Here is a 54,376-nt window from a genome sequence, read left to right as displayed (position 1 = left end):
GGGCCAAGGGGAGCGCGGCGCGGGGCGCGGCGGGCTGAGCCCCCCGGGATGTGCCCGCTGCGTGCCCACCCTCTGCCGGCACCAGCCCCGCACTAGGGCCCCCCCCGCCTCACCGATCAAACCTGGAGCACCTGGAGTTAATTGGCAGGCTGGGGCAATTAACACCGGGGCCGAGCCATGGGCGGGACGATGCCCAAGGCTTGTGCTGGGGCAGGCGCCGTCGCTTTGCAAAACTTTTTAACGCTCGGCCAGTATCCAGAGCTAAAAAAACCACACCAGCCCTTGCTCCAGGCAGCTGCTGGGAGCAGCTCTGGAGGCCCCTTGTCTTCTTCCCCGGTGGCGTGTGCTGATAGGTTTCCCCGTTCCTATCTCTGTCCTTGCCTCTGCTCCCCGGTGCATCCTCCTCCCAGCCCGGCCCCACGCTCACTGGGTGCAGAGCAGCACGATAGCAAGAGCTGGGGGGTTTCCTTCCAGGAAAACCCAAAAGCGGCCTTGTAGGGTAGAAAAGCTGTGTTTGTGTAACTCAATACAGGGACTGAGGAGGTGATGCTGTGGCCACCGCCCTGCTCGCTGTCTCTGGAATGTGCCTCAGCCCATCACGCAGGCACCAGCAGGGCACTTTTCCCAAAGCTCAGCCCAAAGCCAGGCCACAGCAGCCCTCAGCATGGGCTGTTTCTGTTTGTTAGCTCTAGACGTGAGAAGATGGAGGGAGGACACGGTAACAAGGAAAGAAAGAGGCAATTTTCCTTGCTGGCTGGAAGCAGAGCCCCAGAGGGACAGGGCACACACAGCACTGAAACAGAGTGCCACCAGGAGAGGGGCTGCTTCTTGGCACACCAAGCAGGCATGTGCTGTGCTCACCATTTTCCTGGGAAAGGGCTTTTAAAGAAGACCCACGTGTCAAGTGCTCCTCATGCGGGTTTCCCCGCCCTGCACGTGGGTCAGCAGCAGTTTGGGCACCCGCAGACCTCGAGATGCACATGGGAGGGAGATGCATTTCCCAAGCAAGCCGGGGTTGGGTGGTCATCCTGGGCGACTCCTAAGTGTTGTGTGCTTTGAGATTTGGGAGCCTGAGGAAAGCAGCAGCCTGGTGGGCCACTCCAATTGCCTTAGCAAAACATCCAGCGGAGCTGCAGAGCCAGCAGCAACCCGAGTGCTGGAGCCGATGCTCAGCCAGACCCTCGGCTTCCCCGGCCTCAGGGCTCTGCTGCTCTCAGCACCCTCTGAGCAGCCTCCATCCTGCTGCCCCTCCTACTCTCTGCAATCCAGACCTGGCCTCTGCCCGCTCAGCTCAAAATCATTGCCCAAAATTATTCCCTTCTGAACTCAGCCTGTGGGCAGTTACTGTTTGCCCTCCAAGGAAACCATCCCCAGACAGCTGTTGAGCACACGGTGAGGGTACCACACCTATTTCTGGGTGTTTATGAGCTGTTTTACTTCTCATTCTTCCTTATTCTCCACCCAGCTGCTGAAACACACAGCACTTCAATAAAGCTATTTCTGTTCCCTGCTCTTTGTCTCCTCTTGCTTGAGCTCCAAGGCTCAGATCCTGACGTACAAATACGTGGATAATGTGGTCTTTATTTTAACTGAAGGAGACCTGGAAAAATACAATACAAAGAGGGGTCAATTTGTTTTCCCACTGTAGAAGGAAATGTTTGTCTTGTTCTACTCTTTTTCTGAGAAACCTGGATGGATGACAGAGAAGCCTGTCAGATTGAGGCAGAGGAGGAAAAAAGCAGGTGAAAATTGATTTGCAAGGAAGTCACTTTATCATATTTTTGTACTTTTGGTTGTGCCTGGAGCTTCTGTTTATATCTGCGTATCTCATATATTTACAAGATGCTTGAGGGACACAACAACCCTGTTGATGAATCAATTAAGGACCACACTGACAAATGCCAGGATCTCCAAGGTGCCCAACAAGCTCTCAAAGACCAGAATCAATGTTCCTGGAAAATAAACCTCAAAGGGAAAACTAATGTCATTACTAGGATATCTTTTTTTTGCATTAAAAATGCCTTGTCCTAGCATCTGTATATCATGAGCAATGAAGCAAGGGTGTATTTTATTTTTTCCACAGAAAGCCACTTCCAAAACAAGTGAAGAAGAGCTGAAAGACCTATGTATAGAGGAAGAGAGGCAAAGTTGTCTGTGACAATGTTTGTTGCACCCCAATCAGTCGCCTCACAGTTACACAGAAAGGTACAGATATGCACACAGGGCCACCTCTGAGCCAAGCTGTACAGCCCAAGTAGTGCAGAGCCCTTATGTCCTCCCTGCTGTGGCAGCCGTGTTGGACCCACAGTTCTCATGGCCTGAAAAACATAAACACAAGGCAGCATGACACCTTCTGGAGCTGAAAGCTTCTGGAGGCTCTTTGGGGCTGGGGACACGCTGATGGTCCTGGGACAATGTCCACTAGCTCCTGCGACAGGATCCTGCAGGCTGGCAGGGGGCAAGCAGGAGATGGTGTGCAGGCACAGGTTTGTGGCACAGCCTGTAGACTGTGCCCAAATCAACAGTGCCAAAAACTGGGAGGCCTCATCAGCTGCATTGTGGAGGGGGCACAAGCAAGAAGGCAGAAGCGTGGGAGGGACACAGAGACCGGGAGAGGAGAAGAGAGCTGAGAGTATTGCAAGAGGATGCAAGCAAGACAAGATCTCCACACCAATGCCATGACCCAAACATTTTGTGTGGGAGACTAGATGAGTTGGGAGAAGAAAGAAGGTTGCTGAAGGGCTGATCCATGTGGTTACCACCTCTGGCTCTATCCCTGAGCTGCTGGGGAGTGTGCTATGGGGACACACTGCAAAGTAGATGCTTGTCTCCCAGCATCAGAGGGCCAGGCTGGAGAGCTGAGTGGACCACTCTGCTCCAGCACAGCCTTCTTCTCTCTGGGTATCACACCGCCTTACAAACCCCATGTCTGTGATCAGGAGGAGCAGGGAAACACTGTCACTTGAGACAAACAGAGCCAGACTGCAGGGGAGATGACAGCGGGTGAGGCTCAGTCGGCATCGTGAGGGTTTGCTGGGCTCCTTGTTAGCTCCACGTTTTCCTTTCCTCTCCCTGCTGGGGTGAGAAAACGCACACTGCATTTGTTCTGCTGCCAGGAGTATGGCAGCTCAAGCACCATCTTGTTAGCTTTGCTGTGTGTCTTTTCCCACAGCATTGCTTTAAATAATGAAGGGAGTCATGATCCACCAGCTGGATTAGACGTTATGAACTTATCTGGCTCAAATCCAATGGTGATATATTTGGTCTCATTATTTTATGCACAAATGCCACAAAACAGCACAGGATTTTAAATATTTTTTTTTTCCTAAATACTCTTTTTCTTTTAGCACTGACATTTCTCTTATTTGCATTAAGATTTGCACTGAACAGTCTGTGCCAGACCAAATTTGTCAGATACTTCTGCTTTTATGGCTGGCTTGTTTCAGGAAATCAGGGTTGGAAACTGTATCCCCTGACCTCAGGGATGGGTCAGCAGGCACTCCCAGGATGGGGAACATCTCCTGAGGGACTTGCTATGTGAAGAAATGGGGAACTGCTGAATGCTGCCTGGTGCCATGGCCAGGACATCACAGAATCACAGAATGTTAGGGGTTGGAAGGAACCTGGAAGGATCATCTAGTCCAACTGGCCTGCCAGAGCAGGAAAACCTAGAGAAAGTCACACAGGAACTCATCCAGGAGGGTTCTGATTGTCTCAAGAGAAAGAGACTCCACAACCTCTCTGGGCAGCCTGTTCCAGTGTTTTGTCAGTGAAAAAGTTTTTCGTTATGTTTACGTGGAACTTCCAATGCATTGGTTCAGGAAAATGGAAACTGAGGTCCCCATATGATACCAGCTTTAGCAAGCATCTGAGCTGTATGTTCCCCAGCTCTATGGGGGAGATAATAATATTCAACCTGCTTTGTAAAGTATGTGGAGGCTTACAAGACTTTTAATAAATGGAGATCTAGATGGAAGTGGTGGGAAATGCTGTTAGGTGAACTGGTCCCAAGCTCTTGCCGTTTCCAGCAGAAGTACCCAGCGAGGTGCACGCAGGGTAATGGATGCAATGGGGCAGGGAAGCAGCTGAGCTTGCTGTGGTGTGCAAGACTTTCCACTCCCAGCGGCGAAATCAGCCTCCCTGTCACCTGGGAGACAGAGAAAGGAAAGGTTTTGCAAGGGAGGGCAGATCCCTGCCCTTAAAAGCCAGAGGTACCAAGGGGAATCAGAGGTCAGGGATGGTTAAGAAATGCTTTGAGCACAGAAAGATTAGAGAGCAGAAGCCTTCACTGTGGTTATTTGGAGCTTGCAGCACTACGGATCCAACAGAGTTTGGCCCTACCTAAGAAGCATGAAATTGCCTCAGACCAGGCTCTTGTGTCCTGCTATTGCAGTAAAGTAAGATTAAAAATTCACAAAGAGAAGTGAGCCACTTGGAATGGTAATGCCCATCAACTTCAAAACTATTATTTCTTTGTGATAAGAGTGCAAGAAACAAGGTTGTCATATGGGATGCTTTACCCAGCCATCCTGGTGGGATCAGGCCATGTTACAATTCAGTTCAGCAATGCACTTTGGCTCTGCTTCCAGAACCAGTCCATGTCTGCTCTGGGCATTTCATCTAGCAACCCAGAGAGAAAGGAAGATTGGAGAAGCAGAAATCTACAACATTTGGGGGAAAAAAAAGATCTGCTTTTTTCTTTTTCCCCCCTTTTGTTTTGTGTTTCATAAAGTCTTAGGCCAGTATGTGTCATTGTGCTGAATCTGCTATTTGAAGTGGTTGATGAAAAAAATCAGGTTTTGGAGCATCTGGAAAAAACATGAACACAATGAAAAGCAAAATCAGGCGCTTCCCTTTTTGTTTTTCATTAAGCAGAGAATTCTCCATGTATTCAGTTATTCAAGTGTGATGTACTTGGATACCGTCTGGGTGAGCCCAAGCATCACTCTGCAAATATTGACAGTCTCTTCATTTAAGCAAGAGCTCTCATAGTCTAATTTTAAGTACTCATTTTATGCATACCTCAATAAAGTCATTCAATTAGGGGAAAGAACAAGCCTGTGTGTGTTTGGTGTCTCTCCCAAGCATTTCAGCCCAACACCACGAAGCACCTACTCATGACGTCTGTGCCGTTGCTGTTGTCAGAGCTAAGCCTCCTCCACAACAGTTCTCATCTTTCATACAAATCCAATTATTTAATCTTACAAGTACTTTCTTTTTTTTTTTTTTTTACACCACGAAGCACCTACTCATGACGTCTGTGCCGTTGCTGTTGTCAGAGCTAAGCCTCCTCCACAACAGTTCTCATCTTTCATACAAATCCAATTATTTAATCTTACAAGTACTTTCTTTTTTTTTTTTTTTTTTTTTTTTTTTTTATTTTTGCTAACATTTCAGTCTTTCACAGGCTTAAGGACATTTTACAGCCTCGTAAAAATGCCTGCAGAACCAAAGAGCTCTTCTCAAGGCAGTAAGCATGGTTCCCAGACACTTCACAAACTGAAATGACACGTTTGGATCTCCTGAATTCACAGTGGAAATGCCCTTAGCTCTGGGGCAACATGCAGTAACTGTTTGATTGCCTACAGTTTAATTACATTACAGGAAAACTCAGAGCAGGAAAGAGATAATACCTCTTTCTTGTAATTGAATCAGGAAGTAGGATTTAGGAAGCTGGAGTGTATTTCTACACACACAGTTCCCCTCAAATGTGCTTAGGACATGGGTGTTAGCCCTGCAAAAAAGCACCACTGGATCTTTGATAGCCACAGGTCACCATGATTTTGACTACACATCATTCCCAGACAGTTCAATAAAAGAAAGGCTAGCAAGCTTTCTCTGCTGGGATGGTCCCTAAACCCCACAGCTCCTGATGTAAATCACAAGCCATCTGTGCGTTAGGATGGCCCCCTCTCTTTTCCTGGGCTACAGAAATGAGAAACAATAATTGGATCCTCCAAGCTGAAAGGACATGAGGCCAGTGCTTACTCCTTAATGCAATTATGGGAGGTGACAGGCAAAGGTTTCGGGAGCATTTTAAACCATCAGATAATCAATACAGAGGCCAAATAGCAACGGAAGTGTTGGGGGTCACAGCTAAACAGATAAGGTGTCACATCACGTTTGACCTATTTCACAGAATAAGCATCACTTCTGCCCCAGTTGTCTTTTGAAAAATATCACTGGATATTGCTGCCACTGGAGAGCAAGAGGTAAGCATCACAGTCTTCCACCAAGGTGTTAAATGGGCGCTATTGGAGGTTAAATTAGCAAGCCTCAGTATAATTCTTTTGTAATATTTCTTTAACATTGAAAACAAAATGAATGGTCCAACAATTGCATGGGGTAGACTGTCAGCTGGATGCTGGCTTCCCCATATCCATGGGTACACCCAGCCAGCAGCAAGCACATCTGTGTTCCTCTTAGGCAGCCACACCTCTACAGGAGAGTGGGACAGTGTCTCTCCTTCCTGCCCTCCCACAGCTTCTACAGGCCACCTATTGCCAAATTTGTGACCCCAGCAGCCTTCCAGGCCTGAGCAGGCAGGCAAAGCAGAAAGGCTGAACACCATAGCAGTGCAGTCAGCCTAGTCACTTGTCAAATGAGCCCATGCTACTGGGAACTCAAAGCCATACTGATCAGCAGGTACTTTCGTGTTAGGGGTCCTGCCCCAAAGAGATGCATTGGCTCACAAGCCTCCCATCCCACCACCTCCAGGAGGTCAACCCTGAATGCTGTGACATAGCACAGGCAAGAAGACTAGGAGACTCCCAGTGGAGCACCGACATTTTGGCTATACACTGTTTTAGCTCTACGTGAGGTTCATAGCCAAAGGGGCTGGAAGTGCCTCGAGAGGTCTTCTAGTCTGTTCCACCCCCTCACAAGTGAAGAGTGGCAAAGATGGCTGGAGGGAGCTCCTCCTGGTTTCCGGTTTGTACTCCTCTCCATCCCATTGTCCCGTGCTGACCGGGCACAGCAGCACAGTGCACCTCAGCACAGGACATCTCAGTGCAGCTCAGTACATCTCCCATGTCCCCTAAGCTCCTGAAGCACAAAACATGCACTGAGTCCTTTGCTCAGGACACACATCCTTGTGTGGATCTAGAAGTATACAAATGTGTTTCAGTCCTTGGATGGAGAAACGCATAGAAATTTCAGATTCTATTTGAAATTAATTACAAATAGGTACTGTTGGACAGATGAATGTATAAAGTGAGGATCCCTACAACTATGTGTCCTACCCCTGGATTACCCCTTGTCTAATGTTGTCCCTTTAGCAATTTTTCATTTTGCATCTGCAGTGCTCCTTTTGCATCTGTGGTGCTCCTAATTCCCTTCTCCTTCGTGGCACCTGCCTAACACTGAAGCTGAGCTCTTGAGGCTCTGGGCTTGTCTTTCTTCTAAGATGTTTGTTTGCACAAAGGAACTGAGCTGCAGAGGCTGAACATCATCTTCATCCAGCTGGTCAGAAAGTTTGGAAGGAGTCAGCAGAGTGATTGTCTAGGCATTTTTACTACTTGAAACACGGCTAAGGAAAACCTCCCAGATTAAAATTTGTGGAAGCTTCTGTCAGCCTCTGCCAGTCATCCCTGGTACAGCCAGGTGCTGCTCTTGCCCTTCCCCTCTCTTCCTTGCAGAGGTATGCGAGACACCAAGACTCTAAGCACTGTCTCTCAGCATTAAAATAGTATTTAGACTTCCTCCCCAGCCATCATGCCTTCCCAAGGGGAACCCTCATCTTATTTTACAGTTGCAGACCAGTTGAGTCTGGTTTTCAAGTTTCTTCCAGTTTCCAGTTCTTCTCCCCTTGCTGCCACAACCAGAAAGCCAGATATGTTTCTCTTTGGATGGCAGCCCCTCCTTGACTCCTGCCTCTGCCCCGCTGATCCCCCTCCAGCATGACACTACTATCCCAGCATCTTTCTTTGCTGTGATAAGGGCAGCATATGTCTGGATCTGCGATTACAAGCTGTATCTTTGTGAATCGCCAAGAAATGAATACTCTTGATCCAGCCCATGTGTTGCTTCTCCCCCCAGTGCCAGAGTGATGATTTAGACAAGACACCCAGCTCACCACTGCAGAGGAGAGCTCTGCTCAGAGCTACACTCGTGTGAGAGCTTAGAGTCGTGCAGTGCTGCTGCCCTTGCTCTTTTCAAGTTTTACATAGATCTGGGCTGTTAATCCTCCTCCACATTTTCCCTATTGCAGGATAGCCTATCTTGCAGCAGCGGGGGCTTGTCCCTGGCGTCAGGACAGGGTGTGGGTAGCAACACCTCCAGGTGCAACTTGGTGGCTGCTGGTGCCAGCTGATGCAGAGCCACGGGACCGTTCTGCCTGGGTGAGCCTGCAAGAGCAGTTTTCCCAGAGCCGCTGTTTACGTTAAACCACTTACTCTGTTGTCTTGCAGGGGGAAATTATTTTCTTTTTTCCCCAGCTGAAGAACGTTAATGCCATTAAAATAATAAGAGATTTAGAGCATCCCTTTGTTTATACAGTGACATGCCACAATGGCGGGCACAATATAAATAGCTAAACACTGAGATAACCGCACACTTAGGCCGATGAAAAACTCCCAGCATTTTTCCCATTCCACATTCTTTAGAGTAATCTGATTTGACCTCCGGCACAATGCATACTTTAATGATGCCTGAATAATGGCTAGGCAAAGAATTAACTCCCACTGTGGGTTAACATACTCACTTTCACCCAGAAGACCTAGGCTCACATCCCAAATAAATCAAATGGATTTGATGATCTCATTTCAGTTCCTCAGGTCCTTTGTTCACACTCAGCGATTTTATAGAGCCCGTGGCCCCCACCTGCCTCCCACAGAGAAGGGGGCCAGTGTTTGGGTAACAGAGATGGTGTGGGTCAGAGGGGGGATGCAGCAGCAAAAACCAGCAAGTCCCTCTAATCCATCGGGTATGAAGGGTTTTTACAGACTGACAGCATTGCCACTCCACCTCCTAGGTGTTGGACATTTGCTGCTGTCAAACACCTAGACGTTAAAAAAAACCCATTTTTAACTGTGTAACAGATGCTGGAATATAAAATGTCTAAGTGTGATAAAACATGGATTTGTCCTTCCAGGTTTATGAGTGGGAGAGCAAACATAACTCACTTAGCCTGTGGCAGGCTCCAGGGAGGTCTTCAGCAGGTGACTGTGCTGACAGCATCTCATGCATCCCATGAAGACAGTGGTGTCAGTGGGGCAGGACGAAAAACTGCAGCTATCAAATGCGGAACTTGGAGAAAAAACATTCTTCTAGCGTCTCATATTTTCTGTATTTATTTTGTGCTTGTTGCTAAGGTCACTTGGGTGGCACTGGGAAACTTTGAGAGATGTTTCCAAATCCTGTTACCAAAAGCTAGACACTTGGCACCCATACAGGAGCCCACAAATGACAGTGGTGAAAGTGCTCGGCGACTGCGGAAATCGTATCACTCGTGCCTAGACACTCCGCTTTGGTTAAACAAATTGAAGGGCTGATTTGTTTTCTTCGATTTTTGTATTTAATTTCTCCTGCTAAGACCATACGCAGAGCACCGCCAATAACACCCCAGACAAGTGCTGTGGAAACAACTGAGTCAGAATATTCTGTTATTTTTACCTGTCAAAATGTGGCAGCAAAACACGAAGGTCAATTAATCGAAGCGCATGTATCTGTGCCAGTATAACAAAAACCCACCATGCAGGTAGGCACCACTTCATCCCAGAGAAGACAGAAAGAGAAATGTACTTCTAAAATTTTCCATGAAGCCTCATTCAGCACATAAATCTACAATAACTAAGTGCATTTTGAAAGTTAAGGTGGACAATTTTTAACAAGTTTTAACTGTGTTTTTCTTTTCATCTAAGTGCCACTGCCTGCAATCCCAAGGCCTGCAGTGTGATGTGAAGCTAGCTTGGGACAGCTGAGTAGTGCTTGTTGATGAATTTCTGGTCACACCAGTGTCTGTAGGAGCTCATCTCATCATTTAAGTAGTGGTGGGATATCATCCCATCTTTTAAAATTCTTGCTATGCATATTAATGAGCCAATCTTTTTTTGATGCTACATGGTACTAACTACTCAGAAAATAGTTTCAGTTTGGAAATGGGAGGAGCAATGCTGGTACCGAGCGGGATATCCTTCCTGCGGTGGCTTGATGAGAGTTTTGTTTCAATGTATGAAACATACAAGACAAATCAATGCAGCTGAATTATGGAGCTTAAACGATGTCTACTAACTTCACCAGACACAGTTCTAAGCTTTTGCAGCATCTATCCTGTTTATTAGCAATGGCAGGGGCAGGGGTAGGACTTACAGCTCCTTCCAAGCTGCAGCTCAGCACCCAGCACCTTTTGGGCTTAGCTCAGGATTTGCAAGCTGCACCTGAGGCACAGGTGCTGCCTGCCCAGATCAGGTGAATTCTCTGAGGCAGCTGCGGGTGGGTAAGCTGAGGCACAGAGGGATAAGATGCCTAGTCAGCATGATCTCCAGGAGTCACTGTCAGGGGGCAGAACTGGAAGGTCTCAGTGGGCCAAGCCAGGGAAGGCTGCAGTTTTCAAGCACTTTGAAAACATGCAGCCCTGCAGCAGTTGGAGGGGGTCAGGCTGCTCCCCAGCAGTGCAGCCAGGGAGGGGACAGGAAGGGAACAGCCTGGCTGAGCAGGCTCTACCTTCCTCCCTGTGCCCGTTCTGATCCTGCCAGACAAGAGGGATGGAGCCATGAAAACATAACAGTGAGAGACCAAGCAAAATTAATCTTGCCCAGTACGTATCGGCACACACGAGGGGGGACTGACATTCCTGCAGAGGCCGGCAGTCAGGAGTAAGCTCTTTATAAACGTGCCCGTGTCATCAGGTCTTGGTGGCACCGGGGCGCGTTCAGCCCTGCATCTCGGCAGGCCAAGGTGGAGCAAACTGCTTGAACACTCGTGAGTGGTACATTCGTAACGGGGTTTTCACAAGCTCTCTGCCTCCCTGAGGGTTACCCAGAGGCCATCCCAGCCAGCAGGCTGCAGCGGGGGGTCCCGAGCCCTCTCCCCTTGCCTCCAGAGCCAGGCACGGCACCCCCGGCACTCACACCCACCGCGCTCTTGGTGCTTGCGCTGTTTACACACACGAATTTACAGCATCTCCCCCAGTTTCTCAGCAAATTGCTGCATTTAGATGAAGTGGCAGCTGCTGTAATTAAGACACAGTTAATTACATATCCCCTTAATTGCGATGATAGGATTTTGTCAGTTGGGTAAATAAGAATTGTTAGGTTCCTTCCGGCAAGCGTGGCCGCTGCGCGGCTCCAGCGCTGCTCCCTTTGTCTGCTGGCAAACCGGGAGCTGCCCGGCTCTGGACCGGGCCGGCGGATCTCCGCTGGGAAAGGTGCTTGCTGGCAGCTTCCTGGCACACCCAGCTCTCCGTTTGCCTCTGTCCAAGAGGCCTTTGCAGAGGGCAGCAGCATCTTCAAGGGAAACGCCTAACGTGAGCTTCCAAGCAAGCTGCGGTGTTGGGAAACTTCTGGGGGGTAGGCTGACAAGAGGCAAATCTTCCCAGTCCTTTTCTTTATTTCAAAAAATACTTAGAAAAATGAGTTGGTTTGCTTATAATAAGGAGTGAAATCTCCCCCTCATCACCCACTACCAGGAACAGACCACAGCTGTGAGCAGGACCAGTGTCACAGCCCAGGGGATTTACAATCCAGCTGTCCTAAAACATTACTATAGAAATAACTTTGCAGGGTTTTTTATTTGCTGTATCTAATTGTCTCCCTTACTGGCTGTGTTGAATAGGTAAACTGTTCTTTCTCTTCTAAACTGCCAACCCAGCAAAGCCCTGGGCCAGCTTGGGCACGTGCCCCCTGCCACTGCCACTGCCTGCCTCTCACTGCTGGGCAGGCTGCTCTTCTCAGGACAAGTCTCCACCTGTGCCAAGATTACTGTGTTGACACAGATTTGTATGAAGGGAGAAAACAAGAAGACAGAGGTTGCAAAACACCAGGACTGAATCTGACCTGAAGCTGATCTGAAGCTGAACTGGGTTCCCACAGGGATGGAAAGAGCCTGGAGCCAGCAGGGTGATCACCATGAAGAAAACCCACCTTTCCATCCTGCTGTGGAAGCAGATTGATACCGAAGAAAGCGAGAGAGAACATGTATGAGACATGCATGTCCCTTTTGGAATTGCTTTTCAATGAATCAGTACACAGAGCTATCATCCATATTAATGAATTGCTGTTGACTGAACAAGTATGTTCAAAGTGTTCTCACACAAAAAAAAAGTGGCACCCAAAATCATCTGATTAAAGCAGATTACATAAACTCACCTTAGACTTAATCATTAGCCATGATTAAGTTACAATTAGCTACAAATTAATTAAAACATTATTTACATTTGCTTCCCAATTATTTATCCAACAGACAAATTTAACCTTTCTCCTCATGGGAAGCAGGAAACATCACCTCCCAGCTTTGGCAAGGCCCTGATGCTGGCTCAGTGTGAAGTTACATGATGTGGTTGAGTGTCATCCCCTCCCTGGTGGCACCTCTGCTCCCAGGCCTCCTTGTCAGACCAAATCAACTTGCTGAACCCAGAGCCACCTCTGTGCTTATTTTTCAAAGGTTCATTTTCTGCCTATTTATCGAGGTGAACTGGTTTGACACAAGGCTTGGCAACCAGGTGAAGATCAGGATATTTTCTTCACAGCATTAGCAAGATGCTGGTATCAGCTCAAATGGTGACATGTTCAGCCTTGCAGGATGTTTTCATAAGCAAAAGAAGGAATGTGGTGTAGTCAAAACTCCTTTGTGGTAGGTGCAGAATTGGTCAGGGGGAAAAACAACACACCCTGGAAAGTGGTTCACCATCAAAACAGCAAAATGTATTCAGTAGATGGGTCCTGCTTCCATATAACTCAATTTTTTCATTGGTGAAGTCAGTGATGGGACAAAGAGTGTACTTAATAAATGTGCAGGTGATGGCAGAGCTAAGAGGAACTAAAAGTAGATTAGAAAAGAGGTTAAGAGTTCAAAATTATTTTAACAAATTGGAGAAATGGTCTGAGAAGAACAGACTGCAATGCAGTAGGGCTGTGGCCAAGGTTCTATGCAGAAGCAAAAAACCCATCGATAGAGCAAATGCAAAATGGACCAAAATATGAATCAGCAAACCTATGCAATTGGAAATACCATGCTAGAATCCATAATTGGATTTCCTGCTGCAAGATACATGATGTCATCCATCCTTTCCACTCAGCACTGTAAATATCAGTGAACAAACTGTCACCATTTTCAGGTCCCAGCTCCCCAGAGAAAAAAAAAACCAAACAGATAGCCTTGGAGATCTCTAAGAATGATCTCTAAGCAGAGCTTCAGCGAATTGATCAGCCTGGGAAAACAAAATGACTGGGATGTAGCAAATTCCCAAAACAGTCCTGCCTGTCCGTAGCAAACTGACCAGCTAACAGCAAGATTAAATGGCAGCAGGAGAGATCTGAGTGGATGGTGGGAGAAACTTCCTATGGGTAAAACACCACAGCAGATCATCAGGGAGGCTGTGAAGACTCAGGGTAGGTGGTTAGACAAGTGTCTATCTGGTCAGCGAAGGCAGAGACCATTGGTCTCCCATCCCAAGCCCCACTGACTTGAGGCCCCTCATGGTCCTTCCCTGGTCTAGGGGTCTGTGTCTCAGAAGCCAACAAAGCTGTTCCTTCTTCCCTGCCTCACCTCAGCTTTCCTGAAGTCTCCCTGTTTCAGTGCCAACATGTAGGTCAGCTCACATGACAGAAGGGTGCATCAAAAAAATCCAGACTCAAATTACACCTACGTTTCTAATTCTAGAAAGGTTAAAGGAAGCTTTACCTTCTGTAAACAGTAAGATGTACTGAGATGTACATGTCCAATAAAACATCAGATAAAGGTTTACCTTTAAAGATCCAGTCCTACACTCCCTTCTGTGCCAGATCTTTCCTGCTTTCTCACTCTTCGACTTTCTCCTTTAAACTTCACCTCTGTCAGGAGATGCTCCTGCACTCAGATCTAGGAGTAACTTGAGGACTGTGCAACCTGAGGACTAGCAGATGTTACAGTCTTATTTAGCAAAGTGCAGCAGCACTCAGGATGGTGGCTCAGGTTTGCAGGGGTACATGTTCCAAGTGATTTGCTGATAGACTAGCTTTTCCCCTCCCATCTAGTTCTTAGTCTCCTTAGATCTTCAGCAGACACCACTCCATTTTATTGTGTATATAGTCAATTGCAGCACTGTTTGCATTGGCTCAAACAGCACTCAAAAGTGCCCTGACAAGGCTGACAGGGGTGAGACTGCTCCCCTTGCAGTGCCAGCAAAGAAAGGAAGAACCATCATCAAGACAGGCTTAGTGAGGTGGAGGGACTTGTTTGCACCAGCTTAGTGAGGGAAAGGGAGCTCAGGCAGACAGCCCCCGCAACTATGCCTGCGAGCTTTGCCTATCCTGATCTTAATTTCTTGATTTATCTAAAACTGTAACCCCACTGCACAAACCAGGAAAGCTTGCAGTTCCAGTCTTCACCTAGTTTTTAAGCAGAAATACCACTTACTTAAATACCACTTAGGTTTATGGTATGGATTACAGCTGGTCCTGCAATTTTAATTGTATGGCTGTAGCATTTGGATGTATTGCTTTTCCTTGTGTCACAGAGCCCCTGCAGGCTCCTACATGAACCATTTAACCTCCATCTTAGGCTCTCTCCTTCCTCCTAGGCTTTACATGCCTTGTCTGTTAAGACCAAACCACTTCAGTTCATCCCATGTTGCTTTTTAATGCATCAGGTCTCAAAAGCTTCTGAGACTTATAAGTCTTATGTTCAAAGTTACAAGAGAAAGCTGTAACCTAGGCATTTGAACAGCAAACTTAAAAAAAAATATTCCTGGACGTATCCAGGATGGAAGATAAATTCTGAAATGAGGGCCTCTGAAGTGTACACCAGGAGACAGGTAAGCATAAAGCTTGTAAATTCTGCAGTAGGACACAGTCACTACTGGCATTACCTCAGGTAGCTGGGTTGGCAACCTCATACATGATTCCTGCTGGAGAAAGGAAGATGCAACGTTCCCCGTTTTCCAAAGATGAAGGAAAAGGAACACTTCCCTCTAAAGCCATGCTAAGGATAAAACTGAAGAAGAATCACCCCCATGGAGGAGTCGGGGAGAGGAATCTCTGTTGGTGCTGCTGACTATGATGAGGACAACAGTTGTGCAGAACTGGCTGACAGGGATATGGAAATGTTGGTAAATATAACAGTGATTCTCAACAGCTCATATTGTGTGTGAGTGTTGGAGTTGTCACTTTTGTATGTTGTATAGCTACATTTTCCAAGATTGACTGAAATTATCTAAAGCATGAAAATACATTCTTTTGTAGACTGAATTGGATAAGGGTTTTTACATCATGCTCTACAACAAAGTGGAAGAGGCAATGGTCTTAGTTTTAGGAAAAAATCACAAACTCTGGATGTATTCAAGGAGTTTCCAAGACAGCTGTGTCATGATACTATTCAAAACAATCGTCTGAGTGAGATCTCTGGTGAGAACCAATTTTAGCATTAAACTCATGAAGCTGCAATATTAATTCACATTCCAATGAAGCAGTTGCTGTGGAGTGGCCAAAACATAATTCACCAACTCTGATGGGCAACAAAACGCAGAAAGCATCCACTTCGTTTTCCAAATACTGGTGAGTCAGTGTTTTATATACAGCAGCCAAATTTCATTCCTCAGAAGGTAAAGTAAGTTATTACTTAATTGTGACAAACAAGCAGACCAGACTCACTGATACAATGAATCAGTCTGCAAAGAAGCTCTAATTTGAGTCACAGAACAGCACATTGTTGTCCTCAACTAGGAAATAGTGTTTAAACAACTGGTTCCTGCATTTGTTTCTGCTGTAAGACCTGCCACAAATATTGTGCAACTCATTCAAGAAACTCCCACAGCTCTGCAAAATGTAATGTTTTGTAGAACCTTTACTATTACCTGCATACACTGGCTCTTTTCTTCCTAGGGGGTTCCTAAACATTATGCTATTCCAGAGGATTTTGCTACCAAAAATGGAGATTAACACATTCAAACCACATAAGCAAGTTTTAAGTCCATCAGCAGCTCCTTAACAAAGACACCCCCAACATGTTACATCACTATTTGTAGTAATTTGGCATGTTGTTCTCTGCAAAGAAACTAAGGGATTTTATAGATCCTGCCAGCTTTACAAGAAAGCTGCTCAAGATTCCTCACACTTCAGAAGGGTACTTTTTCTTTTTGCACAGAAGTTTGCTCAGGTTTTATTTCTTAAAGAAAATAAAAGGTGCATTCATCTGTACAAACTCCTTTTTTTTTTCCCAAAAGATGCAAGATTTTGTCATGTTACCAGTGTAATTCCCATATTTGCTAGTAAGGTCAGGCAGGGACAACATTATTTTTTCTTTTTCATAACTGCCATGTAAGAAAATTGCTTTTCTACACCATGGGTGGGATCCCAGCTGTCTAGTCTCCTTCTTAAATCTTCACTATCTTTTCTTGCTTGTTCCGTTTCAGTTTGTCCTGGAAAGGATGTATGTGGTTTCTATCCTGAGCAACGAGGATGGGGTCCACAAGGCACAGGCATCCAGAGAATCTCTGGTGTAAGCTCGTGCATCAAAGTAAACGCGTAAGAACCGTGGGATAAGCCTTTCCCTTTTATGCCTATTGCAGGCAATGTTGCAACAACTGCTCAAGACTTCTTATGACTTTGGCCTAAAAGAGGAAAAAAAGTATCCAGGCAGAGTAAACCAAACCTACATCCAAAAGTTTTTTGCCCTACCAGGAGTGCTACATGACCTGACTGTATTATGGATGTGAGAATCTAGAATGGAAATTGTAAAAAATGCAGGGGTTTTTTTCCCCTCTATGAAAATGTGTTGTATTGCACATCAACTTCAAAATATGTTTAATATCAAATTATCTTTAAATTAAAATGCTGTAGGCTATTTCTGTTGGGAAGTCAAGGCTTTGAAAATTCTAATAACATGAAACCAATGCAGGTAGTTGCTTGACTGCAAGAGGCACAACCCTTATCATGCTAATGACAAGTCAGATGGCGCCAATCAAACAATCCTGAATTATTAAGGTCTTACTGTACATTCCCAGGCTGTTAATATCTGTTAAGATTACGGCTGCATTATACTGAGTGCTCATTTCAGCAGGGGATTAGAAAGTACATTTATAAGGCTGGCTACCCTTTGGGTGGATTGTGGTATTTACATACCATTTGTCAGCATGAGATTACAGAATGATTTATGCTTTTTTGCCTAGACCTTTCAATAACTGCAGCCACTCCAGTAAACTACAAAGCCAAAACTCCTTTCCAACCTGACTTTGACAATTCAGCTTTCAGAAACTATGTGCATTTTCAAAAAAGGATGAAAAATACTACCAGTCACTGGTACAATTAGGCTTCACAAAAAACACCATTTGACTTGTCACATCTCAATCCGAGTGATCCATGCTGGCCTTCCTAGCAAGAGTGGAATGGAAGAGGGAGGTTTGCTTTGTGTAAACTAACTCATCTTAAACTGCATCAAGAAAAGCGTAACAGTCATTTCACTGTTTCAAAAAAAGAAACAAAAACTGCCACTTACTCCCCCAAAGCCATACCTTCTCTCCATTACCAACACCCAGGTATCCCAATTCCTTCTGCAGTATGCAGAATGCAATCAACAAACCAGAAAGCAGAACTATTTGTACTTGTGTAGGTTGTTACCTAAAGATAGTTGCTGACACATTATAGACATGGTAGTGAAAAGCAGTAAAGAGCACCTAGATATATGAAGAAATTTGATTCCTCACCAAAAAAAATAACAGTGTAAAAAACACATTGCTTGGTAACACTTGATTTAATAGCTCTAAAGTGGCAGTGAAGAACATAAGGATTTAATTCAACATTACCTGTTTAGAGCTGTATGGAAGGCATTTGAATGAGTACTACATAGTATTTTAAACATGACATCAAATTGTAACACCCAGACCAACAATAAACAGTGCAAAATTGTAAGTATCTGCAAGCAATGTCATCATCTGTGTGTATGTCTTTATGTGCATCAGTTTGCCTTCACTGGGTAAAGCTGTCATGCACCAAAAGAAGTGTGCTTGATTACTATAGCATAAGGTTCATTAAGTTTCACTGTTTCAGAGACTAGGAACAGTATGGGCAGGAGAAAACTCACCAGACTGAGTTATCCCTTAATTCCCAGCAACTTTGCCTTTTACTTTTTATAAACCAGCCAAACCTTTGATTATGTTTCATTAAGGGAGTTGGCTGTGACAGCAAAAGGAAACTATGATCTTCTATTATAAAGTAGATTTCTAGGATGATATGAAAGCAGCTGTCATGTATTAAATCAACACTATCCTGTCTGCCACTTTATCTGAAGGTTTTGTCCATTAGCTACATGCCAAGACCCAATTACAAATGGAATACAAATGGAAAGGCTGAGCAACAGAAGTATCCCTCACTTCCCCTCCTATTAGTTAGTAGAGGAGATACGCTAAACTGTAGGGACATGAGGGCTATTAAATGCTGCACTACAGCACGAGCCCAAGAGAATGTACCTCATAAATATTTAAGTGGCAGCAAGAATGGCATGAGATCAAAATACCTTGTCTGCCATCAGGTCTAACAGGTATCCATGCCTCCTGAAAACATCCCCTTAGTGGGAGAGGGCACTTGGAGGAGAATCAATTTCAGTTATGATACTTCAATACCATCCTATCCCCTTCCATGGTAGCAATAGGAGATACTTCAGAGAGGAAGGGAGTAGACAGGAACTACATGCTTGTCATTGAAGTACAAAGATTTTTTCCTTTTTTACAGCTTCTGTAGGTAAACACAGCACGGTTTCAAAAGCAGAGCATACAGTGCTTGAATCTATCTCTGTAACTTAGCATTTGTTTCCACAACACTCAGGCTGGTGATGACACAATAGCGCATTTCCCCGTATGTACAAATGAAACAAGAGGTAGAAAAACTAGCATTGGGAAGTGAGAGAATTGGAGAGGATATAACCACTCTATAAACCAGCCTTTGACACCAGGGAAGTGTTTGTGCACCAGTCCATTAATTCATTCCAGGAAAGCTTAGGTGAAACTGGCACTCAAGGACAACATAGTAAGGTTTGCAGACAAGTTTAACCACCTAAAATAAAAGAGAAAAATTCTTTGTTTCAGGTCACAAGAGTAAGTATACACCAACAGATCCTGGACCACCTATTATCTGGACATGTACCTTCCAGGCCTGTACCTGAATGGAAGAATAAAAGAACAATCTCAGCTGAACTTAAAGAAAGCAAAGGAACATAAATCACTCTTGCATCCAAGACAATTCTGTTTTGTTTCTTTAACTGCAAAAATACTTTGTATCATTTTAGGCTATAGCTATATTGCTTAGAAATCCTGCTGCATGTGGGAATACAAATTCCTCAACTAAAAAACAAGGCTAGTTTGTCCTGTAGAGTTACAACAGTCAAGGAACTGTAACAGGCCTTGAACTTGAAGGTCTCTCCTTTGCAGAAGTGAAAGACAACTACACAGTGAGCCCTTATTTATTCACTCACTGCAGAAGGAAAGCACGCCCTCATTTATTTACTTACTCCTTCAACCAGTTAGGCCCCCAGTCTTTGGCTGGGAGTTTCACTGACAGCACTGTAGATGCCTCCTACAGCTACAGGAAGACAAGAATACTTAGTAATTATCACCTGTGGTTCACATTGAAAGATCCATTCCCTCCATGACCTAGAAAATAGTAATACTGGTTTCTCCATGTAAATGAACATTAGTGTTTGTTTCACACAGTTATATCCCTTCATCAGGGAACTAGAGAGAGATTTGTAATTCAAGATGTCCCTTAGCTGAGGAAGGATGGTATGGTTCTCTCCTGGACTGCAAGGATGACAGCAAAACTAGATCCTCGTAACCTCCAGTGGGAAAAAAAACAAACAACAAATAAAAATAAAAGTTATTTGGTTTTTAAGGCTGATGAAAATAAACTTTATGTGTAATGCCGATACAAAGGTCTTCCCACATATTTGTCAATTTTCCAGCGTTCTGTGGTACCCTCCTCTTCCCACATATTACACAACTAAAACACACACCCTGATAACTGCTCCATCATATGCAAACAATTCAATAGAAAATGCTCCTTAACTACCAGTATTTATCCTTCAACCCTCCTGTTCCTCCCCCTTATGGTAAGTAATTTTTTGTCAATTGAAAACATAAACATTGTGCTAAACACTTTAAGAGCAGCATCAATCCAACAAATCTGTTCCATTTAAGGCAACACCTGGTTACCCAAGACATAATCTGGAAGGCCTCATATCTTTAATTTAGCATGAAAAAATTCTTATGTTCACCCACATACCCAAAATCTAATAAACTAAATCTAAAACTACTGTCCCACCTTGACAGAAACTTGTTTTTAGGAAACAAGGTAAGTTTTATTTGAAGTTAAAAGGATGCACATGAATACCATAGTAAAGAGTGTAAAAACAAAGTCATTCTCAAAAAATCTGGAAAGGGAATATGTAATTATTGGGTTGTTGCCAAAAAAAAAAATCAGATTCTTTGGAATATATAATAACAGATAAATTAAAATAATTCTAGAACATTTCCCAACACTAATAAGCCACGATATGTCAGATATCATGAGGTGAATACTTGTTATTTTCCTTACATCTGAAGCAAATACAGTGAATACTTTAAATGCTACTTCTAAAGCATCTTCAATTTATAATTACTAAAGTGTCTCTGCTTTGCCAGTTCTCCAGAGAAAGGTCTTCTATTTGCTATATAGAAAGGAATTTAAAAGGGCATCAAAATGTTAGACTTCTCACCAGATATAAATATAACCTCATTTAATTAGGGAAACATTTTGAGATATGTGCCTTGGAAGTAGAGAAGTGCAGGGTTTTTTAAATACCAGGAAAAAAACAAGTAACATTGTAAAACATTTAACTCAAAATCAGAGCAGTTCTTTAATAATCGCAAATGAACTTTTTACAATATCAATTTCCTAACTTTCTGGGCACACCTCCTGGTAAACACTTGAGTGTCCTCTGTGAGTTACAAAGAGTAAGTTTCCTGTTACACAGCTAAAAAAACCTGGACATTCTTAACAACTTGGCATCACGTCATTTTTTAAAAAACAGATCACACAATAATTTAGACAGCATTTATAGCATTATAAAATCAGAATTCCCCTCTTTAATCACTCACAAGAGCAGCTATTAAGAAAACAACAGCTTTAGGAATACAAATAATGAGGATGTAAAACTATCTGTGCAAAACTGCATTACTTTTACTGTCTAAAATTTCAGGGAAGTAACACCGCCAAAAGCAGAGAGAGGATAACAAAGACAAATAGACATGAAAGTAATGCTACCTTAGATTTCAAACAGGAATTACATTATGAAGTAAATATTAAGTAAAGAAAAAAAATAAATTTGATGGCACCTCGAACAACAATGACAAATGTCCTGGAAATTGCAGTTGAACAAGAACTGATGCAGGCTCATGTTAATGTCTCTTTCAGGAGTAGCGATTGATTTAGGGGTATCAACTCTAGCATTTCTTTCCATGCAAAAATCTATCTTTCCAACATCTTTGCTTTGCGGGCTACTAATGCATTTAAGAATGAGCAGTCTTTTGAGGAGTGTGCTTTCTTCCATGCATCTGAAATCTTTAAAACAGCTGGATCATTGATTCCCTGGATTTCCCTACTCCAATCCATTTCACTGCAGGAGAGAAAAGCAAACTTTTATTATAAGTAATATGAAGCAAGATCAGATTGTATCTTAAGATACAAATTTATCTTCTTAAGTGCTTAAGATCTTAACTACCATAGTCTGAAGAAAATACAGCATATACTACTAGCATGTTAAGAAATTATAACTATGTTTAATATTCTCAAAGTAAGAATGCCTTTATAACTTAGAAAGCAGGAGCGGTTTCAAAGCTGCCGTAATAAATAAATAAATCAGTTTCCCGGATGATAGGAAAAAAGATACACAGGAGCTGTCAGTAAAGATTTGCATCATCTCCTAATTCCCATGGATGGAACCACAGGATCATCTTTATTAGGGACCAGGGACCATAAGATAAATTTGTTAAGCTTACTACCTCTTACTGTCAAATATATTTAATCACATTAATATACCAGTAGTCTCATTGACTTTATAATGGCAGCAGAATTAAAGCCCTATTATAACCAATCTGAAAAATATTTAAGCAAGTTATAAAAATCTCAGTTGAACAAGAACTACAGTACAAGCCAAAGAAAGAAGGCATAGTGTAACTTTTGAGAATTTTCAATTCAATAGCTAAATAGATGGCTAAGAAACAGTGAAACAATAACTACAAGCATCGCCAGGTACATCAGAATAAACACAGCTACAAACTCGTTTCCAGTATTTTGAATGCTCCTTAAGGCAAAGCACAAGATAAGTATAATGGAGTAGGAAAAATTCAAAACAATAAAATCTGTTTTACTTACCAGGAACACCCAACTCCATTTCTATAAAGCGAACATAATTTTGTGCATTTACAGGCAGCTCATCAAACGTCCTTGCATTTGAGATGTCTGTATCCCATCCTGGGAGTGTCTCATACTGAACCTCTACTTTATTTAAGACTTCGTGGTTGGCTGAGAAAAAAACAGAAACAAAAATATTATGTCTACAAGATGATAAATCCTCTACCACTAAATACATACAAAGCTTTTTCTTATTTTCTTATACAAAGAAGTTTACTCATAAGATAACACCCACACTGAAGGTACTTAAATGTCTTGTTTTGTTAATATAAGCAGAGAAATAAAAACAAACTATTAGGACTTAGACTTTTGGAATTCCAGTACTCAATCACATGCATGTATTTTGCTTAAACCACACCCTTTTCAGTTCAGAAAACAACTTTTCAGGAAAAACAACTCCCCAAAATGTTGACTTTTTTTTTTTTCTCTGAACAAACATCGAGATCCAATTCCCCCTTTATGATGTTGGTCATACAAAAGCAAAATTAGGCACCAGCTTGTAAGTATCAGGCAGTTATACTTCAAAATGGCACAGGAGTGTACTCTTTAAACATAATTGTAAGATGTAGTTTATACATAACAGACTTCTGATGCCCACAGACCCTTTGCCCCAAAACTCCGCAACAAATTCGTCAACCAGTGTGGAGTCCCACATGATGTATAACCAGAAACTGTTCCAATTACTTCTCAGAATAGAAAGCCATTAGTATATTGTATTTTGTCGTTCATTTAGTAACTTGCTACAATGTTGCCCATTACCTCTGAATCCTGTGATGATTTCAAGTGCTGGGAAATGTTAAACAATTGAATCATTCCAGTAATTATCTGAACATCAGTCTTGGAATGAGACTGGGCAGTGTAACAGAAGTCTTAAGACTGAAAATGGGAAATACAAAAACCACAGCTAATCCCCAGTGTGCATGTAGCCAACAAACTCAGGCTCAGCATGTTGAATAATTTGTCCTGGTGCAGGTAAGAGTTCAGTAATAGCAATGTTATAAAGGCAGCCTTTATGAACAAGGCATTTTGAGTAAGGGTGAAAGAGAATTACGCTCTACTGACTTCAAAGCCTACAGCAGTGCAGAAATGCACTATTTTTTGACTCAGTTTTTCACAGGTTAAGGCAAAGGATCCTCATCAAGACTTGTAGTCAGGCTAGCCCTGACAACAGACAGGCACAACAGTCACATGGGTCAGATGAAACATTTATCTAGTACAGTGTTCTAGCTTGGTAATCTACAGTAGATGCTCAGTGAAAAAGCACCAGAAAAAAACAAAAGCAACCACGTACTCTATCTTCTCCAAAATAATCTCCCAGTTTCCTAAGAATCTCCATTTTCAAAGTCTCCTGAGCTAGAGATTGCGTCTGTCTGTGCTGAGATCAACCGATTCCCAAGTTGGACAGGAGACATTAGCACAAGTAGACCATGGTTCTCACACTCTTTTTGAACTGACAGGATGAGAGCTACCAGAGTGTTTTCTTTCTTTCATAAACTCCTATCACTGAACAGAAATGGAGATGCTGACCAGCTCCATGGCAAGAGACTACAGCCTCAAGGATTCCAACTGAAGTCGGTGGTAGATTTACAAGACATTTTCAGTTCTTTCTTAACAGGAGGTTATAAAATGCCCACAGAAATCAAAGCTAAAAAAATTGAGTGAAACTCATGATTCTCTGATCCAGCTGGAAAAAGGAACAATATATGAAATATGGCATGTTTTTCCTGAGATGGTGGGCAGTGTGTGTGCTTCTAATTTAGAGACAGTCATTTCACAAGAAGGGTAAATCACTAACATCTCCAAGAGAGTGGGATGGTAGGGAGTGGAGGAAGAAATACCCTGCCAGCAAGAGATTCCCAGGCTAGATTGCTTCTAAATTAAATTTAAAATGTCAAAGTGGCAAGATAAAAGAAAAAATATACAAGTGCACATCATGCGGAGATGCAGACATCAGAAATAATCTAATGGTCTGAAAAACACCAAGTGGGAAGAAAGTTACCTTTTGGTTTTTTTATGCCAGGAGCAGTGGTAATAAGTAACCTGCAGCATATGTGCTGAAAGTGCTGCCAAATGTTAAGAAGCATAGAAAAAGAGAGGTGTGGAACACAGAGGCACTGTGAGAGACAGCATCTTCCAGCTTACCAGAAGTTCAGCTCAAACTCCTTCCTGACACTTAACAAAGCACAACAGCAGAGACAACAGCTTCTACTAAGTTTCTACCAAAATTCTTAACTGTTCATACAGTAAAGTACAGTTAGGCAGGTAAGCCATGTTATGCTTCCACAACCAAAGGTCAGCTATCTACTACCTGGGCATATATACAGGGAGCAAAGTCTGCCCTCAGGAGCTGTAATAAGATTCTGGTCCCATCTGAGAGAGACAATCAATCCATGTGGGGAAAAAGCAGTGTTTGTACTGGAAAACATGGCCACCTGCTTATATGATCTTTAATGATGGATTGCCAGACTGACATGAACTCCAGGCTTGAGCACAAGACACTTCAAATAGCTCCCAGGCTAGATGACAGGCCTACAGGTGAAGCATTTACTGAGTAGTTCAGTTCAAAAGTGCAATCTCCATTATGCTCAAAGGCCATCTAAAGTACACACAAAGTTTCTTAATATTTTGACAGAGGTATCAATCAGGAAATATCTGAGTCTTAAAAAAGAAAAATCACTCCTTGGTTTAGGTCAAGATGAGAACTAAATTTCCTGAATAAAAGTTAATGACATGTCATTAGGACGTATTCTGATTCTAACTGGCACTTTCCTTTGAAGATGCTGCAAGGCAAATCAACAAGAGAACTCCCCCAAATGGATGGAGAAACAGGAGATTTTTTTTTAATTTCAGCATGAATTTCCCCAACAGATCTGTGCTATTTTCAAGGACAACTGGCAGATTATCACTTATTCCTCTATACATAATTACATCTTTATAAAACATAAATCCTGCTGTGAGTTGTATCTGATTACTACAGTTGATCTCCTCACCCACATAATATGAAAAATTGTAACCTGTATCCAGCCTCAAACCCTTAGGGAGCATTAGAATAGCAACAAGCACCTATGTGCACATTAGAAAATCAGAAAGCTCAATCTCTAGTAGCAGTCAACATTCTTCCTTTTTCTGGAGTATCTCTACCACAGCAAACTGAAAAAAAAAATTATCCATGAAAACAATGTTTTGTAATATTTGAGTATTTAACACACAGACTCATGATCACCAAAATGACCACTGTCTTCCTCAGGAGCTACAGCTTCTATCAATGCTAAGCTGATGTATGTTGGTCCTGCATGAGAAAATAGTCTTACTTTCACCTAATTGCTCATTTCCTCCCCCACCCTTTCCCCCTCTTTTCCACTGCATAGGTGTGACAGATTTTTGGCTGCTCTGTGAACCACTAAAGGGAACTGAACTGTTAAGAAAGTAACAGAGGGAAAGAAAACTCAGCATTTTCCACACCTCAGTTCTCTCATGTGGTTTACCGCACACCTAAATGAAGACTTGTCCCTCAAGAAGAGGGAATGAAAGGAGTGCGAAATAAATGAGCTTCCAATTTAGCTTGAAGGTAATGCAGTCTGTATCAAATGAAAGGGATGAAGTTGTAATAAAATTTAGATTTAAGTAGCTTTATATAGTATCTTTCTAGTAGGCAAGTGACAGTATTTGGTACAGATGTCTTTAGGGTGTGGTACAGGTGCAGTGCAGTGTGTCTCTGGTGCATCTGGGAAGACGGGGACAGCTTGATGCTGAAGTAACACATTCCTATCATAAATGTTACAAGTAAAAAGTAAAATGTATTTAAATATCGGATTTTCACCAAAATCTAAAATTGTTCAATAGTCTTACCAGGAAAATGAGGTATGACTTCACCATCTAGTTTGTATGCAACACCAACTTTGATTTCTGGAAATACATCCAAGATATCCAATTTGGTAAGTGCCAATCTATAAAGGAACATTATTCTGGTTAAACAAGTTCAACAGTTCTCTCATGATACTGTAACAATACCAGAAGCGATTTCTGCACATTACAATTAATTGCCTTTTATCAGAAAAATAGCTTGTATAGCACTCATTCCTTTAACTGACGTGACTTGAAAAATATATAGAAAAATTAAAACTCAAGACAGCCTTTTTGTTGTATCCTTAGATCTAGTACTATAAGAAAATGGCAAAATGCAAAGAAGAAGGTTGATCTCCAATGAATGTGACTGGTCTATAGCTTTAACTGTTAGAATTTTAAGTGGTCAGGGTGCTACCAAGATATTTTATGACTATTCAAGATGGTTTCATAGCATGATGCCTGTTGCTATTTCTGTTCTCTGCCAAATCTTCCTGTCCTACAGTGAAGGCAGCAAGATAATCAAACACTATTTTAAATAACAAACACAAGAACAAGCAAAACCAGGAAAATTTAAGTAAAGCAGGTATTTACTCAGTTTCATCTGCTAGAAATTTTATTCCAGCTTGGTTTCAGACACATGATTTTCATTTTAATTGAAAGTCATATCCAAATTTTCTACATTTACATATACTGCTGAACATACTGATGGTTTCCCATCTGTCTTATTTTGAATACAAACTTATGAATCAAAACTCCAAACTACATCAGGTTTCAAGGCCCCTGCAATGCACTTAATTTGGCTTGGTGGGATGGCAGGGGTTGGGGTAGCTTGAAGCATTAAGTACCATGATACTAAGTGCTTCTTGGATCATTTTAAATGAGAAGTAACAATGTGCTACAAGTAAAGGAAAGAAAACATAAATGACCAAAAAAAAACACCTAATGATAGGAAAAAAAACCATGAGGGACAGTTAATTTATCAAAATATTGAAACATTAAACAAATCTATACTAACAGTCTGAATCTTACTAACTAGCATATGCACAACTACCAGTAATCTGTAGCATTTCATGATTTTATGTCAAGGTGCAAGCAAAGATTCAAAGTAACTCACGCAGTAAATCCATTAATCATATAGGCATATCGGAGTGACACAAGGTCCAGCCAGCCACATCTTCTCTTTCTACCAGTGGTAACACCAAACTCTTTGCCTCTCATTTGCAGCAATTCTCCAATTTCCTAGCGAAGAGTAACACATTATATGATCCTTTTTTTATTTACAATACATGATGCAGGTGTGTACATGTAAGACATTTGATAATATTGCAAATTACCTTAAAAATTCTTTCCCCAATTTTTCACAAAGTTTCCATTGGGAATGAAAATACATATACAAAATGCTATTTCTAATTAAAGAGAAGGGTATTTGAGCAAATGTCTCAAAATTCGTTTCTGCTCTACTCTTCTATTCCTTAAGAAGGTCTGAGAAACTGACAATCTCATTTAGCAGTCCTGTCAGCTCAGCCTAGAATCAGAAGAATGAGACACTCAAACCCACTGTAATCTACTTGCATTTCACCCATAACACTGATTCAACATAAAACAGACACACCATTTCACCCAGTTACAGGTCACATCTGGGGCTGATAATACTCACATTATTCTGTTCTGTAGGAAAGGCACCAATTCCAACTCTTGTTGTGTAAGCTTTCACAACTCCGTACACTTCCCCAACGTTCTGCGGTGGCATTCCCAGACCTGTACAAACACCTCCAACTGTGCAGTTTGATGAAGTCACAAAAGGGTATGTGCCTATTAAAATAATTGTTTTTAAAACTTATTAAACAATTTTTCAAAACAAATCAATCTAACCTGGTGAAGAATAGTACTTGCATTGCACTCACCTAGGTTCCACAACACTAAAAAACAAAACAAAACACAACAAACCTATTTTATGGTCAAGAACTTATGACTTCTTAGTTTTGTATGTACATTGTCTGATACTTCTTAATTGAAGAAATGTACAAGTCTGGAAATAATAATCTTGCTTTCATAGTCAAATAAGAAAATATTTGCACAAAAGAAAGAGGAAAAAGGAAAAGGACTCCTGGAATACAGTCTTGTTCATTAGCAGTGACAGTTTGTCTCTAGTTAAACAGTCAGCCCTCATTTAAAAAGCAACTTGGACAGCAAAGATGAGACTTAAACATCTCAAAATTCTTAGGTTTATATATATATTTTTTTTAAGTAATGAAAGATGAAACAGAGCATGTTAGTCCTTAGGTGATCTGAATTGTGAACAAATGCTTCAGTCACACATTAACTACATTTAAGAGAGAGACATTTACCTTGTGCTTCAAATTTTTTTTTCTTTTCGTGTAAGAGTCAGAGATAGGTAAGAGAGGCACAGCCAAGACAAAAGGAACTGAAAGCCATGCAGCCAACTTTAAAAAGCTGAAGACTGTTCAGTGAGGTTTTGCAGATTGGCTTCAGGTATCTCTTGATTCTTTGACATAACTCATGTCTCTCAAGAGACAGATAGAGGCTTACAAATGAACATGTGATAGCATTTTATAAGCACTAACTAGTCTTTCTTTTTCTTAGGAAGCAGCAGTTGAGCTTTTCTTTACCAACAGAGAAATTGTAGCCAGTGGATGCCACAAACAGAGTCAATGAGAAAATTTTTACTCATTTCCAGCTCCCAGCCTGGTATATTGACATGGGTTTATCCTTACCTAGTGTTTAAAAACACAGAAGACTGCACCCGCCCCCCCCAGACACATACACATGAGCTTCAGTACACATTCCAGAGATGCAGGATGGACTGCAGGGCTGGGGATTTACCACCTTCACTGCCAACAGACACACACTCATAAAACTAACTTCAGTATTAAGACTAATGTGCACAAAGGCACATAAAACAGCCTCATTCAGAATGCTAAGTAGCCAAATTTGGCATTGTCAAATCTTTTGACTAGGGCTTGTCTATTGTCAGTCCATTTGTCCAATCCACTGACAGTATCTACCTAAGGACAGCAGGTATTATCTGTGTGTATGGGTCTCTCAGCAGAGGCAGGAGACAAATCCAAGTAACCCAATATCTATTACAGATACCCAGTAAGTTTCACACTACTTGCATTTCCTGTATTTAGATGAAATCTAAAATCCTCACTACTTACAAAAAACAACCCCCCCCAGTTTTCTAGAAATATTTCAGTTTTACCTCAAACAATTCCCTGTGACAAGCATATTTGAAGACTTTTTGTTTGTGGTTTTTTTTTACTGGTTAAAAAAGGAAGTTTCTTCCAATATTCACACTATCATGTGAAAACTTGGTGCTTACAATGACTAGCCTTAGACATATCTTCCTTTTAAAAGCAGAGGCTTTCAAACTCACTGTGCTGGAAAATGTCCAGTATCCTAACCCCTACTAGTTGAAAACAGGGAGTGTACTAACTTTGTATTTGATAGTAGTTCTTACAGGCTTCAATTTCAGACCTAAGCAATAAAAATGATTGAGTTACAAGGCTAGTGAGACTGAGAAAAATGTGACAAAATGCAGGAGCCAATCATACACACTGCTTATGCTTATACAGAAGTATAATAGTTTACCTGTCCTTACAATATAATGATAACACACATAATAAATTCAATAAAAAACCCCCAAAACCTACTTCTATCAGGAAGTTAATTTTATAGCAAAATGACAGTGTTTTAAGAAAATCTGCACCATTAATAATTTCAAATGTATTGGGATATTTCCACTCTTGCCTCATTAGCAATCCAGACTCCCAATATCTTTCCTTACATTTTGAAACAGTAGAAAACTGTTACATAGAGGGTTAAAAAAACTGCAAGTTGATTCTTCGAAGGTCAACAAGTATTTTGCATATATACCTTGCTGATCAAAGCTCTCAATTATTCTTCTGAAGTGTTTTCCACAGATGTATACGACGAGTTATTTCATATGAAATTTATAGACACTGAAGTAACAGCTACACACTACTTTTAAGAACTTAACGAAAAACATTCCTCTCCTCCTCTAATGATTTGCCAGTCATAGAGAGCACTGTTCTTCCAGAATACAAAGCACTTCTGTCATAAGAACAGCTAAGTACAGAAGTGTGCCTCTTGCGCAATTTGAGTATATAGCAATGTGTCTCAAAAGAGGTTATACCTACCAAAATCTATGTCCAGCAGTGCTGCATTTGCACCTTCTACTAAGATCTTCTTTGGTGGTCCATGTAAAGCCTCAGATATGAAATAAACACCATCCTTTACCATTGGTTTTATTTTTTCCATGTAGCCCTGCATAAAACAAAAGACTCTTATATAACTACATTATGATAAAGCCAACCAGAGTCCAAGTGCTATTGTTCCCTCTTGATAATGCTCTTATTCCTTTTGAAAAGGAGAAGCAAACAAAGAAATGCTAAATATGCTATAATACATGAACAAGGGAAGGAGGAACATTAGACACACATGGTCTTCCTAAGAGGAAAGAAAAAAAAAAAAAAAAGGAAGAAAAAAGGGGAAAAAAAATTAAAACTTTAGAAGTGGTTTAGAACTATTCGAGTACAATAAGAATACTTTACTGTGTTTAGTATTTCTTTTCCAAGTGTTCAAAATTTCTCCCCCAAAACCAGCATGTGGGGAGTTTAATTTTGGCCATCTAAAGCCAACAAATGCATGCACTGGTAAAGCAGCATTCATTTGTGATACACAGACAGGTATGTTTGTAAGTAAAAGCAAAAAGTCATTTATTGCAACTCCGGGTCAAGTGCCTGAATGCCACTGATTAGCTGGATGTGAGAAGCCAGTAATGTTCAGATGAACACTTGCTACATAGCCTTCTTACCCATGAGAGCATATGGAAGATCTCATTTTAATGACTCACTTGACACGGAATGTAACACTTTGTATTTCAAAATTTAATCAAGTGCATTACCATAAAACAACCATTCAGTGCACATTATTTTCCTCAAGCTACAAACACGTATTATGTTACAAAAAAAAAAAAAAAAGGAAGAAAAAAGGGGAAAAAAATTTAAAACTTTAGAAGTGGTTTAGAACTATTCGAGTACAATAAGAATACTTTACTGTGTTTAGTATTTCTTTTCCAAGTGTTCAAAATTTCTCCCCCAAAACCAGCATGTGGGGAGTTTAATTTTGGCCATCTAAAGCCAACAAATGCATGCACTGGTAAAGCACTGGTAAAGCACCCTAACAATAAGTTTCAGATGTGTACTAATCAAACTATATAACATTATAAGCCACTCAACTTTAACTGACTTTTAGATCTCCATATTGATAAAAACACTACAACTCAACATATGTTAACAGATATTGTTCGAAGCAAGGTAAGTGGAAGTGCTAAGAGCTCCCATATATTCCATTCTAGAGCTAGTAAACTGAGTGGTAACTAAAGGTACAAGGATGACAACTTCTTTGGCTTGATTTTCTGAAAGAATTAAACATGTAACTGTGCACACCCTTCCTTGTTCCACACGTACCTCGATAGTTTTAAACAATCAAATTTGGTTGAAGAGCTCTAAGGGATAAAAAAAACTCATACACTGAAGTTTCTATAAAATATATGAACAAAAAGGCTGGGAAAAACACCTGACAATTTTTTAAAATAAGAAATTGGGTGCACCACAAAAAATCACACTATTAGACATAAGAGAATTAATACTAGTGATAAATCTCACAACTGTCCCAACTGCAGGGAAAACATCAAATCAGAATTCATACTTTTCATAATAAAGACTAGTTTGCTGGTACTCAGGCTTCATTAAGTCTCTTGTTACCAACATGTTTCCATGTTGCTAGGCAGGTTGGGTTTTTTTCCTTAAGGCTTATTATTTAGAGTAATAATTTACTTTAGGTTTTATAATTTCCTTAGTTTTCAGACACAGGAATTAATATTCTGCTTCACAATGAAACGTGCCTTCCCCAACTACAAACTTGGTGTTTTTTCCTCCTTGTCTCAGCAAGTGGAAGTACAAAATAATTCTCCCTATACAAGCATTTTTCTTAGAAGTTTACAATATTTCTCTTGAAACCAAGTTTTGAAGCGGTGCATAATGTGGGGACAAAAGCGCCTTGAAGGACAGATGCTGGCAGACTCCTTAAAATTGATACATACTAATGTCCTATGATGTATTTTAACTCCTCACACAAGCACACGTGTCAGTCACCAGGAGATGCACGAAACAGTAACCGCACACAGCGCTTATATCATTTAACAGGCAGAAGGAGACTTACCTTGAGCTTTTCCAGTTCCCCTTCAATATCTATCTTTAAGGTAGGATATATCGCTCTGTATTGATTGGCTAACAATTTGAACCTGGAAGGCAAAAATGCTACACTAAGGTTTTTGCTTGTTTTCTTCCTAACACCTCCACCAACCTTAGGTTTTACTGCAGTTATTTGGTGATTAAACAATTTTAAACAATAAAATATTTTAATAATTCTTAATAGAAAATGTGTTAAAGTTATAAACTGAACACTATGCTTACAACTGTGTGTCAAAATACAGAAATTACCTCTCAGAAAATTCATCAAAATCGGAAACAAGATCACACATTCTGAGTCCACTTCGAGCTGCTTTTGAAGAATATACTGGACCAATTCCTTTTTTGGTAGTTCCCAAACTTTCAAAAGATAGTAACAGGAGTTATTATTGAAAGAAAATGAAGGTGTTTTTTCTTTAAAGCTAATACATCCTTAGCATAAAATGAAATGTTGTTAACTGAGCATTTAAAAACCTTGTTTTAAGCATTTAAAACATGAGATACCTTTAGTATGTAACTTTGTTTCAGAATATTACTGTGTAGACATACTGTCTACATATTTCTGGTTTTATTTTGTTTCATCAAGACATGCCAACTCATAAAAGAGTTAAGCTGTCAGAAAACTGTATTTATAGAAGTTAAAACAACTCTATAAGCATAATATACTATATTAGATTACCTTTTCTATAACCTTTCTGCAAGGAAAGCTACATGAGCCTGACTGTTTTTGAGCTACATTTGAACAGATAATAGCATTCAGTTAAAATAAGAAATAAACGCACTACTTGTAATTATCAACTTTGAAGCATGAAGACACAATTTTAATACCTAATATGATATGCAGTCAAATCTATAATTAGACATTCTACCAAGCTATTTCAATTCCCCACCCACAACAAACAGAAGACAAGTCTTTTGATAATCAGTTTCTGATAGCCTGTTCTTAGCCAGCCTGTACTAGCACTTCACCACTACAGTCAATTACATAGCCTGAAAAATTAGGAGAAAATAGCAAGCTTAGTACTTTCAATCCATCAGTAGTTTTAACAAGCTCAAAAACTGTATGACTGTTGCAGAATTTCATGAACCTCAGAGAAAAAAGAAATATAGCACTTAAAAAAGTAACTTAAAAGTTTTTTAGCTTTGAATGTAATTTCTGTCCTGGGTTTCTCTGAAACAATTAGTTGGAGAAAAGTGGTTATTTCTTCACTGGGCTGGCTCTCTCTTAAAATCTTTTATCTCTATCCCCAAAAACTAGCAAGCTACTTGTAAATCACAAGTTAGAAACATATCAGGTAGTTTCTAAAAGCTTCAAAAGTTTCAGAAATTCAGAAGCAACATGTAGTAGGCAATGTGCAGTTCCAACAATGAATCATCATGAGATACCAAATTAGTCACACCAGACCTTTCAGTTATTTGGATATGACAAGGGGGTTCTTCAATCTTAAAAAAGATTTTTACAGAAACAAATACTTCCAGTAAACTATTAAAACATTAGGAAGAAGGTAACCTTTTTATAAAACAAATTAGAAACCAGGAACATTTTCATAAAGGAAAATATCAAGCTACAACCTTTTAAAAATAATCTTTTGCCAGCCACTGAAGGACCAAAGTATAAGAAATTATCCCTGCATATTCCACACTGAAGAGTTAGAAGGATAATTAATACTTTTTTAAACTTGATGCAAATAGTAACAGAAATCCAGTGTATTAGATCATGCTTTTGTACTAGGTCATCCTGTGTTTGACAAAACTACCTACTTCTTTCCCGCTTGTTCTTGCCTCTGTTGTTCTTGGATGCCATCAGCAGCTTGGTGGAAATCAAATACTAAGAAGATAAAAAAAACTTAAGTAGAAAATTTGTGTGAAACAAATTACCATATCAGTAACAATTTATCCAAACCAACTCTAGACCTGTTTATAAATGTGGAAAACAAAAATATATACACTGAAGAGGAGAGGTAAATAAAATGACAAAAGTTTCTTGTCTCCTCTTTTACAAGCTACATTTTTTCCCAGGGAAGAGTTGAGGTTTTCCAGAGAATTTTGTTAAGTGTTTGTTTTGTAGAATACCTACATACCATGTATACACATCCCACAGAATAACTAAGCCATTTAAACTTTGTAATAGCCCAAAAGAATGTACGGACAACAAAGAAATCACACAGCTGAAAAAAAAACAAACCTGGAAAACAGGTTATAGTAAAAAACCATCATACTGCTGAAATTTAAGGTGGGAACTTCAAGTAAACAGTCTCGTTCATTCATTTTAGATAACTTTCATTGAAATACATTTGGAAATACAACAGCTCCCACCTATGTCTGGAACATAAACATAAGTCATCTTCACAAGCCCTGATTATTGTTTTTAAAGCATTACGTGTCATTAATGACAAAGATCATGCAAAGTATTCCTTGCACCAACTGACTACCATAAAGGCATAAGAAAAAAGAACAAGCTGACAAGACTCGTGTCCAATACAAACAATGGTGCAACAGTTTGCAGGTTAACAGAAGCCAGCTTATTTTTCTTAAGTACTATCTCCCAAAAGTTCAACAACTAATCTACACATTCACAGGAAAGACTGATCACTTGCAAGAAAAACACTCGTTAAAGTACTCTAGCTTCTCCAAAACAAGAGTGGTTTTCCTTGTTTGCCATACCAATTTATTTGTGTTTATTTCCACACATTCTCATAATTTTAAGGACTAGATTATCCTCAGCAGCTTGATCCTATTTTTGGTTGCTCTTTTGTTACAGGCTAATCATTCACAGCTTGCCAATACCCATTTTAGAGAAAGCCTGTTTTATCTTGGCAAGAGATTTCCAGACTGCCATTAAAGCATTCTAAACAGAAGCATTCTGAAAGTTCATTTATTTTCAGAGGTTGAACGATTATGAGGGACAGTTATTACTGGTCCTTTTTACTCAGGACATGTTTAGCTATGGAAAGTTCACAGTATTGCCACAGCAATGCAATAACCACAGAACAGTTTTTCTAATAATCTAGTAATTTCCAAGTAATTCACCAACAGTGATTCTACTTTCAGAAAGTATTTTAGTATCTTAGAAACAGTTACTCAACTATTTCAAACTCTGTACCTACTCCAAAGTAAGAACATATTTTTTCTGTATATAACATGTTTACTCACTAAGCTATTCCAAATTTGTTTAAAAAAAAACACCCCAAAACTACAAGACAAAACCAACATCTTTTTCCAGTGTTACAAGCTATTATCTGATAAAGACCTGAAAAGTTTGCATCTTCAAAAGATGATTACCAGAGCAGCAAATAAGCTCATTTCCTAATACATGCAGTTATGTTATTATCATGTTAAAATACCTAAAGATCTAATTTAAAGATTAATTTATATAATAAAGATGTCCTAGCAGCAATACAGGAAGATCCTCTGAAAGCTCTGTGTTGGTGGCTGCGACTCTTAAATATTATATCTCATCAGGCAGAGCTGAAACATAGACTTGACTGATAAGCAACAGTCGAGGAAGGCAGTCATTTCCTCACCCCTACAAAGTCCTTCCTATAACGTCTCCTTTCTAAAGTAAGTGGCAATTTACTTGGTAGGGAGCCTGTGAGTTTGGAAGTCACTCCTAGTCACATGGTTTCCCAGCAGAAAAGTTCCTATAAGCAAGACTGCTTCCCCATCAAAGGGGGAAATGTATCCTTAGTCAATTAACTTCTGAACTGCTTCTTGACAGCTTTGCACCTTTAATCTTTGGCTTGGAAAGTGAACATGCTTTCCTGACTAGGTTATGCTTATGGAATAGGATTAAAGAATCACTAGAATGTAAATCTGGGAGGGTCCTGAGTGGTGAACATTTTTTTCTAGGATCTTCAATAAACCAAAGCAGCATACAGAGAAAAAAGTTCTAAAGAAAAGTTCACAGCTATAAAAAGAGATGGCTAAAAGTTGTCACAGTTTTACTGCCATGGGGAGTTCAGAGAAAGAAAGTTTAAAAAAAAAAAATAATTAAACAAAAAACCAAACCAAAACCAGGAACTTACCAATATGAGCTCTGTCAGAGATTATTAGTCTTTTTTCCCAGCCTTCTAGCACTTAAAAGACAAAATGAAATAGTTCAGATTATGTTTTGTATAGCATTTCTGTCTTCTGATGTATAAAGGAAATCACTTTTCATGTTTATTCTTCAATCACTCTATTTACATATTGAGCAAAATCAGCTTTTAGATTTAAAAAAAAGTGTTTCAGTAATTAAAACCTCATATCAGCCTATAAAGCTGAGAAAGTCAGGCTTGTTCTGAGGAAGAACTCTAGCTATTCTACTAGTTGCCCAATTTGAGCAATCAATTAGTAGCTTTTTGGCTTTGAATAATCGAGACCATTGATTTACCTCACTGCCAAGTGTGGTTATAGACATAACAGAAAATTTTTTAAAAGTATTGAGTTCTGAATCAAGAAGTGATTACTAAAGCATTTGTTTACATTAATAAGTATAATCAAACTGACACTAATATTGTAAAACTACTACAAACAGGTAACACACTTTAACAAGCTGGTTCAATTCTTAACTGCTTTAAGCAAAGAAAAATGCCTGCAAGTAATTCATATTTGGACATGTTCTCTTCTGAAACTGTACAGACTACTTTAGTCTGTCTTCCCACGAGGGCCCTAGGACTTCGAGCGAGATTCCTTTCAGAAACTATCAACTAAATGGAATTCTGGAAAAACACATTACACGTCACCTCTACAAAGGCATACTCCAGCTGATCCTTTTAAGGAAGAGCCTCACACACTATTTTAAGAGTAGCACCTTAAAATTTTCTCACCTTTTCCTTTCTTTAAGTTTTTTTCAGCTTCTTCAAAGAGTCCTGGCAAATGAATTACAACACCATTTCCTGAAGAAAACCATTACACAAAATTTAATGAATTATACTGACCACAGAAAAAAATATTCCAAGCAATTCAAAGACACTTAATATTTTGTATGCAGAGTATTTTATGTAAACTTTTAAACTTTCCAGACACTGCGATTTTTATTCTTAGGAAATCATCTGTAAAAGACTACGTGCATTGTATCCTTTTAATAAACTCAACAAACTTTCAATTTAGATCCAGACAATCAGTAACAGCATCATGGGACAGTTAGAATGCAACTTCCTTTTCCTCATACCTAAAATTAACTTCCCTCTTTGTACTTCACTTTAATAACCCTATTGTTTTTTTTAAAGCTTAGCACATTTCTATCACCATTATAAACACTAGTATCCACTCAGGCACTCTTTTACTGTAAATAGATACAGAATATTCAGTATATAGAGTTGGGCTTCTTAACAGACTAGCAAAAACAGCAGATGAAAAAGCTCTAACAAAGCAAGCTTGCTTTCCTACAGCTGTCACCTTACTAAGACAGACTACTAACTCAACTAACCAGCATCACTGAGTGCACAGGGAGCATTTCCATATAGCAAAACAGAACCATCTTAAGATCAAACCAAACTCAGTAGATCCAAAGCTATCAGTATGATAACATTTAGCTAAAGAAGGGACCTGCCACTTGAAACCATTTGCGTATCACCTTCTTTCACACAGATACTTTGTATTTTGATGTTTAGAGTTTAGATTTCTTCACTATAACCTTCACAGTACCATCCTAATTAATAGTAATAATCTATTATAATGCTCCAATTCTTTTGCCCTTTTTTTTTAACCCACAAGACCTTTCAGTGGAATGCTAAGGCAGACAGTGTTATTTTTCTTGCCAAAAGAGATTTTATACACAAGGCAGACCTGTAAGAAGCTATGAAAAACAAACTTCAGAACAGATAAGACTAAGAAATAGTAGATACAGACAAGAGGACTCATAAAAAGTTCTCTCCTGCCTACTGTATTTTTAAAGGATGGGGTTCTTCCTACTCAACCCTGAGTCCACTGAACAAAACATGACAAATGGACATCTTTTTTTATTGTTTTCAAGCAATAACCTTTTAAAGAAACATGATATGGTAACACAAAAGAGAATAAAAGTAGTATTGTCTGCCCCAGCTCTCAAAACTAGAAGCAGCTATCCCAACCTCCCCTTCATCAGAAGGAATCTATTTCCAGGCCCAGTGGCTCAATTTCTGTAGAAATACTAGGTAAGGCAAGTTGATCCATAATTATCCCACTATCAAGTCACAATATAATAGCTGAAGAGGCAATTAACCACCAATTCCCATTAAATAGAGAGTTAATGGTGACTGCTAGTATACAGTCACTATAAGCTGGACCCAAGAACTCAGCAAGTACTGTTTATGAATCAAGTAACTAGCAACAGAGGCTCTTTAGTTGCTATCCTGTTTAGTAAACTGTCAGTGACCACTTATTCTTAGTGTGTTTACCAAGATGAGAGGAAAGAAGGCTACAAGCTCAAAGCAGTAAGTTATGCAGGAGGAAGTGAAAGGAAGAGCATGGCAATAGTCCCAGTTTGCAGATGTACACTCTAAGGACAAGAGTTCTGGGTATCAAAATAGCAGGATGCAATTGTTGATAGGTCATAGCCCTTAGTGCCCCAGAGACTTACCTGGCTTGTGAAACAGCACACAAGCACATGTGTAGTTGTAACACTGTGCAGACATGTTTTATATTTACCTTCAGTTTTAGAGGCAGCATTATTAAGTTGTTCGTAAAAGCAATTCAAAGGAATAAAAACAACACATAACATTAAAAACAGGATTACAAGAGAGGGAGGGGAAACATTAAAGCCCCTTTTCAGGAAGCAATCACATCACAGATCCTGATGTCACACTGTACTGCCACTGCCCTAAACCTTCTAATGTACTCTCCTAAGAGGACTTCTTGGCAAGAACTATATAGTGCATAAGTCTTCCAGAGTCAGCATTCATTTCATAATCCAATGGAGCAGGGAGGAAAGATCTGTTTCAAAAGGTATTGGTAGCTACTTAGCACAGCTGAAGTAGAGAGGAAGAATTCTGAGAATAAAAGAAGTAATAGGTTGAGAAAATAAGGGGGAATGGAAGATTGAAGATATGCCTCATAGGTAGATGTTTGCTTTGATAGGACAGATAAGAATCAAGATGAACTATTCAAGACAGTAAAAAAACCTCTCCATAATCCAAACTTCACAATTGAGTTAAAACAGTATTAAGAAGATAGCAGAGCAATTGAAGCCTATGAGAATTTGAGGAAGAAAAATCCTGATCCTGTATGTCCTCAGATATATTTTGTTATTTTAACATGTCAGATGTCTGTAATACAGTATTGTTTATTTTTCAGAGATGTCCCACTTACCAATGAATGCAGTGACTTTTGGATTGATGATCCCACTTGGCAGAAGATGAAAGTCATACTCCACAGAATCCACAACAACTGTATGCCCTGCATTATTGCCTCCCTGGGGACAGGGGGAAACGGGCAGGGGAAGAAAAATAAAACACAACTGTGGGTTAGTAGTTTTTTTATATTAAAGACAAATGAACACATAACATAGAGATGGAATAAACTGGATCCAGCTCCAATTCTGCATCTTTCTGTTACCGACAAAAGATCTTTCAGAGATCACATTTTCCCAGGAAATCAGGCAAACTTGTTTTGTCAAAACTCAACAATTTCAACATCAGTATTATCTGTCATATAGACTTTGGACAGTATTTTGGTTCATCAAAGGTACAAAAGCTTGGAATAAGATTGAAATATTTCTAAAAATTACTGGACAGAAGTAAATATTCTAGAACATGTAAACATATCTAAAAGCCATAATCAGTTTTACTAGATTCCTGTTACAACTATAGAGAGTAAGCATTACAATAGAACTGCAACCTTAGCGAAGAAAAAAAAAAACACTACCACCGGTTAAACTGAGTATATAAAACCATACAGTAATTGGGAATGGTAAGTCTAGTTGTTTGGCAAGTTGCAGGCTTTTTCTTCTGAATTTTAGGTTCAGACTTTTGAGTATTCCTAATAGTAACCAGAAAAGTTACCTTGCTCATTCTATAGCTCCTCAGTGGTAAGAGAGGTCTGTTAATAGTACAAGCCACTATATCCAAGATGTGCTGATAGGGAGTGAATCTAGAGGCAACTAAGATGATTGTGATTTCATAAGTTACTGGAAACCATTTACTTCAAACTAACACTTAAGATTTTTTCATCACCACAAAAAGTATTAAAAGATTTGTTAAACTGTGAAATACGTCTAAAATACAAAAAGAAGTCTGTGACCAAGTCTTAGAGAGGGCCAAGACAGGCTTATGAAACTAAAAAGATTACAAAATAGTTACCAAATATCCCCAGTTCCTGTTTGTTGTACTTTTGAAAATAAGCTTACACTCTCTTGTGACTGAGTATTTTGTGCAAGGTTGCAAACAAAATGGTTCTGTTCATTGTAACTACAGGAACATCCTTTACAGGCACCTTGCACAAACTACAAACAAACTACTTCACAGAAGAAAAGCCTTAAAAGGAAAGACTTTTTATCTAAGCCTTCTTTCAACACAAGACAAACTGAAGTATGGTATGATATGAAAAGAAGAAAAAAATAAACTGTATGAAATATTAATCAATGGCATTATAAAATCTGAAGTATTTCAGAAAAATGTATTGCAGAAGGTATTTCCTAAGCAATGGACTCCACAGCTACTCACTACTTCTACAACATTTACAAAGCATGAATGCAATATATAAAGTCATGTACCTGATATTACAAATAAAGAATATTCTTAGATAACAAATGTTTGGGCCATTCTTTTAATTTCAGCATTATTTTTGAGGACATAGAATCATTCCACCTCCCTTGAAAACAGAGGGAAGACTTATAAACATTCACCTAACATAGGAAGTGTTTGAGCTTAAACTTTTAAGTGATTTAGTAGAGTTTTCCATGTAGTAAACAGTACCTTGAAGAAGTTATAAAGATGGTTTTAGCTGCAAGTTATCTAACTTAATCAGAGAATGCCAAGTTTTCAATTCACAATATACAAATTGTATGGAATGTATAAATAAAACAAGCCTTTCAAGTTTATTCTTTTAAGAAAATAATAAATGTTTGGGAATAAGAATCCTCCTCCCATCCTTTCTACTCAGCAGTACCTGTTGACAAAGATTATTTAGCCATCTACTAACACTACAGTTTTATCCTTGATTTAAAAGGATGTTAATAGCTACATTAGCAGCTAGATCATTTGCAACTATTACTGAAATGCAATTCTGATAGTCCTGAACTACTGCAAGTTACTCTAAAACTGGGTAAGTTTAAGTCTAAGAACTATGAAAACATGCAAGCTTTTTTACTAAGAAAAGACATTGGTTTTCTACTCAGTGTTCAAGAACCTAATCAAAACCTTTGTTGAGGAAGAAAGTAGTTTTCTTCTTCCTCATCTGATTCCTTTTTATTAGATACTCTGGTATTATCAGTGTAGAGAAATCTAAGATGAGCACTGAAGCACTTTAAGCGAAAATTCAATAAATAGGTTTAAGTACAACACTGAAGAAGTACTGAGGTAGCAGTAATTTACAAATGGGAAGACGAGTCCAGATTTTCACACTGCAGCATATATAATCTGGACTAACACATAAGCAACACTAATACTAGTGAATCACTATTCATTTAAAATCCCTTCTAGCTGGATAATTTAACATCACGTTTTACTTCTCAATTTCTTTTAAAAAAAAGTTTTCTAGCATCATGAAAGTCAAAGAAAAATTTGCCACTGTAGAGATTAGGTCATAATTAACAATAAATTCTTAGTCTCTTCAAGTTTGCCAAGCTACTGGTGCCATTCAGACAGGGTAACTTAAAGTTCAGCATCCCATCTGCCTGAGTAAAGTGTACAGCACACAGGCTCAATCTCTGTTAATCATAAGAAACACAGCTACTAGTTTTTGCTGGTGTCCCTTTCACTACTGAGCAATGTCAATGTGTGCTGGTCTATGCTCATTGAAAAATACCCTATGGCTGACAGAAAAAACCTGGCATTTTACCTTTTAAACATTGAACTACATGCACAGCAAACTTCTGCTTCATCTAGAAGCAAGCTAGTTTCATATATCTCTGCATGCTTACTGTGGAGCAGTTATACTTTAAGGGATCTTAATAGAGACTACAATATAAAACTTGACTTTATGTGTGATGAATTGCCATCTGAACACACTCGTAGACCACACTAATACCTCAAAGTTTCTAAATGGTTGTTTTCATATTAGATTTAAACTGGAATCTCAGAATCTATTTGTTTATAATATTATGATGCCTGTGACATGAAAAGAATAAATCCCAACAGTGCTATTGATAGCAGCTATCTGGTAGAACATTCAGTCAGCCACCTACCTGCTTTGCATGTCATTCTGTCAACATGTGTCATTTTGAAAAATATTTTCAATTTCAAACCCTATTTTAGGAGAGCATTAAACCAGCAGCATTTCATTAATTTGTTTTTCAAAATTCTGCAGTAGTCTTACAGGTAGGCTCTACCCTAACTGCAGAAGTGCAAGTGAGTAGTTGCACAGTGAGGAACTAATGTGCTAAAAGGATGGTCGGCACTGTACACTTACAGTGAACTAGGAGTAAAGTGTACACATGTTGTGTGCTCAGATGTTGCACAACACAGGTTTGGTAAACAATTCTAATTACAGAAACCTGAACTCAGAGTTCTATGATGGGGTGAAGGGGTGGGTTGTTGTTAGGCTATGGAGTGCGGGGTGGGCTGTTTTTTTTTTCTTTTCCAGAAATTGATGATAACGGCAACATCTTCATAATGCAGGTAGCTCCTGTCTCTGGGCATAATTCAAGGTATAAACTGATAAAGTCACTCCTGGCTTCAGCGCTTTCCATCTGGATTTCTCACACCTCCTCCCTCATCACACTAAGCCAAATTGGACCAGTTAGGTCATTCAAGTTAACACTCCTTTGATTCATATGTTTAATCATTATTAATGGAGAGTTAACTGTGGAATTTATTCTCACAATTAGATAAAGAAAGTTCATATAGAAATGATCTCCAATACATTGTATAAAGCTTTTGTCAGGGGAAAATTAAGATATACAAGTAATTTCTTGAGGCTGATGACACTCCCTAGTTAACTAAATATAATAATCACTCTACCATATTTCATTAACCTTCTATGTACCCAAAATACAGTTCTCTCCCAGTCACATGAAATCTGAAACACCTACCTTGGGTCAAGATGGACCAAGAGGCCAAGTGCATGGCAAAGCCAAGAGATGCTCTTGCTCAGTCTGGAATACACTAAGTGCATGTAGCGGTAGCTCCTTTTTCCTTTCTCCTTGCACAACGGCAAGATTTCCTTCAGCTGAGCCAGGTAGTCTACCACAGCCAACATAACTCCCTTATCAGAGCAATGCAACTCTGGATTCAACTACAAATACATGGATTGTACAAAAAGACTGAGGAGAGGAGAAAAAGATTACTTCTTACACAGGAGAGATACAAGAAGGCACTAGTGGCACTCTGAAAAAATAACTTCCCTGGATACTTTCTTCCCATTCTACAGAATGGTAGCAGAGGAAGCTCCTCTGGAAGTCAGAATGCAGGCTCTGGAGAAGGTCAGCCAGCCAAGGCAGAGCTGTCTTTGCCAGAATAAGAGGAATAATACAGTACAGATTTTAAAATAATAAAGAATTAAGAAGAAATGTAACCAATAAGATGAAAGAGCATGACAGACAGTAATGTCTAACAGATTCAAGACTTTACTTGCAGGGTACTGCAATGCTATATTTTACTCCAAAAAGGAAAGATTCTTTTAACAATTTTTAGGTAAGTTAAACTTGCAGAAGACCAAAGAAACTAGTTCAGGATAGGCAGTACAGGTGGGAGCAGAAGAGAGCTTTCAAGGCCCAAGTACCTGCTAAACACAAACCCACTGAAGTTCTCCATAAGGTTTTGTGCTCTCTCCCTCTGCTTCCTTGGTTGCCATGCTCTGGTACAGCTGTTTTACGAGTTGTCCAACCCAATCCTTCTAACCTATTATAAGAAGGAGAAAAACCCCCCAAACAAGCCAACCACTCACAAAAAAGCCCCCATTTGTTTAAGTGCTTCCTAAAAACTTTTTTCTGTGAAAAGGATGCAAAGTCAGGCAACAAGCACAACAGAAATACAGGTGTTTATTGCCATAAAGGCTGCATCACCTAGCATTCACATACTGTGAAGTGGAAATATATTGTCAGAAATTATTAGAAAAAAAATAATCAGTTCTTGTTACTATCACACCAGAGGCTAAGCACTTCATAAATTCAATATACATAATGCTTAACTTTTGCTTATTTAACAGTGAAATCTCTCTCTAGATTAGGTTATTACCAAGCTATTTAGGTGAGAATATAAAACATATCCTCCCTTAGGTTCTAATAAGGTTCACTTAGAAGAGAGAGCACATTAAAAAAAAAGAGCTAAATAATTTCTCTTTAGATTGTCTTTACATTAGAAAAAAGCCTCAACTAATTTCAAAGAGAACTGAGTATACATGAAGAGTAGGCATATGCCTTGCTAAAGAATAGAACATAAAACAGATTCTCCATCTAGGAACAAAGCAACTACCCCAATCAAAGAGCAGTAAGAACTAGTAACAACACACTACACTCCTATAAAGAGGTTAGCACATGTTGAGGTTTCCAAAATTGGACTTTCAGAAGTCAGTAATTTTCTTAGTGTATTTGAGGTGGATTTTAAAAGCTAAAAGCATTCAATTTGTTTGTCCTCTACATCATTTCTGTCTCCTCACCTTTCAACATAGTATAGTTCTGTCTTCCCTCCCTAGGGATTCTTTTGGTGACCAAAGAATAAGCCCTTTCAGCAGCCCACAGCTCTGTCAAACTACAGTGTTAAATTGTGTCTTTAAATTAATTTCTCCAACTTCTCAACTGCCAGGAGTATGAAATTTGTCATACAAAGTAATAAAATACAATGTTGTCCTTCCTTTTTGCTTTGCCTTGTAGTCAATATACAGGCCCACTCTTGTTGCTGAAGACTTTGAAACAACATTGACTACAGTTAGGATGGTTGGTTTCATGGCTGGACGCAGTCTCCAGTTTTCAGATTACCAGTTGCTGTCTACACTGCTGCCAGCAAGGCTTAAGGAGTAACTGCCACCAGCTGACACTGAACATTTGTGCTGATAACAGGAGAAAACATGAGCTTGCTCCAAATGAAAGTAGAATCAAACACCTATTTTTTCCTCCCAGCACTATCAGTTTAAACAATTAATGGGATAACAAAGTTGGGTATCTTAGAAATAGTTGTTTTAATCATGGTCTCGATGCAAAATTAAACAAATGAAACCAAACAAAAGAACATCTCAGACTTTCAAGTGTTCTAGTACTTTTTATTTAAGAGTTGCCAGTTTGTTGGGGTTGGGGAGGTTTGGTTATTGTTGTGCTGCTTGGTGGGTTTTTTTAAGCTTCTGCTCATATCCAGCTCAAAAGGGTGCCTTGGACTGGACTGAAAGATTTTTGTTCTGTTTATTTGGAGAGACAGTGTGAATGTTGTCATGAATAAGCATGAACCTATGCATTTCAGTATATGCATTTAGTTTGGGGACTTTTTAGCTTGATGCTTTGATGGATGAACAATTTTAAATCCTATTAGGACAGAGTAGCTTTTTTTCTCCTTTCATAATCCCGACACTTAAATCATGCTATTATTTTAGAGTTTTATAAATTTTCAAGTGGAATAGTGAAAGTAAAATCAGGCACAATAACATTACCCAGTCTATAATTTTTTAAGCAAAACCTCTTGCTGTAGGATACCTAAATGCATAAGCTTCTAAAAAATGCATTATTCCAATTTTACAGGTGCATTAGGCTTAAATCACTTCTTTGGAAAAGCATATGATCCCTAGCCACTAGCTGGCAATCCTGAAATATCCAAGCTATTCAACATGTACAACAGCTAAGTATACAGGACCCTGGCAGAAAGGTGCACGCTAATAGACAAGTTATCACACAAGTACTGTTAGAACATCAGCAACCCTGGTAACAAAACCCCGTATTTACCCACTTTCTAAAAGCTTCACTGCAAAACACATTCCCTATGAATACCACTTTTGAAATACTTCTTTTACAGTGGTAAACTGCTCAGGTGTATATAGATATATACATATTTTTTTTAAGCAAACAAACAAAAAAAAGAGGGGTTTCTTAAGCTTGTTAAGGAAGATTAAATAGCTTAAAAATCCTCCTCAGTATAAGCACTACACCCAAGAATCTCCATCCATGTATTCACTTAGGTTGGTCGATACTACACATCAAACCAAATACTAGTCTAAATGTGAACAGAATCAGTTACATGTGCACAGGAGGGGCATAAAATGACAAAGCAAGCTGCAAGCACTGCACATATGGGGGTCGTTCGACACACATTCTTAGGAAACATCATTTTTACAATAGCTTTGAGTGCCCGAAAATACTATTTCGGAAGGAAAAAAAATCATCTGCTAGCTGACATTTTAGTAGAAACAAACTTAAAATTTCAATATATCAAACAAGTGACTCCTGCTAGCCAAAAACCACTACTAGAGCATGGGAAGAACATACTTAGCTCAAACAATACACTCATGCACACAACACAAACACCAGATACCACAATACTGTACCATGGTCCAGACAGCATCACTGGAAAACATGTTGAAGATTAATGAATAGTATCAGAGAGGACTATGATTTAGACATATTGACTGAACAGTACTTCTAATAGGGTATCTACGGTAATCTTACAGCAAATAATTTCAACACTTTCCAAATCTATGCAAAATTACTTATTTTCTTTTGCATTCTATAGCTTTTAAATATCTTAACTGCCAGCTAAGGTATTTTGGGTAAAGAACTGAATAGTACTAACAAAAGTATTAATGTAACTACTTGACTACAGCTTTATGGTTTTTTTTCTATATAGCTCTGAAGTCTAAAACAATTTTCAGATGTATAACTCTTAGGCAAGTGTATTCTGGAGCCAAATTGGTAAACTCCAAAAAATGTATGAACAACCTCAAAGCAAGACAAGTCTTCACACTTTGAACCTCCTTGTAGCAAAAGCACTCTTTAGCTTATTACATTTTGTCCATGCAGAACAGCTTCCAAATCATATGCAAAGCATGGAGAAGGAGTATTAACAACATTTAACAGCCATTTTTCTTCTAGAATTGCACTGCATATTAGTCAAAAGCCCCCAAGGAACACTGACGTACTGAGCTGATTCACTGGACAAAGAACCACCAATCTTTTTTTGAGTTACGGCAGAGTCTTAATAATTTAATGAACTTAATTTGACAAAATAGTAACGACTCCTGCTTGTCTTCAGGAAGTCTAATTGATTAATACTTCACCACACTTTTTGCATCATGACCTTTACTGCCACGATTAAAGAGAGAAGGTATTTTTAGACAAAAAGACAATTTTCTTCCTGAATTAAAATTGTGCATGAAAGTTCATCAGGTAAGACTTCAGGTTTAGAGTGCTTAACCTGCCACTATCAAACTCAGCTAACAAAACACTGAGGTTGAAATAACTACTACCTAGGGTTTTGCTAAATGTAAAGGAATAGCCAAGCCAGAATGTTGCCTAGAAAGTAACTCATTGAAGAGTAACTTATTTGGCTTTCGATAAATACACTTCAACAATATTAAAGTTGGTCAAGGACTTAACATTAAAAAAAAAAAAAAAAAATCAAGGCTGGAGTTGCAAACTCCAGTATGTTTTATATGCAATGCTTGCTAACTTAAAGAGTTCATCTGAAGCTAAGTGAAGCCAATGACTGAAGAAGCATGGAATCTCATTTTCCAAAGACTCTGAAAATGTCACAAAGGCATGCTCAAATGCTTTTAGAGAAATCCTGAACCAAAACCTTTTCCTCTGGCGAGTTTGCTCAGAAAAGTTCCATACTCCTGAGTTTGTAAACAATTTCACTGGTTTACCTGAAAAGTATGCAAAGGACTTGACTGCTTATCCTTACAATTTAAAGGAGAAGGATCTGCAGTTCTTCTATCTTCCTAGCACATGGGAGTCTTCCAGAGAAAATGTATACACTTAATATATCCAAAATTCAGTGAAAGACACCCATTCTTAAAGATAAATTATTTCTATCTTCAAACTTCGGGTTTTTCCTTTCCTTTTTTTGAAAAAAATTGCAGTCGAATACAAAACATTAATGTACCAGCTTGGACAATCAGCAAAACCAAAAAGTAAAGCAGAATTGCTGAAAGCAAAAATGAAAATACTACTCAGTCTAAAAAAAAAAAAGAAAAGAAAAAAAAATATATATAGTAGGGCACTCCCTGCTTTTTAAAATCTTTGTGCAAAGCACAAATAGCAAGAGTAAATGTGTGCCGTGTGTGCTAGCCAAGGAAGAATAGGCTTAACTGTGAGGCATGAAATCATAGAAAAAATCATTGCAAGAACACGAAAAACTAAGATGGAGAAACAACAGCCTATCTTTCTCCATTCTAGATCTACACAGGTTGAATATATGCATTTTATTTTCAGAGCATATCTTCATTAGTCAAGACATTATTAGTACAATAGCCAGAACAGTTAGACCCACTTTGAACATATCAAGACGAGAGAACAGTCCAAACCCTGATGCCACACACCCCCTCCCCCCAACCAGTACTCTCACAACTGCTAAGGTTGGGCTCTGTTACAGCAACTTTACCTAACAGTGAAGGTGCATGGAGGAAAAAAAATATTAGAAAAGCAGACAAATTACTATTAAAAGCATATGGCTATATTGCTATATGGATACTAAAGTATTTATAGCAGCTCCAAAATACTGATATACACATTGAAGAGAACTAACTACCCAAGAAGTATACAATGACAATCATTGCCTTTTCTTATGACATGATCATGCCAAGTTGTCTATCTCAAAAATATAACGCCTCAGGGCAGAGCATAAGTGTCTTTCAAGTTATTTCCTCTAGAATAGAAATTAGTTGCCTGGTTTAAAGAGATTTTTATCTCATTACGTTAAGGAAGAAGCCATACTACTTTCAACTCTCCCCATCAGATGTGTGTGTGCATAATTTTTTCTACAGTTTACTTTTATTGCTACCAATTTCCAGCACTTTTAGCTCAGGGCAACCACTGTTGTTTCTGAGCTAGCTATACAAGTGACTGCCAAGTTGGGCAAGAAGCAAGTCAATGTTGGCATCATATGATTGTAAACATTTTCATTTAACTCTTTGATGAAAAGTCAAAAATACAACAAAAAAGCTGGATACTTCAATTTCCTAAACACAAGAAAGGCTCCTTCTTGATACAATCAGATTCTAGGAATGCTGGAAACATGCTTAAGAAGCCAATCAGCCTAGCAATGAGACATATCCAAACCACTATGATGCACCCTAACTAGACATAGCTTTGCAATTACTAGGCTATTTGCATCTCATTTCAATACATATGGCAAAAAAAATATATATTTTTTTTAATTGATTGCAAACCATCTCCCTTTAAAAAATATTAAAATTAAGATTTTTATAACTAATTCATTCTCTCACATCCCAGATTTTGTGATTCATGTTTTGTTTTCTTCTCCTCTCTACCTCCAATGAATTAGGAGCTAACAAACTCTCCCGTATAACCTACCCCTCGATCTCAATATAAATGACATCCAGCGACAAGCAATCTTCTTCCTTGACAATCCAGTCATTTTAAGATCTCTAGTTCAAGAAGCCATCATGTTACACAATTAATAAAGGTTTCTAAAACTTTGGCTAGACTTCAGAAATTTTCGAATGTGTGGTACAAGACTTGTTGCATCAGAACAAGATCAAGCGCATGGTTTGAGGCAGAATATGAGAAAATAAGCACATTATGTGTTACATATTCACCTAAAAAATAAAATAACAGATTAACTTAAGTATAATCACCTCAAAAAAACTTTTTATCTGTACTAATAGAACTTGCTCTGAGGAACTGCTATTGAAAGACACTATTCAGAAAGACTCTTTAGAGCTGGTTTTGGCTTATTTTCACCTCATCTGCAAAAGCTTACACTATTACAATGCCGACATGCGTTAGGCAGGGAACAGGATTCATCTTCCAAGTTCAGAATAAAGACCAATCTAATCCTAAGAGATAAAAGACATCAACAATGTCATAAGGAACAAGAAAAACGTTGAAAGCACAGATCAGTCCAGCACTGCATTGCTTCAGTGCACAAAACCCCTCTGATGTTGGTTATATTAACACAAGAACGTTTAAGAAAGATAGGAAAAACAAAGTTACTTCGGGAATATTTACAGAAAATATCTTCCAAATGTGTGAGATAGTATAGTTAAAAATAAAAACTGTATTTGGAATCTTAGTAAGCTGCCATGGAGTACTGCATCTTAACCAATCAAACCAACAGAGTTCAGTTTCGTAGTAGGATTGAAAAACAGTAAGAAAGCAGTAGATCAAGGTGTAATTTGCTCTCTAGTGGCATTAAGATCTCCTTTGTTAATGGTACAAACTTTATGATCTGGTAAATCAGATTTCAGCTGTTCTTTTGTTTGAAATAATTCAGACACTGTGTGATTGTTTACAATAACAAGACATCACCTGTCAATGATGCTCTAAAGCAGGTCTGTAAAACACATGACTCGCTGATGTGGCAGGCCAAAGAACTCATTTTGCCAACCTCTCCTCACCAAAGCACATCATTGGCATGCTGCCAACCACTACAAGGTCCAAAAGTGCACCCAGCACTAAAACAAAAAAAAAAAAAGCAGCTCTAGCTAGACATCACCTATCGAATGCCTGAGCAGCTAAAAAGCACCAATTGCTATAGCTACTGATTCCACTCTCCCTAAACCTCAAATGATAATATTTCACAAAAATATAAAGAGTGGAATTGGTGAATGGAAGGTAATAACATTTAAGATTTGTGGGTTTTGGTTGTATTGGGTTTTGTTTCTGTTGTTTCTTTTTTTAAAGTGGCTATATACAGACTAGTGATATGGAGCACTGGTCTCATGACTTCGGTCAACAGCTCCCCGCTGATAAATGGTAACTGCTTAACCCCAAGAATCTGCACACCGAAAACCCCTCTCTTAATTGTAACTGTCATATATCAACACTGTCATCACTATTACACACCATGGTCTGGGGGGAGGAAGAGGAAAGGGGAGTAGGAAGAATCCACACACACACAGCAATCACCACGCATTAGCAGTTCAGGAGCAGGAATCGTGTGACCCCACAGTAGGCAGAGCAGCAGTGGTTGGTCTCAGGCAGACCATCCTGTTGTCAGTAGAGAAGATTTGGTAAGAAGCTCCACTTCTGCTTTGAGGTAATACCAAAATGTGCAACAGAATTGAAGAAGGAAAATGTGATTCTTTAGCATATTTTTAAGCATGGCTTAAAAATAATTTGAGGACTTAGAAATCTTATTTATCTGTGTGAATTCCACACTGAATAAATCACCTACCTCCCATAGTAAGAACAGGAAGTGACCAAAAATTTGCTAATGAGTAAATGAGAGGAGAATCATGCAGTGCAGACTACTTTTTTTTTTTTCTGTAGTTTATACACTGGGAGACTTTGTGGAGAGGGTGGTGTTAATGTAAGAGATACATAGCACATTTTAGCACTATATTTGTTTTTATAAAATGACTATCTAAAATAATTTGCTTGCATTAATTCCCCATTCCCATATCCACTAACAAATGAAACTGTGGTAATTAAATTTCCTAATTTGCTTGCATTCTGCAATGGTAGAAGTCAGCTAATAGGAACAATTTTTTTTTCCTTTAATTTTCCATTACTTGTGGAACCAACAAAAATACAACCTATGCTTTTAAAAAAGGCCAGGTTTGATGGCAGCAAGGCTAGCTGCTTACTAAGACGAAACTATGTCAAGAAAAAACCCACAAAAGTACAGTTTTTCTGGCAACTACTCCTGAATCTCAAGCTAATTCTTCCTCTGTTTTTCTATCTGGACTGTGATTTATGTGATAGCAGGTAAACAGACTTTGCTCTGTAAGTCACTGAATGTTTAAGTGCAAAAGATTCACCAACGCATTTGTTTATCAGAGTATCATTTTACCAGATACTTCCTAGAGGTGAAGGAAGACCAACTCAAATTTAACAGTGGAAAAACAAGTACATACTTTGCCTGTCATACAGCTTATGTTTTTATTAACAGCATCTGAACCCTCTCTACTAGCAGCATCCTCACTAAGCTATCAGAGCTGCCAGAGCAGCTGCATTAGCAACTATACACATTGCAGCCCCTGGATGTATTTTAATTTTAGTCTCTTCAAATAGGCTTGGTTTTTTCTTAACCGCAATACTACTCCTAATAAATGCAGATCTGTCTCCTGAAAATACCATTCTCTTGCTCTGAGCACAAGACTGACTTCAACAACCTCTAAACCTAAGATAAAATACTTTGAAGGGTGTTATTTGGAAGAAGTAGAGCCATAACACACCTTATTCCCTGGCACACTTGTTTGGTTAACTGTATCTAAGTAAGCCCCCCATTCCAAACGCCATAGTCAGCTAGTCAAACAAGTGACTGAAAGCATTAGCACACCTGCTACCTGAGGAGACAAGAGGATATGGCCATAGATTTCGGTGTACACCTTCTCACTATGCTTTTACAGGCACTGTTAAACACTATAGTGTTTCACTGCAAACATAACACAAGTTTCCAAGTCATCTTAGACCTGCTACAACTTCCCAAGTCCTCCAAGAAAGCAGCTGTACTTATGAATTTTTCAAAAGAACATGCTAGAAATATTCTATCTCATCCACAGGTGTTCTAGAAACTCTGTGGCATGATGAAGAAAAAGAACCCTCCTAGAATGAGTAAGAGTATAAAGCTGAAATAAGAATCAGAGGTTCCAATTACAGAAAGCTGGTACTAGAAAGGGGCAGACCAAGTGTGCTTCAGTCTTTCTTTCTGGACTTGTACCTTCTGAAAAACTCTTATTTGTGTTTACCATGTCCTCAGCTCCTCTTTTCATAAAGGTTCTCTGAGCCAATTAAATTCAGTTTTATTTGCTGAAACGGTAGAAAGCAGGTCCAATCAAAACCAGTTTCCTGCCATTTTGGCAAATTAAATCAACTTAGAGAAGTGTTTGAGTGCACTCTGACCCAGACAGCACAGCCATCAACAGGAAAGGGAAGAAAGGAAGAAAAACTCCTTCCTTCAGCAGAAGCAACAAGTTGTTACAAATGGCAGAACTGGCCATAAAATTAAAGGCTGCAAAAACATACGAATGTTTCCCTTTTCTTGACCCTTTACCCAGCTGATCTAAAAGAAGTCAGAAATGCATTAAAACTACTCAACACAAAAATTCACTGTCTGCCTCCCTCTCTCTCTCTCTCTCTCCACCAAAACCACTTAACACTAAACATACACACTCACCTGGATGCCCTTCAAGTTCCAAGAACAAAGTTGTAAAGAACAAACTGAGGCACTGTGTTCTCTAACCCACGAAGCCACCATGCAACGGCCCCACATCAGGTTTATTTTTTAAAAAAAAAAAAAAAAAAAAAAAAGGTACACGGGGAAAAAGTAATTCATTTCTGAAAGCAACTATTTAAGAATATGTTCGCTTCAAAATTAAAGCCACTGAGGTTCTGGCTTTTTTAATCCGTCTGCTTTGCAGCCGACTTTTGTTTGTAAACACCAGTTTTATGTGCAATTCTCATTAGATAATACGGTGCATCAGCGTTTGCACTCCGGG

The 54,376-nt window shown here is 39.3% G+C and overlaps 1 protein-coding gene across 1 annotated transcript; it reads right to left on the bottom strand.

Moving 5' to 3' along the window:
- Positions 1–21,215: 21,215 nt before the first annotated feature.
- Positions 21,216–40,086, bottom strand: ADSS (adenylosuccinate synthase). Its single transcript, XM_010004582.1, has 12 exons — positions 39,986–40,086; positions 37,525–37,593; positions 36,742–36,792; positions 34,478–34,544; positions 32,969–33,076; positions 32,688–32,769; positions 30,602–30,728; positions 28,078–28,232; positions 27,535–27,659; positions 26,424–26,521; positions 22,536–22,685; positions 21,216–21,777 (listed from the first exon to the last, which is right to left on the bottom strand). Exons 5-12 carry the CDS (start codon positions 33,007–33,009, stop codon positions 21,725–21,727), a joined length of 831 nt encoding a protein of 276 aa, XP_010002884.1. The 5' UTR covers positions 33,010–33,076; positions 34,478–34,544; positions 36,742–36,792; positions 37,525–37,593; positions 39,986–40,086; the 3' UTR covers positions 21,216–21,724.
- Positions 40,087–54,376: the final 14,290 nt, after the last annotated feature.

The sequence above is a fragment of the Chaetura pelagica genome, unplaced genomic scaffold (assembly GCF_000747805.2).
Source record: "Chaetura pelagica isolate M959 unplaced genomic scaffold, ChaPel_1.0 scaffold278, whole genome shotgun sequence".
In the NCBI taxonomy this organism is placed as follows: domain Eukaryota; kingdom Metazoa; phylum Chordata; class Aves; order Apodiformes; family Apodidae; genus Chaetura; species Chaetura pelagica.
This window is presented reverse-complemented; position numbering and strand designations above follow the sequence as displayed.

Coding starts and splice junctions, on each gene's coding strand:
- ADSS (XM_010004582.1), bottom strand. CDS start 33,009: ATGTGTGATCTTGTTTCCGATTTTGATGAATTTTCTGAGAG. Junction 32,770..32,968: donor TTTGATGAATTTTCTGAGAG/GTAATTTCTGTA, acceptor TTTGCCTTCCAG/GTTCAAATTGTTAGCCAATC. Junction 26,522..27,534: donor ATGATTAATGGATTTACTGC/GTGAGTTACTTT, acceptor GTTCCTTTATAG/ATTGGCACTTACCAAATTGG.